Source organism: Lactuca virosa, chromosome 3 (genome assembly GCF_052849685.1).
Source record: "Lactuca virosa cultivar CGN04683 chromosome 3, Lactuca_virosa_CGN04683_v6, whole genome shotgun sequence".
NCBI classification, from domain to species: Eukaryota; Viridiplantae; Streptophyta; class Magnoliopsida; order Asterales; family Asteraceae; genus Lactuca; species Lactuca virosa.
The window spans coordinates 14,350,955-14,423,043 of record NC_136428.1 but is presented as its reverse complement, the minus strand read 5'-3'; the positions used below and the strand labels follow the sequence as shown (position 1 = coordinate 14,423,043).

General features: G+C 36.2%; 6 protein-coding genes across 7 annotated transcripts; 3 read left to right on the top strand and 3 right to left on the bottom strand.

Annotated features, from left to right (window-relative positions):
- The first annotated feature begins 17,597 nt into the window (after window positions 1-17,597).
- ATR (Ataxia telangiectasia-mutated and RAD3-like protein) lies at window positions 17,598-30,205 on the top strand. The gene is made up of 15 exons (XM_079083971.1): window positions 17,598-17,759; window positions 18,751-18,895; window positions 19,121-19,233; window positions 19,683-20,011; window positions 20,132-20,256; window positions 20,861-21,005; window positions 21,391-21,948; window positions 22,020-22,095; window positions 22,333-22,645; window positions 23,085-24,323; window positions 24,462-27,774; window positions 27,862-28,404; window positions 28,479-29,105; window positions 29,184-29,378; window positions 29,674-30,205. Exons 1-15 carry the CDS (start codon window positions 17,603-17,605, stop codon window positions 29,839-29,841), a joined length of 8,046 nt encoding a protein of 2,681 aa, XP_078940097.1. The 5' UTR covers window positions 17,598-17,602; the 3' UTR covers window positions 29,842-30,205.
- A 4,784-nt stretch (window positions 30,206-34,989) lies between these two features.
- Window positions 34,990-37,489, top strand: LOC145165260 (GMP synthase (glutamine-hydrolyzing), putative / glutamine amidotransferase). The gene is made up of 6 exons (XM_079083970.1): window positions 34,990-35,721; window positions 35,845-36,095; window positions 36,180-36,555; window positions 36,685-36,816; window positions 36,895-37,070; window positions 37,205-37,489. The coding sequence occupies exons 1-6, from the start codon at window positions 35,173-35,175 to the stop codon at window positions 37,326-37,328; spliced, it is 1,608 nt and encodes a 535-aa protein (XP_078940096.1). The 5' UTR covers window positions 34,990-35,172; the 3' UTR covers window positions 37,329-37,489.
- Window positions 37,490-38,738: 1,249 nt separating this feature from the next.
- EGL3 (basic helix-loop-helix (bHLH) DNA-binding superfamily protein) lies at window positions 38,739-41,718 on the bottom strand. Of its 2 annotated transcripts, XM_079083969.1 has the most exons (9): window positions 41,677-41,718; window positions 41,215-41,371; window positions 40,679-40,951; window positions 40,477-40,573; window positions 40,373-40,387; window positions 40,228-40,284; window positions 39,538-40,143; window positions 39,058-39,447; window positions 38,739-38,968 (listed from the first exon to the last, which is right to left on the bottom strand). In XM_079083969.1, exons 2-9 carry the CDS (start codon window positions 41,313-41,315, stop codon window positions 38,885-38,887), a joined length of 1,623 nt encoding a protein of 540 aa, XP_078940095.1. In that variant the 5' UTR covers window positions 41,316-41,371; window positions 41,677-41,718; the 3' UTR covers window positions 38,739-38,884. The 2 variants fall into 2 exon arrangements, with proteins under 2 accessions (XP_078940095.1, XP_078940094.1); XM_079083968.1 differs by having other exon boundaries at window positions 41,215-41,689.
- Window positions 41,719-58,175: 16,457 nt separating this feature from the next.
- Window positions 58,176-60,071, top strand: LOC145165258 (5-amino-6-(5-phospho-D-ribitylamino)uracil phosphatase, chloroplastic-like). The gene has a single exon (XM_079083967.1). It carries the CDS (start codon window positions 58,777-58,779, stop codon window positions 59,836-59,838), a length of 1,062 nt encoding a protein of 353 aa, XP_078940093.1. The 5' UTR covers window positions 58,176-58,776; the 3' UTR covers window positions 59,839-60,071.
- Window positions 60,072-60,901: 830 nt separating this feature from the next.
- LOC145165257 (Cytokine-induced anti-apoptosis inhibitor 1, Fe-S biogenesi) lies at window positions 60,902-63,478 on the bottom strand. The gene is made up of 8 exons (XM_079083965.1): window positions 63,300-63,478; window positions 62,757-62,904; window positions 62,250-62,410; window positions 62,073-62,159; window positions 61,783-61,942; window positions 61,540-61,676; window positions 61,294-61,368; window positions 60,902-61,157 (listed from the first exon to the last, which is right to left on the bottom strand). Exons 1-8 carry the CDS (start codon window positions 63,300-63,302, stop codon window positions 61,119-61,121), a joined length of 810 nt encoding a protein of 269 aa, XP_078940091.1. The 5' UTR covers window positions 63,303-63,478; the 3' UTR covers window positions 60,902-61,118.
- Window positions 63,479-66,650: 3,172 nt separating this feature from the next.
- On the bottom strand, window positions 66,651-67,046 carry LOC145163313 (uncharacterized). The gene has a single exon (XM_079082152.1). It carries the CDS (start codon window positions 67,044-67,046, stop codon window positions 66,651-66,653), a length of 396 nt encoding a protein of 131 aa, XP_078938278.1.
- Between the last annotated feature and the right edge of the window lie 5,043 nt (window positions 67,047-72,089).

Below are 72,089 nucleotides of genomic sequence, written 5' to 3'. Positions count from 1 at the left end.
TAACTTGAGTGACATAGTCTTTAGAAAGTTCACAACACTTGTCAAATGTAGAGTAAGATGTTTCCTATTCTTGTACATTTGAGATTGGTAAGTTGTGATGTTTTGGATAAAACAAAGACCAGCTAAGACCAATAGTGAGAAGTGTTTAACTTGATAAGAATCCGCACTAGATCTTGAATATTTGTTTTGTCAAGGAATGGTTCTTGACAAAGAGAAGTCTTATATGTCAAGAGGATAGTGGGAGTCTAAATGATTCTGAAATAGTTTCAAGAACTAAATCAAGAGTTTTGTTAATCACTAGCCCACGACTTGAGGTTTGTAACCTATCGTGTTGACATATTCTTGTTTCTGTGTCTGTTCCAGTTGAAAGTTGATTATGCTTGTGAGTTCTATGAGTTCTCAATTGTTTGCATAACAACCCGGAAGCAATGGTGGACATTGTGCTACCAGGTGGCAAGAAATTAAGATTGCACAAGTTCAGTCCCTATGAATTTGGAAGTGTCACTAACCTAGTCCTGTGATTATGGTTATGACAAATTCACATGGATAGGAACACATACACCACAAAATCTAAGTGTCATAAGGTTTCTCTTCGATTCATGAAAATGGTGGTGAGGAAACGCTTCCACTAAGAAGATTTTAAGTAGATAGCGGTTGTGATATTTGCATTCTCATATAGTTAGTGGAGCGTGTGTGGTTAATCGGCACACTAACTAGTGAGAATTGCAAAAGGTCTAGACAAACATGTGAGCTATCTAAGGAAATGTGTATGTTTTTGATAAAGTCTTATCAAAGCAATCTAGTATCAGAAATATGAACTTTGGTAAGAAAGTCAATAAAGTATTGATTTCTAGAAGTCCAGTAGATTTCTGAGTACATGTCAAAGCTAGTGGGAGCATAAAGTGTTATGCTGGTAATCATTATGCTAGTGGGAGCATGACGATTATGTTAAATATTGCAGGCTAGCAATGTTAATTATAGAAAACAAAAGTTTCAATTCGCCTTGAAAAAAGTTGTTTTGCTATAATTAAGGGAGAGGATTTTATACTTCACTCCAATTCTACAAGCTTAGATTGAGAATTTAATCTACTTTAGTCAAGAATATATATGAATGTTATGTTGGAATGGTTTAACATAAGGAAATTCTATATATGTTGCGTTCTCAAAATTCGATTATGATTACGGCATCCCTCTTCATAGTTCGAATTATGAAAACATGGCAAATAAAAATTTTTATAGCATAAATCATGTCCCATATGCTTTGGGTATAGGTTTGATTACATGTGCTATAATATTCATCCATTCTAAATTTTCCAAATGCCTAGGGCATTAAGATGGAAAAAGAAATAGAACTGGAAATGACTAAAATGATTAAGCAAAGTTGTCGAGGACAATCTGAGGTTTACCAAAGATTGGTTGCTCATGGAAAATTAGAAGTATAGATTAAGGACCATATTGACATATTTTGAAAAGAGGCAACTCTTGTTCAGAAGTGATGGTCAAAATGGTAATATGGAATTGTCTCCATAGGTGGAAGTTATTCTTTGAATCTGTGTAAGATTAAAGAACTTAATGCTAAGAAGGATGTTCAAAGGAATGTACTTTGAATTTGAGACTTCATTTCCATGGAATTGTTTTCCATTGGAATACTTTGTAATTTCTGTTGCCAAGTCTTTGTGACTTCTGTGCATAGTCATTACAAGGGGATCATTGCATATAAGTTTAGAATCTAACAGATTACAGTAGATGGTAAGAGTTTGGTATTCTTTCATTTACAACGAGGATTGGAATTGTGAAATTAGCATCATTGGAATATTGTCAATTGATCTATTTCACAAAGATAGGACCATATGTAAACATAGTATGCATACTTGGAGTATGGCATAATTGTTGTTTGGAAAAACATAGTGTACATGCTTGGAGCATGGGACAACTAATGTTTTAATTCAAGCATAAAGTTGATTAATCGAAACATAAATAATGAGTAATCAATATGGTGCTTAAATAAAAGGTGTTTTTATTTACACTCAAAGTGTTGGGGCCATATAAGATTAGTATTATTCTTATGTTTCACTTTGCATGTTTTGACTTCCAGAATAATTATGTTATGGTATATATCATATTATTCAAACCATCCACAGTCAGTCATATGTTGGAAGTAGATATGAATCAAGACTGTCATGAATTTGGCTTGTATGATTTGTCTAAAGTGCTTTAGACAATGCAATGGTTGCTACAACATTCATGAGTACTCATAAGGGCTGAGTATTGGATTCAACCCACGCTCACTTGCATCACTTCATGGAATTTATCTCGAGTGATCGTGAGACGGTAATATCATATAAATCTTCAAACGTAGAGATATGAGTTGTTGACTATGAGTTGGTTATTCATTGATTGTACGAAAACGCATTGGTAACTCGATGTTATAAAACGTGCCTTTGTGAATAATTCAACAAGTAGTTAGTACAAGCATATCAGTCAAAGTTTATCTGTTCCTTCTAGAAATAGAAGCGATATCTGGGCCCCTCGATGATTTGGTTTTGACTTATGTACCGGGCCCGGTCAGAACCTAATTGATGTGTTCAATTTAGTTCTATGTCGAAACAAATCAGAGATCGAGAAACAAATGTTGGACAATAAGTAAGACCATGTTCCATGTGTTTGTCCGGCTGATATCATGAGAACAGAGGATTATATGATCACTTATCTTAAATGGCGTATCATCATCATCTCAGTTCCGAGAGACTTTGAAAGAGCTACGATTGCTAGTCGGATTTTGAAGTCATATTTGCAAATATAGTTATTAGACTTATCCAAGTGGGAGACTGTTAGATATAGTGTCTAAGTCCATAACTTTATTTGGTATGTACTTGACCCGACCCGGCATGGTCCATTTGGGTTGCATGGCATTGCAATACTTGGATAGACTAAATGAGAGAATAAGGCACTTATGATTATTAATATATTATAAGTTCTAATATATTAATAATAGTATTATTTAATTAGTATTGATCAAGTATTAATCTAGGATTAATTTGGTGATCAAAGTTAGACTAATTAAATATATAGGGTTGATTATGACAATCATCAATTCTTTTATGGTGGATTAATGATCCATGGTTTATGGGTTATGGATGTAACCAAATAGAGCTCCATGGATAGTCCATGGGAGTTACAAATCCATGGGTCATGGGAAATCAAGAGTCATGACAATTAAGGGCATTCATGTGTAAACCCTAATTGTGACAACACTATAAAAGGAACCCTATGGCTAGCAAAAAGTGGACCTAGTGGACATAGTGTTACTAGAGAGGGCATAACCAATTTTGAGTGCTAGAAGTATTCTCTCAAGTTATTCCAAGTCTTGTGGTGTTGTGTGAAGCATTTGAGGCACAACATTTGGGGTGCTAGGCTCACAAAGTCTTGAAGGAATCCAAGCAACAACAAGGTATGTATTTCTACTAGTTTTATGTTTTATGTAATCCCCATGCCATGCTAGTTAGGAAATAACCTTGAAAAAGAAATTTGCATGTATATAGAGAAAACATAGATTCAAGGTTATTAGGGTTGCATGTACACTTAGAAGTGTTAGAATGCTCAAAACCCATCATTTTTTTCATTTTAATATTCATAAAATATATGTCTCAACATTAAATCTAAAAAAAACATTCCATCAAGTTTTCAAAACAATTGTTCAATTCCAGGATCCACAAATACAACTCCGAATCAAAAGTGTGTGTACAATCACGTCGGTGCCTTCCCGCAATCCTCTGAGGTACCTGAAACACATAACACATAACACGGTAAGCACAAATGCTTAGTGAGCTCCCCAAAATACCACATACGACAATTTAGCCACTCGAGGCTATGACTCGTAAGACCCTCCGGTCTATGTGTCTCAGCGGGACCCTCCAGTCCCGTAGCTCGTTGGACCCTCTGGTCCGGTCTGATAGAGGACCCTCTGGCCTCGTAGTTCGTTGGACCCTCCGGTCCGGTCTAAGTAACAAATCATATAGCATACAATACATATCACACAAACATGCATAACTCAAGCAAGCACATATACCACTCTAGGTAAAGTATAGTGAGAAGACTCACCTCGCAAGATAGCTAGTAAAATCTGGTGCTCGAACTCTTCGATCTAGCCTCCGTCTATCACAAAGATAATATTTCTAATCAATTCACTACTTACATCCTCAACCCTAGGAAATGGGTGGAAGACCATTCTACCCCTTTTTGTCCTCTCTTAATCAGTTTGACCAAACCCTAAGGTCAACTGAAGTCAACTTTAGTCAACAGTCCAATTTTTGACCAGACTCGCCGAGTGCACTAGCGAGACTTGGCGAGTCCATGCGTATCCTCTGAATCCTCCTAATGGCCTCACTCGACTCCTCGAGTTATCCTCCCAACTCGACGGATTACCACTGAGTCACAAATCGCGGGGCAACCCGATCCGACTCGTCGAGTCATCTCCTAGACTCGGCGAGTCGTCTCCATTGCATTACCCATATGATCTCCTGAGGTCAGATCTGAATCTTTAACTTATAGATCTGGCCTTCTAGCACCCAAAAGTCACGTAAAGGTCTGAACTTGAGGCTCATGCATGGTGTATTTTTCTCTATACACCATTATGACTCCATTGAAGCTTCATAGCCTCAAGGCTCTAAAGTTACTCATTCATGGCTACCTACTTTCTGGTTCTCTGGACCTCACATGGTATAAATCTACAAAATAACTCGAAAAAGGGTTTGGATGCACCAAAAACCCCATCCATATGGTGATACAAGCCCTAACTTAACAACCATAGGAAATCTATTCAAGCACAAGGGAAAATAGAGCTTGTACCAGATCTGAAGCTTGAAATGAAGATCAAACTGAACCACCAACTCTCCTCTGAGATCCTTGCAACACCCTTGACCTTCTTCTTCAAAGAAATGACCTCCAATTAGCCTCTTTCCTCTCAAGCTCACAAATAGCTCTAGGGTTTCTCTCAAGGGACGAAGACACTGATGGGAAGGGGCCAAGGAGGCTATAAGTTCCTTTAAATAGGCCCAGCCCGAAAGAATTAGGGTTCCTGTCAACAGCGCTGACTCGGCGAGTCAGCTTGCCGACTCGTCGAGTCCATTCATTTTCCACGTCACCAAGTCGCGATCCTACTCGATGAGTTAAGGCGCCAACTCGTCGAGTCACTCCTCATAACTTCGAAAATAATACTCATTTTATCATACCTGGAAATCCGGATGTTACACCAGGTTTCCCAACCTGACCCACTCAGTTGATCGTATCACAGGTAATTGCATATATGATGATATGTGTATCCGATAAGAGATTCAAGGAGATGTAGACGATTAGTATAAAGAGATGTTGTAAGTCTTCGTTTATGCTTATGTTTCTTGTATTGATGATGACATCCTGAGTTTTTGATAAATCAATGAAAAACATTCCATTGGGAATATTTTATGGGACAAATTCTGCATTTGTAAATTAAAACTCTAATTTTTAAAATAAGCATAAACTGATCTTTTTTGGCCGTGAAAATAGGGAGACTGTTGGATTAAGGTGTCTATGCCAGTAACTAAATTGGTATATTCTTGTAATTATAAGCAAGGTCCTTTTTAGGTTGCCTTCATCACTAAAACTTAGTTAGGATGACATTTGTAGACAAATGAAACTTTATTAGATTATTAAATGATTGATAGACTAATTGAAAATTATGAGGAAATAATTTGTTAATATATTATGTCATTAATATATTGATTAGAAATATAAAATTTGTTTGTTAATTTATATGATTAATAAATTAATGTGAAATCAGTCAAAATTAATCAGGAATTAATTCTAGATTAACTGGAATTAATTAAAGGTCCAAGGGTTTAACTGTAATTATTCATAACTAAGCAGGGAAAGAAAATTCTAGAACCCACATAAGGATGAACATAATTTGGGAGTATTATAGGTTTTTATCTGGATTATTCATAATGCTGATAAGGATACCATATTTAAATGGAATAAAATCTGAATATTTTATTATTCAAATCTAAGGTTTTTATCTGGATTATTCAAATCTAAGGAGGTCTAATTTCGTGCATACTCTTCCTGGGAAGATTCTCTGGCCAAAAATCTCATCCGTCCTTTTTCATATTGTCTTTTAGTTCTAGGGTTTGTGTGTGAGCCATTATAGGCATCATCCTTTTGGTGCTAAGCTTTCCAAGACATACACTACAAAGAGATCGAAGTGATTTGTTTACTACAAATCAAAAGGTATGTAACTCTATACTTGGTAATTTCGAACTACACCATGGTTATGTTATGTTTAGTTGTGACATAGATCTTTTATAAGATGCATGTACCCTACTGATTGTTAATTGTTTTCCGCATTGTACAATTTGTTTTCTATAAAACCCAACACTCGAGTCATTTGAATTTTTTAGAGTTTATTGGAAGTTGGTTGGCTAAATGAGAAATAAAGTTGAAATATTGTTTGTTCCATTTTTATATTTGTGATTTTTTTGTTGATTATAAATCACTCATTTGGTCCCTTTTGGCATCCTAAATTCACATTAGATCATTTTTAGAGCATTTTCAGCTTAAAATGTTAAGTTGGCTCATAGAAGGGTATTTTGGTCTTTTGACGCCTTGTAATGATACTAAGTGAATGATTTAGGAAGTTTCGGAGTTGGAAGTGTCATAGCTAAAGATTAGAAGATATTTGGTGATTACAAGCTTAAGAATTAAAGTGAGTACAGTTACCTTATAACACTTGTCCCTAAATTGAGTATCGTACTTGTGTTTTCCTTTTTTGTGTTATGTTATACATATGTATATTATTTGAAGATATATGTTTCATTTTCTCGTCATGATAGTTTTTTATTCGAGGCCGCCATTTTTAATTAAGGATATGTTTTGAGAAATTAATTTATTTATGGGGTGGGGGTTAAACTTATTCTTAGTAATATGGGTACAATTTCCCTTTTGGTTTTTATTGTGAAATATCGAGAGTACATATCCATTGTTGTTGATTTTGTGTTTTGGAGACTATTTAACATATACTTGATTGCTAGTTCCCCTTACGGGGATTATTTGTGCATCCAAAAATTATATTTTTTTCAGAAATGCTTTTGATTGATATAAGCTAAAATGCTTATTTTGAGAAAATAGATTTTTGGCATCCTACTTGTTGCATACATGCATATCATGCTAGGATAGGTATGACTATGTGGTCTCGGGTACCCAAATGGATTGTTGTTGTTGTTTGTTTGCGAGTAGATTTCTAGATAATTCTCACGTGCACTAGTAAAGGATTGCTACCCCTCGTGTAGCATAGGTTGGATGGCCCCTAGTGCCTTATTTGTGGGTGTAAGGACGATTCAACAATTTCGTTTGTCGTGCATTCTTCACACCCGATCATCATTATTTTGTTTTCGGATGTGAGTACAAAAGTTAGCTTGCGGTCATGAGTTCTTCGCAACCGACGATTGTTGTGAGTTGGACTTTGAGATTGACAGGGGTTGGGTTAGTTGCATGCATTGCATTATCCATTTGGATTGTTGCTTCCTGAATATATATATATATATATATATATATATATATATATATATATATATATATATATATATATATATATATATATATATATATATGTTGGATTAGGTGTCTAAGCCCATAACTATAATTGATATGTACTTGACCCGATAGTAGCATGGTCCATTTCGGGTTGCCTTCACCAAAACAATTTGATAGGATGAATATTTGAGAAAGAGGTTATTTGTGATTTATTAATATATTATAAGAATAATATATTAATTGAGAAATCATATTATTTAATTGGTATTGATCAAGAATTGGTTAGGAATTAATTTAGTGATTGAAAGAGACTGATTAAATTAATAGGGGCTGATTATGTAAATAAGTGAAACATATAATTTGGGCTAATGATCCATGATTAACTAGTAATGGACTAAGCTCATATAAGAGTCCATGAAGTGTTGTTGGATTAAAAGCCTAAGTATATGAATTAGGGTTGAGAAGTGACTCTTGGAATTCTACTGTAATATCCATAAAATTCATGCCCAATTTGAAGTTTTCAAAACATTAAAAATCATTAAGTTATTACAATTCGTTTTCAAAATAGTTCTATATCAGAGTATCCTCGAATTCCAAATCAAAATATGAGGAAGTGTACGATCACGCCTTCGCCTTTCTGCGGTCATCCGCTGCACCTGAAACAATAATCGATAAATGTAAGCTCGAAGGCTTAGTGAGTTACCCCCAAAATACCAACATATACAAACCAAACAATGTAATAACAAACAGTATGCATAATGAGCCTTCGACATGAATGGACTGCCTCGCAGGGCCTACAGCCTATCTGGACCGCTCCCGAGCCTTCGGCATGACTGGACCGCCTCGCAGGGCCTACAGCCTATCCGGACCGCTCGCCGGGCCTTCGGCATGACTGGACCGCCTCATAGGGCCTACAACCTATCCGAACCGCCCCGGGTATGTTGGCCTTCAGCACAAAGTAGGACCGCCTCAACCCAACCCCCAATCAAACAAATATGTGCACATAAATATCATATGCTAGCATTCATAACAGTCAAACCGATCTAACAGATCAAATAGCATAGCAACATCCTATAACCAGGATACAGACCTAACCGGTCACTAACATAACATTATCCTATATACCAGGATACCGACCTACCAGATCACTAAGCATATCACCATCCTAACTACCAGGATGAAAATCAATAAGCATAGCATGCAATAACCCATACACAAATCCGAAAAGGGCCGACCTTGGTGCCGTAGACCCTATGATATAGTGAGGAGAACTCACCTGACGCTGCAGAAGTCCCGCGGATAAAACTCCAGCTGTTGGTCGACAGATTCCCGAACTATCAGCATCAAAAAACACCCAATTAATAATTGGGTTCCAAGCCCAAGGTCCAACTCACGCTTCAAAGGCCCAATAGTCAACCAACGGACCAAAGCCCAACATATGGCCCGATTTTCCAAATTGGGCCCAACCCTTCACATGGGCCTTACCTCAAGCCCAATAATATTCATTAGTCCATAACCCTATTTCTAATTGGCCCACGAAGGCCCAGAACAACCTAATCCAAGACATGGCCCAAACTGAGGCCCGCAAATACGAAGTCCATTTCAATATTGGCCCAAAGATACATCCAGGTCCAACAACCAGCAATTCCAAGCCCAAAACCATTAGGGCCCAAAGGTCTGAAGTCCGCTAAGGCCCACGCCTTCCTGAGAGTGTACGCCCAGTGTACCTCTTCTGTACGCTTAGCGTACTGGGCGAAGGGCTGTACGCGCAACGTACAACATAATACGCCCAACGTACAAGCAACTTATGCATAAAATCCATTAAGTGCTTAATACCTGAAGACTTTACGTCCCAAACTCATATCTAAGTCCCAAATAACATCAAAACCCATAAAGTCACTGACTTGGTGACTTTGCATGCCTCAAACAAGCCCAAAATCCAAAAATGGCATTTTAATTCCATGAAAGGGACCTTAACTCATGCATGAACCCATTAAGACCTTCAAGATGACAACTTTCTGTCTTAGGGACTCAAGTAGTACTAGGGGTGGCAACCCTAAGCCTAAGAATCAGATTTGACCCATAAAGCTTCATCCTTGGGACCAAAAAGGTCCAAAAACTAAACATAAGAGATATAAGGAAATGAACACCAGGTTAAAGACTTTATACCTCAAATGAGAGCCAAAAAATGGTGTAGTTCTAGATCTAAAAGCTCTATCTTCTTCAATGAGTCTTCAAGAATGAACACCTTCTTCAAAAGCACCAAAATACTCCTCTAATGGCCATCCAAGCTCCAAAATCACACAAATGGGGGATAAGGGTCGATTTCTAGGGTTTAGAGGGGTGGAGGCTGAAGATATTAGGGTTAGATTATGAGATAAGTAAGTTAAATATGGTTCAAGACACTAAAATAGGGTTCTGATCTGATTAGCGTACGCCCAACGTACTCCGAAGAACATTCGCGACCATCCTGGTCAGTACGCCCAACATACTCCAAGGTACGCCCCGCGTACTGCCTTCTTCACTAGTACACCCCGCATAATCTTTGTGTACGCCCCGCGTACTCGACTAAGCCTGAAAACCACGAAAGGTGGCGAGAAGCTCTACACATCTATCAACTTATCCTCACCTCAAAACCTCCCGAACGAAAATCCAAAATTCATAAAGAGCTCGAAATGCCACTTTACCGATTTACCCCCTTGGCTCCAAGACACAACCAAACTCTCGGATCACCTAAATTACATTTTCCTCACCTAAATGGGTCTAGATATCCCTTTTTTTCAAAAGCCCTAAACCTTATGATAGCCCATCTTCAAGTCACAATCCCAAATTGGGAAAACGATTCGGAACAAGGCTTTACATCTACACTATAAATGTGTTCCCTTAGCTCTAAAATCGGCACCGATGTATTCCTAGAAGTGGCTAGCCGATTTCGGTGTCTCCTAAACCTCTCTCATATCCCTTTAATTGTTCTTGGTGTTTGTGACTTGTTTGAGGCACCACACTTGAGGTGCTAAGCTCTTATAAGGCTAAGTTCTACAAGCTACTACAAGAGGTAATCATCTAACTAGGTTTTTATGATTCATATATCAAAGTTGCATGCTAGTTAGGCTTAATGCTTTGGAAAAAAGAATATTGCATGTATAATTAGAGAAAACTTAGATCTAAAGCATTAGGGTTGTATGTGTACCATATGGATGATAGAGTACATAAAACCCATATATATATTCGAAAAACTGACAAGTTTTGTACACCTATTTGTTGACCGTACTATCATTTTCGAGTGGTTTGCAACTCGTATGAGTATTATTTGGATTTATATGGTATTGTTTGGATTTTGATTATTGAGAAACTTTTACTTGAGGTACGTCTACCTCATATTGTTTATTCGCTTGTGAAGTTTTTATGGGATTCATCATAAATGACATTGTACTTTGACTCGTATAATGTTTTACCCCTAAGTTGACTTTTGATGTTGATTTTGTTGAATTGTGATGGTACATGTTTGTACATTGGTGTATGAACTACAATGTTCATTCATACAACGTCCATAACATCTAACCCTGAGATTGTACTCACTAGGCTCCCCATAGCCTAACCTACTTATTGATAAATTGTTGCAAGTTAATAGATATTATCAGAAGCCTAGGACACTTATAAGCTTTAGATATCTAGAAGACCTTGGTTTGCATTATTCTCTTAAACCTTTGTTTTGATATTCGTTGTAGCACTCTCACATGAATTGTTGTGTTAAACCACTAAATGTTTTAAAAAATTTTAATTGGGACCGTTATCCGCGTTTGAACTCTGTAAAGTATTTGAATTAAACTTTGGAAATTGTTTTTCCTTAAACTAAAACTCCGAGATTATTTTGAAAGATTTTATTAAAAACTAATTCAAATAGGCCCATGCGAAGGGTGTTACAAAACCACTTTTGGCTGTGTCGCGCTGGACAAACACAACACTTGACTTCGCGACGCAACATTGAACCCTCATATTCAAACCACTCCTCACATTACTTTAAGTTATATTATTCAACATAATTTTATTTTAATTTTTTCAACAACATGTTTATTATTTTAATTATATTATGAAGGGTATTATAAACAATTCAAGTATACTTTGCATAATTTCAAAGCCGTTTTGTAAATTTCATATAAATATTTTTTTTTGTGTTACATTGTCTATAACTAAATATTAATAAATTATAAAGTTAACCACTAAAAATTATGAAATCTATTGAAGCTAATCGAAGAAATAACCATCGCCTTGGAAAATTTTAAAAAATTAACACATTGTTCGCTAAATTAACAATTTTATTTATTGTTATTTCGCAATTATTATGTTTAATGATTTTATATAAACGTCTTTAAAAATCAATTCATCACAATGATCTTTATATTCAATTTATATATGATTAAAGCTAAATAAACTATTGATTTAAAATTATTTTTAACTATTGTATGATAAATTTCAAGAGTATATATTCAATTTATATATGATTGAAACTAAATAAACTATTGATTTAAAATTATTTTTAACTATGGTAAATTTCAGCAAACTAATGGGTCGTTTGATAGTTGATGATTGGGTTAGAACTGACTGAGTTAGAAGCTGACTGGGTTAGAAATGATGACTGAGTCCACATTTGACCGAGTTTATGATGTTTGATTATTTATCTGACTGATTGTGTTGAATGATAAAAATGACCATATTATCCTTGTGTTGTTCTTTATGCTGGATAAAATAATTATAAAAATACAAATTATCACATTAAATCCAAATTAAACATACATCATTTAAAATCCAAATACAAAGTGTAATACAAAATCCAAATATAAATTGTCATACATAATAAAAGAGTACATCATTTAACGTGAACCATTTGAAAGCAACTGATTAACAATCTGGTCACGCAAAGTAGTCATATAGTCAACGACTTCTGAACCCTTTTTTATGCCTTGTATGTTTTGGCCCTCGCTTCCTCCACCTTCCACATTAGGAGTAACCATAGTGTTTTGTTCAAAGTTCGTAAATAAGTCATCTTGAATATTGTATTTCCTTATAAAACTATGGACCGCAACACAAACAATGACTATGTCTCTTTGCACTGGAAAAGGATAAGGAGTCATATGTTCTAAAACTGGAAATCTCGCCTTCAATACACCATAAGCATGTTAAATGATATTTCGAAGCTGTGATGAGCATGATTGAACCTTTCTTCCTTAGTTAAAGCTCTATTTCTTCGAAAATCGGCTAACCAATACCTAGTATTGCGGTAGGGAGCCATAAGTCCACGGGTGTTGGTGTATGCGACATCACAAATGTAATATTTATCTGTAGATGATTGACAAATTTATCATATACATAATATAGATAATAAAACTTATATAAAAACTACAAACCCGGTGGAGGGAATGGAAATCCAGAAGTTGGATTAAATGCAACTTCTTTCAAAACTTTAAAATCATGTGTTATGATCTCCTATCCAACCCTATACAAAGGTGAATCTCATATCAAAACCACAAATTCCTATTACATTTTGATAACATTCATCTTCTCATCTTCCCCTATAGCGCGTTTGTTCATCAACGGGCACAACTGCATGTACAAGTGTTCCATCTAGTGCACCTAATGCTCCAGGAAACATGTTTTTTTAGCCATCTATGTCGTTTCGGGGTATTTCTTGTTGTATTAGAAGATGTTGGTACAATAATTTCTCTTGCAAAACACATCATTGCACTTAGGACCTCGTGAAACATTGATGAGTCGTTTTGTGTGGAGTGGTGAAACCTTTATTTAACGGCTCGAAAACGTTCAATATGTCCTATAACATGTAAAAATATATTCATATTCTCTTCAACGCTTATTGTCCTACTACGTTGCAACCAATTTCTTTGAGTAAAATGATTGCATAATAATACAAATGCATCTTGTGAAAGACGCTTCATATCGTAACATTGTATATGACATCCATGTATCAAATCTTGTGTATACGCATGCCCGGTTTCTTCCAATTCGATAGCTTTTATTATTACAATTCTTTTTTTCCTTTGTCGGACCAACATCAACCAATACCATGAGAGTATAAGGAAACCTAAAAACCCACCTTCCTTATCCATATGTAACATGTTAAATGTTAAATATAAATCACATACATTAATAACATAAACCATAACATAAATTAATAACATAAAAATCCATAACATAAAAATCAATACCATATAACAATCCTAAACATAACACATACAAAACCTAAACATAAAAATCCTAAACATAACACATAACAACCCTACACATAAAAACTATAACATGTACTATAATATAAATCCATAAAGCATAAAGCCAAAAACATCTTAAAGTCATATTAAAGTCAACCAAGTAATCCAAAATTCTTTCCCACACTTGTCACCCACAACTCACAAGTCGAAGACTCGAGGCGTAACCAAATTTTCCTGTTACCAGCATTTTCAGCGAATAATATTAGAGCAGTGATGTATTTCAGATCAGAATTTCCCTACTCCAAGCCTTTCAATTTATCAATACATTCATCCATTTCCTTGTCAAGATTATTTGTTTGCGCGAACGCCTGAGCCGCCTTCATAATTTCCTTGCCAACCTCTCTTATGGCATCATCTAGTGTGTCCTTAGGTGTATTTCGTTTTCCTCTTTTGTTTTTGGACCAACCAAACGAATTTGCACACATACACACACACACACACACATATATATATATATATATATATATATATATATATATATATATATATATACATGTACACAAATACTCACAAATATACACACACATAAAATGAAATCTATCATTTAATAGCAATTTAATATCAACAACAATAAAATAAATAACAACCAAAAAACAAACAAAATCATAGATAGACGGTTGGAATTTAATTATATATGAACCTATATTTGACAAATAAATGACTATGTTTGTGTTCAACATTTATAATAACAACAATATAACATGCATACGTATGTATGTTTTTAAGATGAATATTATATGTGGAGAGAAACAAGGAAGGCAACTGTGTTGAAGGGAAACAAGGAAGGCAATTGTGTTGATGCTGGAAGCTCACATGATCTCACGAATCTTTGTCAACCCACTGATGTTCTTGAAAAGGTACAAAAAGTTAGCCCAAATGTATAACCTTTCACATCAATGACAAAAATGAAAACAATAACAATAAATGCAACTTACAGAGAAGATATAATTACGTTTCGTGTGGGTGCAAATTCGGGTATAGTGACATTGAAAGACGAAGTTGGAAACAGGTTGAAATCGGATGTGGGTACTTCTGATATCAAGTATCTTGATGATGATCATGAATGGGTTCTTATAGTATGTGATGCAGATTTGCAAGAATGCATGGAGTTGTCAATGTAATCAGGGTTCAATATAATCAAGCTTTTAATTCATGATTTGTCGACTAATCATACCATTCAATTACAGAACGTTTAAAGAAGAATTTTGAAAAAGAAAGAAGGAATAAAGGAAAAACATTACCTGTTGATGTTGTTGTTGTTAATCACGTTTGCTCATGCTGTTGCTTTTGATCGCGAATGGACCTGTTGTTGCTTCGTCGAGGGGAGGTTATCGGGGGGAGGGGATGAAATCAGAAGATGTGTCGCAACATAAATAGGGCAACACGATTTTTTTTCCCGGTCCATCAAATAGAAAGCAAGGACCGAGTTTGGTGTTTTTATTGGACTGAGTCCCTACATCTATAATTCCTATCAAACATGCCAATTGGTTTTTTATGGATTCAGTTAGACATCATATCAAACGACCCCAAAGTAAGGTTACAGTTGCAAATATAATATGTACGATTTTAGACAACCGAGTGTGGGCAACGTGGAACCGGCGTTATCTTACGTGGCAAGCGCTTTAACGGCGCCATAATGGGGAACACCGCCCCAGCCCCACGTTATTGCGCGTTACGCCATCAGGCGTTACCCTGGTAACGAGTCATAACGCCAAAACTCACCCCCAATATTTGAACGTTGCATTTTTCTCCCGTTGAAAAACGGTAATATTACCGTTGTTTGAAATGAAAAAAAAAATTACTTCTTAAATTTACTTTAACTATATCAACATATATATATATATATATATATATATATATATATATATATATATATATATCATTTTATTCACTTTAATTCCTCTATTCTATATCTATCTCTATTTCTCTATATCTATCTCTATTTCATTCAAAACAAAATAACCACTATGGATCAAAACCCGAATACCTCTCCTCCGAAGACAAACACATCGACTCCATTAGGTTTTGCGGGATATGAGGGATACATGAACCTTCTAAACTCCCAAAACTCACCACAAATTCCATATTCGAGCAAGTTTTTCAATCCCGCCTCACCCCCAATACAATTCCTTACCTCACCATTTGTGCAACAAAATGCAAACATTCAACAAAACCTTTTTAACACATTCGGTCCCATGCGCCAAACAGTTACACAACCCACACCCACGCAAGAACCCGTTGTCGAGACGCAAACCGGGGGTAGTCAGAGAGCATCGGGAAAAAAAGGGAGACCAAAAAAGAAAGGGAAAGAGGTTGTTGTCGGGACAGATGAAACAGAAGCACCTCCAACATGGTGGACACCGGAGGAAGAGCATGCGTTGGCGGATGATTGGTGTGGTACTTCAAAACAACAAACTATGGGGAACGATATGAAGATAGTTGCTTTTTGGGATGCCGTAATCGTCAAATTCCGCACAATTTTGAACAAGGGTGACACATATCGCAATAATGATATGCTTAGTGGCAAATGGACTCAAATTAGCCGCAAGTGCACCAAATTCAATTCCATATACAACAAACTTTCTTCGCAACGTCAAAGTGGTGCCAATGATTTCGATGTTTTTAGAGCCGCGAGGGAGGAATATCACGTGCAAATGGGGCACGTATTTGAGTATGAAAAAGTATGGGACATAGTGAGGAAAGATCCAAAATGGATAAAAACGCCAACATCATCGGAACAACAATCAAAGAGGTCTCGTGGTTCGGGTTTGGTTGACGTTTCCGACGGACACATGAACATCGACCTCAACGCGGACACCGATGAGATCCCGGACGAGTTTGATGACATCGAGGAAATCTCTCCGCCACGACGACCGATGGGGCGCGACAAAGCCAAGCGCGCGCAACGACATGCGCAGGAGAATGAAAGTCGGCTTCGAGAGCACGACGAAATGAAAAAAAAATTCGACGCCCACACGGAAATCGCAAATAAAAGATATGAATTGCAACGGGAGCATTTGGATTTCCTTCGTAAAGAAGCCGAAGAAGATCGTATATCGAAGGATTTGACAATTCTTACGACAAACGAAACAAATTTACCACCGAGACGAGCTGAAGTGATACGGAGGATGAAGGCAAAGATCGAGAGCAAATACTTGGGCGAAGAATAGTTTGTTGATTTTTTTTTAAAAATTATTAGGATTATCGTGTGTTTTTTTTTTCAATGTTTTTTTTTTGGTTTGTATGGTATTTTTAATTTACTATTTAATGAAATTATGTTTTATTAATTTATATGTTTTTTTATAGATATATGACATAAAAAAAAACGAATTAGAAATATATGAAGTAAATAAAAAAAATAAAACAAATTAGAATAATAGAAATTAAAAACATTAAAAAAAATAAAAAAAGAAATAGAAAATACAATGTGTTATCTCATGTTATTTGGTGTTGCCTATTTCCATATTTGGTGTTATAACACCAAATTGTGACTAGGATGATGAGGTGGACAATTTGGATGTGATAAGATTAAATAACATGTTGTTCATACTCAGTAGTCTTAGCCGTTAGAAAAAACAAACGCCCCCGTCAGCCGCTTAGCTAGAATTGGTTGGAAAAAAAACATCCCCTTTGTATTATTGAATCCAACAAACCTTATACGGATCCGGGTCGGTCTAATTTTCACCCGCAAATTCGAAGTCAAAATGCCCTCCATCTGCGAGGGAAAAGCCCAGACAGAAGGAACAAGGAAGCCAATGGCGAACTTGTCAAGCGTAGTTTACGAACTCCGTGAGCGAATAGTAGCATCATCCTCAACTCCTCCCAACAAATCAGATGACGCCTCTTTAGAGCTCCGATTTCGTGCCGTTATCCCCAATCTACTCCACGCCTACGTCGTCCCGTCTTCTTCCGGTAACCTTTTTGGAGCTTGATTACTCAAAAATAAATGACTAGTTTCTTTGAGAATCATTACCATTTTGTATCTTTAAACTTATAGTTTCTTTGGTAAACGGCTAGTTACTTGATAAAAATAGGAAATAAAAATAGACTTCAGTAACACAAACTATCAAGCACAACAGGTTTTGCCACGTTTTAGTTAATGCGACTGTGATTTAATTTGCATTCTTGCAAATAATGTGATTCTTGTTGATTCTTTATAAACCAAGTGTAAGTACATTAACTGGAAACGCCAATCACTCTATTTCTGAGAAAAGCGAATACCTTATATCCAATAGGGACAACTTTGTTTTGGCACTTTACTAAAATTTATCTTTTGTAGCAATTGTTCGTAAAATAGAGTTAGTTTATGTGCATACTTGTTCCTCAAAATTTCTTTAAGTTTTCCTGTTGCCATTACCCTGCCTTGATTAGCTTGATGTATATTCGTATTTTTTTGTAGTTTCTGTTGTTAGTTATACTAGTGTTTATTTTTGATGCTAAGTCATAAATCTAAGGAAATAAGGTGTGCATTCATATGGCAGAGCCTGAAATTTTCTTATCTTGTTAGGATTGGCAGAAACACATAAAGTTCACATGAAAATTTGATGGAATATGTAATGATAATCTGTTGAATTTGTAGCATCATTCATATGTATATTTATATTTTCTGCTGTCCATGGCATTTAAACACCCTACATTACATGTGAAATGTCAAATCGTCAAGTGATAGATGTGTTTTATTCATTTTCAGTAAACATTATTATTTGTACTGTTGACAGGAGTGTGTTTACTTACTACAGTTGGTGCTAAAGCTATACATTTTGACTGGTCAAACCTAGTACTTTCAATGTTCAAAATTCATAGTTATTCTAAACATAGAGCATGCCAAGCAATTACTTTTGGCTTTTGCATGAGTATCCTCTTTAAGTATTCATTCTTGTTTTTTCATACTTTGCTTTTGCAGCTAACGAGAGGGAGGTGATTGCTGTATTGAAATTATTGACTCATACAGTCAAGTATTTTCCTGGAGTTTTCTTCCATGGAAAGGCCAGCGCAATTTTACCTGTAGTTTTTCGTATATTACCTTTTTTCGCGGAACCCTCATTTTGGTGAGTTATTGGTACTTAACATCAACTTCTAGAAATCCTTTATGATTTCCTCATGCTTTATGAGATGTTGTTATGGAAGCTCTTTTGTTAATCAAAATATCATTATCTCAGTTGTTCTCTGTGCTAATGAAAGTATCATTCTTTTTTTATGCTACGATTATTGTTATTGCTATAATTCTTGTCTTTTTATCCTCATTCAACTTTCATGCTTGTGTTACTTTTCAGCTCACGCCATGGAATAATTTTTGAAACATTAGGATCCCTATTATCCTTGCTCCGTACAGGAGACCGAGATGCATATCGTCAGTTTTTTGAAGATGCCACGGGTGTGGTTGAAGGTAGAAACCACAGACATACAAATTACAAAACTATCATTATTGCTTCATCTGGATGTTACACACTTTCACTAAAGCTGTGTTTGTTACACGAGATTGGACTGGACTGGATAAGCTCTCTAGGGTTGTTTTCAATGGGCATTAACGTCTTTTGCTCAGATGAGTGATTGAGAGTGAGTCTGTCCCATCTTGTTCCTCCATTTTGGGTTGGACAAAAACTGAAATTTTTGTCTCCAAGGGCATCCTTCATGTGTAACAAACACAGCCTGATTGGACAATTGTCCCATGTTCATTGTATTTCATTTGTCTTCTTATTAATCGGTTAGAACTTTTGTGAGGAGTGGTAGTTGGACTGATAAGCAAAGATCATAGCCAGCCATGAAAGTCTGAATCTTTTCTTCATTCAGTAGATCTGCTAGTTTGAACATTTCATGTTTTTTATGTCTGAATAGATCTCCCAGCTATAGCTTCAATAGCCAACAACACAATCAAACAAGATCAGGAAGTGTATCTGAGGTGTTTCTATGAGTCCCTTTCTGGAATGTCCAATGACTCTGCTCTCCTCAGTGAACTCCCAGCATGCATTAAACCAACCGATGGTTTCGGTATTATAATCAACCTCACAGGAGTTGCCAGGTGGCAACCTTTTGCTACTTGGATCATTAAAATTTCTTGTAAATGCTTAACTGAAGGAGCTTTAAATGTGGAAGGGCTTATAAATGTGCCATTTGTTTTGGCTGCCTGTAAGCTACTGTGCTATGGAGATGCTGCTCTGCAAATGGTTAGTTTGACTTTATTTGATGTTCAGTCTACTTTAAACTTGGCTAACCTCAAGATTAATCATTTTCTTTCTGTTCTCATTATACTTTGTACTGTTTTCTAATAAACAAATATCATGAAGGCTTGCTTTGACTTGGTGCGCATCTTGGGAGCGGTAGTAAATGATGAAATCATTCCTAGTGAAAACATGATTCTTTCAATATCGACCATACTGAGTGAAGCCGAGGATGGACTTACTGTGTTCAGGTAATTATATATCTGGCTCAAGCTATTTTGTACTCTACCATTTAGACTGTTTACTTGATTTACATATCATATTATACTCTTGGGATGGGGCGGTATAGGCTAGCTTAGGGGTTGGCAGAAGACTAATCAATCCATTTTGCAGAAATGATATCTGCTATTGCTTACCTTAAAACATTGACTATTCAGCATTTAAATCATTGTTTTATAAGGAAAAGAACAAATCATAGATAATAAGTAGTGAACATAAGTTTGTAGACAAAGGGTTGATGATCAAGTTGTAACATTCACCTAGTTCGGTGAATGAACAAACTAGTGGGCTGTCATTTTCTCAAATATCTATAAAGATGAGATAGCAGGATTTAGCATTTTAACAAAAGTGTCATCATCTTGTTATTAGGAGGCTAAGTAGAAAGATGAATTAGCAGTTAGTTATCCAAAAGCTTTATCTGTAAGGTAGTTGTCCCACATAAATGTTTAGAGTCAACTCATTTAGCCCATTTCACTTCTGAAATTCATTTGTGGGTCCTATCTTCACATCATGGAAATGGTATTGAGAAATGAAGTGAAACGGATCAAATGAGTTAATAACAAGTATATTTTGCAGGGACACATCTTATGATTCTTCCTTGGGTGGATGCCTTGAAGCATTATACTCCAGTTCTGCTGATGATGTTATTAAGCTGACAGCCACTGATATGGTCAGTGTATTTCATCAGTCAATGCAGAAGACTGCAAGTCTGGAGCTCAAGGTGTGCTTAGTAACTCTCTACATCTGATATCATGGTTACTGTTACACAACATTCACTTACATATATGTTGGGTTTAAGTTTAACAGAGTTGGTGACTTAGGTTTCTGTTTAGTTTTTTTACCCATTTTGGATAAACGAATTTTAAAATATATCTGAGAAAATGACAGCATACTCGAGACATGGAAGGAATAATAAATAAACGAGCGCAAAACTGTGAAAAGTCAAGACTTAATTGGGAAAGATGACTTTTTCTATTAAGTTGTTTTTTCTGCATTAAGTAATAAAAACACCCATATATAGCTTTCTGGATCAAGTAAAAAAGAAACAAAACCCTTAGATGTGCAATGCAATATTGATTGATAACTTTTCTCTTTTCTGTTTTCAGGAGGCGTTGTGTGGTGCATATATTCGAATTGCTAAAGTATGCCCCCCTCACATCTGGAAGCCTGAATTACTAATTTATCTCCTTTGTTCTCCAAAACCTTATTATGGGTTGGTTGAATGCTTTCAAGTGGTTGTATCTATTCTTGATCCTAATCTTGTTGGAGGGACAACTAACGGGGAAGATTATTCGGATGCCAGTGGATGTGAACCAGTGAGAGTTGGAGATAAAAGACCACTTCATCTCCCAAATGCTTTGAAGAATAAGCGACAGAAGGTAGATGAATCTGAGAATTTCAAGCCCAGTTTACAAAATGTGAACAAGATTGATTACCCATCTTATGAAGGGAAAAAGGAATATGCTGAATATATAGGTTCCTCACTTCTTTCGCTTATTGAATGCTTGGAACCTCCTGGTGGAAAGGCTAATGTGTTAGAACCAGAAATTTCTTTGACTGCTCTTAGCATGCTCTGCATTGTTTTCAGCAAATACCCTTGGGCAAAATTGTTACTTCGAATTTCTCATCAGATGCTTAATTGGATTCCTTGGATTTCTGAGCAGGTATGGAATTATTTCTTGTAAGCTACAAAACCAGTTGTTGCCATGATCTAAGTGAGGGTTATTTCTTGCAGGCAAACCAAGAAAATTTAGGCGGACTTGATTTATCTATCTATCTTGAAGCACTTCACAGTATACTGCTTAAACATAGTAAGGCCTTTTTTTTTTTTTTTTTTTTTTTTCCATTACATGCTGTCTAGATAAATGATGTTTGAAGAATATTTGAGAAAATGACAGTGCACTTGGGGAAATGGAAGAAAAAAAATGAATGAGGGCAAATTTTGTAATTTAGTTTTTAAATATTTATGATTAGATCACTTCTATGGAGTTCACCTTGACACTCTACCATGATTATAATATCTGAAAATATGCCATATGTTGCTGTAGGATTTCTTCCTGTGAAGGATGAACTTTTCAGAGATAATGGTAATGCTGCAAACCTAATGCAGTCAGTGTTGAAGATTCCATGGAATTATTTTCCTACGGCAGCTGACCCCTGTCTGCCATGGAAGACAAAAAGTTTCTGCCTCCAGATTCTTCCCATGCTGGGATCTTTGTCACAAAGTGTGAGTGATCTAGATGTTTTGGACTTGGGTTTTCAGGATGAAGCGGAAGAAGTTAGAAGTGAAGCCATTATTGCTATGCCATTGATTGGCATGTGCAGATTTGGTACATTGACACCGATTTTTAAGAGACTTGGGTAAGCAAACTTTACATATCTTATGCATTATTAATGATTATGATTTATGACTTATACATATGTGTAACACCCCAAGCCCAAAGTTATAGATTAGCCCAATAACATCATCAACTTAAAACCATGGTGGAAGTTACTGATAACCCACAACTTATGGGCTCACATTTCTCACTTTCTATCCATGTGGGACGGGTTGTTTCACTATGCATTTTCCCACTCATAAGAAACGAACAGAAACAGCAAACACGATTCATGTTCTGTCTAGTCCAGCCATGCATAATAAGCTGGGCCTTAATAACCTCTTTTAAGGTTGTAATATATCACCATTAGCCTCATTATGTAATGCAATTTTTTTTTTCTGTATGAACGAAATAAATATGTCATTCCTCTTCTTCTTTTACTCCCTTTCTTCATCTGGAGTTTATTTACATGTTTTTGGCAGGTTGTTGTCAAAAGAACAGAGTGAAAAGGTTAAGAAATCTATTGCCATTTCCATTGGGTATTTGGCATGTCTATATGGATCTTGTGATGGCATTGCAAGTTCATCCAGAAAAAGTTTGAAATTATTCTTAAAAGGGGAGAATAGTAAATACAGTTGGACGGGCGATAAGCTATTACAAGGATTTTGGTGCTCTATGTGTGACAAAAGCGTCCTTCACAACCATGAAACAGTTTCAATAATATCCAGTCTCCATAATATCGAAAATCTATCACCTAAGTTGGGTTGTGATTACAGAGATCTTCTCCACCTCCTTTTCAGTCTCCTTTATGATGAATCCGAAGAGGTTCAACTTTCCTGTGTGTCGATAATTGGACGGATCCTTGTTCATATGAGTTCAGATATTTTACATGAAAATAAAATGAAGTGGTTGAAATGTATTGATTATCTTTTGCTTCATAAATGGAAGTCTGTGAGAGAAGCATTCAACAGACAGATTAGTTGTTTCCTTGAGCATCGTATATTGACTGATTTGTTTATGGACGGGCAACTTTTTTTGGACAAAATTAGACGTGGTTATGAAGTGGCCAGTGATCCAGAACTGTTTGAAACTCTTCTTGAAGCAACATCAAGTATCATGGTTGCATCAGATATCCATGGTCAACTCTTCTTATCTTCTCTTATGCTATTGCTTGATCAACTTGACAGTAAATATGTTACAGTGAGACTTTCTGCATCGAAATGTATACACAGTTCCTGTTTCTTTCATTTTAAAGGAGGTTTGGAGCAAATTCTTGCTAAATTCGTTCATATACGAAATGAAGTATATAATTATTTATCATTACGGCTTGCAAGATCCCCGAAAATGGTGGAAGAATTTGCAGGAGGTCTTCTTGATGTTAAAGTGGAAGAACTTGTTAAAAAAATGGTGCCGGTTGTTCTTCCGAAGCTTGTGATTGGTCAACAGGATAATAATGATAAAGCGGTGGTTACGTTAAAGGATCTGGCAAATTGTTTGAATATGGATATGGTGCAACTTATAGTCGCCTGGATACCCAAAGTTCTTGCTTTTGCTCTTTATCAAGCTGATGGGCACAAATTAGACTGTGCTTTGCAGTTCTATTGTGATCATACTGGCTCTACCAAGAAAGAGATTTTTGCAGCTGCTTTACCTGCACTTTTGGATGAACTCATCTGCTCAGTGGATGTGGATGTGGATGATTCAGTTGATACCAGCATAAGGTAGATGTCCTCCCATCTGATTCTGATTTGAATTTTGAGTTTAAATTACCTGCAATATAATGTTATTTGATTATTACTATCATGTCAAAGCTAGAAGTTTCAGTCCCCTGAATTTTGAATTTTGTGGTTTACATACAGGTTATCAAGGGTGCCTGAGATGATAAAAGAAATTGCAAAAATCTTGACGGGCAACGAGGATCTTCCAGGATTTTTAAGGAACCATTTTGTTGGTCTTCTTAACAGTATCGACAGGAAGATGCTCCATGCAGGCGATATTTCACTTCAAATTCAAGCAACGAAACGTATAGAAATGCTGATCAACATGATGGGCTCCCAGCTTAACACGTACGTACCAAAACTCATGGTTCTTCTGATGCATGCAATCAATAAGGAACCACTGCAGAGTGATGGTCTTGCTGTCTTGCATTGTTTCATCAAACAATTAACAAAGGTATCCCCTTCCAGCACTAAACATGTCATCTCTCAGGTTTTCGCCTCGCTTATCCCATTAATCGAGAAACATAAAGAACAATCTTCTCCTCATATGATCAAAATCGTGAAAATCTTTGAAGAGCTTGTATTTGAGAATAAGTCCGTCCTAAAGCAACATATCTGTGAGTTTCCACCTCTCCCCAACATTCCCCCCCTTGCAGAAGTAAACAGAGTAATCGAGGAAGTCCGTGGAGTCATGACTTTGAAGGATCAATTGAGAAATATTGTGGACGGATTGAACCATGAAAACATAAATGTTAGATATATGGTCGCTTGTGAGCTAAGTAAGTTGCTAAAATTGAGGAGAGAGGAAGTCACGGTTATGGTCAATGGGGAAGGGGATTCTGATATGGATGTTTTGAGCTCTTTGATTACATCTTTACTTAGAGGGTGTGCAGAAGAATCAAGAACTGTAGTTGGACAACGGTTGAAGTTGGTTTGTGCTGATTGTCTCGGATTGCTGGGCGCCGTGGACCCCGCCAAGGTGAAAGGGTTTTCAAATCAACGGTTTAAAATCGCATGTTCGGATGACGATTTGATTTTCGAGTTGATCCACAAGCATTTGGCCCGGGCTTTTCGAGCAGCACCGGATACCACAATTCAGGACTCGGCTGCTCTGGCTATACAGGAGCTATTGAAGATTGCTGGTTGTGAGGCGTCTCTTGATGAGAATGTTTCCGTTTCAAATGGAAATGTGTCTGGAAGGGGTCAGAGATTATGGGGTAGATTTTCTAATTATGTTAAAGAGATAATAGCTCCTTGCTTAACCTCAAGGTTTCAGCTTCCAAATGTGTCTGATTCTGCATCTTCTGGTCCGATTTATCAACCCTCTTTGTCGTTTCGGAGATGGATCTCCAACTGGGTGAAAAAACTTACTGTTCATGCCACCGGATCACGTGCAATGATCTTTAACGCGTGTCGAGGTATTGTACGCCACGAAGTGCAGACAGCAACTTATCTGCTACCATACTTGGTGCTAAATGCTGTCTTACATGGTACCCAGGAAGCCCGCCATGGCATAACAGAAGAAATTCTTTCGGTTCTTAATGCAGCTGCTTCAGAAAGCAGCACGATTCCTGTTCCGGGGATCAGTTCTGGTCAAAGTGAAGTTTGTATTCAAGCTGTTTTTAATCTCCTGGATAATCTTGGACAATGGGTTGATGATATCGAACAAGAGCTTGCTCTATCTCAGTCTTTAAAGTCGTCCGTTTCAAAGCAAAAGTTGAAGGATCATACTATGACTGCAACTGCAAGTTATTCATTGGATCTGGACCAGTTGTCTCAGTGTAAAAACGTTTCGGAGCTTTTGTCTGCAATTCCAAAAGTAACCCTGGCTAAGGCCTCGTTTAGGTGTCAGGCTTATGCTCGGTCTTTGTTGTACTTTGAGTGTCATGTTCGCGAGAAGTCCGGGTCGTTCAACCCGTCGGCTGAGAAGAGCGGTGTTTTCGAGGATGAAGATGTGTCATTTCTGATGGAGATTTATAGTGGTTTGGATGAACCGGATGGTTTGTCTGGTTTAGCATCTTTACGTAAATCAAAAAGCTTCCAAGATCAGCTTTTAATAAATAAAAAAGCCGGAAACTGGGCTGAAGTTTTGACTTCCTGCGAACAGGCTTTGCAGATGGAACCCACTTCCGTTCAGAGGCATTCAGATGTTCTGAATTGTTTGATTAACATGTGCCATCTCCAGGCAGTGGTTACTCATGTTGATGGGTTGATATGCAGGATTCCTCAATACAAAAAAACATGGTGTATGCAAGGAGTTCAGGCTGCTTGGAGGCTTGGTAGATGGGATTTGACCGATGAGTACTTAGATGGAGCTGAAGAAGAAGGTTTACTTTGTAGCAGCTCAGAGAGCAACGCTTCCTTTGACATGGATGTTGCAAAGATCCTTCGAGCAATGAGAATGAAAGATCAGTTTTCGGTTGGTGAGAAAATCGCATTGTCAAAACAAGCTCTGATAGCTCCATTAGCTGCTGCTGGCATGGATTCATACACCCGAGCATACCCGTTTGTTGTAAAGCTTCACGTGTTGCAGGAGCTCGAGGATTTCCATTCCATCCTTAATGGTGAATCTTTCTTGGAAAAGTCGTGTGTCAGTGAACCAGAGTTTGTAAAAGTGACCGAAAACTGGGAAAACCGACTCAGGCTGACCCAACCGTCTCTCTGGACACGCGAACCGCTATTGGCTTTCCGGCGACTGGTTTTCGGTGCTAGCGGTCTTGGTGGCCAAGTGGGAAACTTCTGGATACAATATGCAAAGCTGTGTCGTTCGGCTGGTCACTACGAGACGGCTAATCGAGCCATTTTGGAAGCCAAGGCATCGGGTGCGGCTAATGTCCACATGGAAAAGGCTAAGCTTTTGTGGAGCACCAGGCGATCCGATGGTGCTATTGCAGAGTTGCAACAGTCGCTTATGAACATGCCTGTTGAAGTCATTGGGTCGGCTGCAATGTCTTCCATCACCAGCCTTTCCTTGGTCCCTCTCAACCAACCGTCTTTACCTTGCAATACTCAAGCATCAAATGAGAATCGTGATGTTGCCAAAACTCTTTTGCTGTATTCCAGGTGGATTCATTATACGGGACTGAAGCAGAAGGAAGATGTGATTGGTCTTTTCTCAAGGGTGAGGGAACTGCAGCCCAAGTGGGAGAAAGGGTATTTTTATGCCGCGAAATATTGTGATGAGGTGCTTGTTGATGCAAGGAAACGACAAGAAGACAATTCCGATGTGGGTCAACGGATGGTTTCTTCGAGTTCCACAACTTCAAATTCCGAGAAGCCTTGGTGGTATTTTCTTCCTGATGTCCTGTTATTTTATGCCAAGGGTCTTCATAGAGGCCATAAGAATCTATTTCAAGCTCTTCCAAGGTTGTTGACACTATGGTTTGAGTTTGGTAGCATTTATCAGAGGAAAGGTACTTCATCCAATAAAGATATGAAATTAGTTCATGGGAAGGTACTTTCTTTCTTTTTGGTATCATCATTTTCAGTAATTATGTGATAAAAGTAACAAGTGGATCCTTGTTCTCTTCTCCATTGGCAGGTGATGGGCATTATGCGCGGGTGTTTAAAGGATCTGCCTACATATCAATGGCTGACAGTTCTGCCTCAACTGGTTTCCAGAATCTGCCACCAAAATGAAGAAATAGTGAGAGTGGTGAAACACATCATCACCTCTGTTCTCCGGCAATACACACAACAAGCCCTTTGGGTCATGGCGGCTGTTTCAAAATCAACAGTTTCTTCAAGGCGGGAAGCAGCTGCAGAGATTCTAAACAACGCACGAAAAGGATTCCATTCCAACTCTTTGTTTGCTCAGTTTGCCAGTCTAATTGATCATTTAATCAGGCTTTGTTTTCATGCAAGTCAGTCCAAGTCAGCAACAATCAACATTTCTACCGAGTTTAGTGCCCTGAAAAGGATGATGCCTTTGGAAATCATAATGCCTACTCAAGGAGCAATTAATGTTAGTCTTCCCACTTATGATGCAAGTACGACAGGCTTCTTTTCTGCTACAGATCTTCCCACTATAACAGGAATAGCAGATGAAGCTGAGGTCCTTTCATCACTTCAACGACCAAAAAAGGTAAGGTAAAGCTATACATGTAACATTAAATATCTCTATGCTTCAAATTGCAACATTTATTGTTCTTTGTACAGATTATTCTAGTGGGCAGTGATGGAATGAAACGCCCATTCCTGTGCAAACCGAAAGACGACCTTAGGAAAGATGCACGTATGATGGAGTTCAATGCAATGATAAACCGTTTATTGTCCAAGTGTCCAGAAAGCCGCAGAAGGAAGCTGTATGTGCGTACATTTGCTGTGGTTCCATTAACAGAGGATTGTGGGATGGTAGAATGGGTGCCCCACACGCGTGGGCTTCGACATATTCTCCAAGACATATATATAAGCTCAGGGAAGTTTGATCGGCTGAAAACAAACCCTCAAATTAAGCGTATTTACGATCAATGCCAAGCTGGTAAAATAGGTGAAGATGAGATGCTGAAGAACAGAATACTTCCCATGTTCCCTCCAGCTTTCCACAAGTGGTTTTTGAACACTTTTTCTGAACCAGCAGCTTGGTTTAGGGCCCGTGTTGCTTATGCACACACTACTGCTGTTTGGTCAATGGTTGGGCATATAGTCGGTCTTGGAGATCGTCATGGAGAAAACATTCTTTTTGATTCAACCACGGGTGACTGTGTTCATGTAGATTTCAGTTGCTTATTTGACAGAGGTTTACTGCTCGAGAAGCCCGAACTTGTACCTTTCAGGTTAACCCAGGTCAGAACACATCTTTTTTAGCTCTTGATACATTTTTTTATTGACTTATTTCGGAAAGTAACCTTATTGTGTTTGCAGAATATGATTGACGGGTTGGGGATTACAGGGTATGAAGGCACCTTCTTGAAGGTTTGTGAGATTACACTTTCAGTACTACGGGAACACAGAGAAACATTGATGAGTGTTCTCGAGACTTTCATCCATGATCCTCTTGTCGAGTGGACTAAAACTCATAAGTCTAGTGGAGTAGAAGTTCAGAACCCTCATGCACAGGTTGCTTTCATCTTCCTTGTTTCTTTCTGTTATAAATAAAACCAGTTTTGCTTTTGCTTTTGCTTTTGCTTAAAATAAAAAAAAGGGTTACACTTATTATATATAGCAAAGCAATGTCATCCAGAATTTTCAAACTTTAATGCTCTAATAAGAAAAAGAATTGAAAGTAGAAAGCTATAATTGGGAAGACTTTTTAAAGTGCGACCATTTTAATATGAAAAAAAGTTGGAAGTAGAATGCTATGGTGTGATAGAAAGAAGAAATGAAAGTAGATTGGTATTATTTGTGATTTCAGCGGGCGATAAGCAATATCGAAGCACGTTTGCAAGGAATTGTTGTTGGTGTGGGAGCAGCACCATCTTTGCCTCTGGCTGTAGAAGGACAGGCTCGTCGCTTAATTGCTGAAGCAGTTTCACACAAAAACCTTGGAAAAATGTATATCTGGTGGATGCCTTGGTTTTAATAATATTCACTATCTTCTGGAAACTTGAACATAGATACATATCAATTATCAAAGCTCAATCATCAATGCTATTTGCTCTGCTGTGGATCCTGTCCTGGTATGGCTACTATTAATACTCAAGGGATAAATGCAGAAAATGGCAATGCACTTTTGTTTATTTGTTTGTTATAGCATCCTACTTTAGAAAGGGTTTGAAGTTACAATGCTATAATTGGGTAGAGTTTTCAATGTACAAAGTCTTAACTAGAAAAAACTTGAAAAACAAAATGTTGTAATAGAAAGAAATGAAGATAAGATGCTAAAATAAAGTATCATGTATGTAAAAAAAATGATGTTTGACAAGCATTTACATATTTGAACAAAACCGGTGCATAGAATTCTGTAAATGTGTTCGACTACCATTACTTGTGAATGGTTATATGCTTGTTTATGCGGTAACGTTTTACTTTTTTACAAATTTATGCAACAAACTGGTTTTATATATGAAATATGCAATCTCGTTTTATTGTAGACCAAAATATGCAACATTATAGCTGAGAATCAGTTACATCATGATGTGGCACCAATTAAATGCTTATTTATGCAAACAAAGTTTCCTTCTTGTACCAATTTATGCAACACGTTTAACTATTTCTCATTTTGTTAAACATGTTACATGTAAAATGCTGCATATTTTCTAAATGTGTTCGACTACTATTTACAATTTTGGAAAGGGGTAAATGTTTGTTTATGCAAATAAAGTCTTACGTTTTTGTTAACTTATGCGACAAGGTGGTTCTTAGACGGAGTACACTATACCATGTTTCATTCTAGGAGCAAAATATGCGACATTGTAAATCGGTCGGTTACCTTATGATGTGGAACCCATTAAATGTTTGTTTATGCAACAATATTTCAATTGTTATCAATTCATGCAACTGACACAAAATATGTTAACCATGTTCTATGCATTTAAACATGTTACATGTAAAATGTTGCATATTTTATTCTTTTATGCTACAATGACACGTTGCATTTATTTTTTGTCTAAAAACCACTTTGCTGCATTAAATGGAAGAAAGATGAAATGTGTTGTATAAAGAATATTTGTAACTTTTTGGAAAAACAAAACCGTGCATACAATTTTGTAAAAGCTAGTTATAAATGGTCAATACGGTTTTGATATTTTCATGGTCTATAAAACTGGTTTACAAAGAAAAAGTATATGGTTTCACTATTTTTAACTTTAATTTGAGGTTGATGTCTTATGCCCAATGAAATCGGTTGTCTCAAGATTTTGTACACGTTTAATGCTTATTTGTGCAATGTGTTTCATTTTTAACCAATCTATGCAACAACGTTTTACTTTTTTTGTCCTGAAATTAAACATAGTTGCATAGTTAGTCCAAAATATCATTTTGTTGCATACATTTAGAAAAATGAAACATCGACATATAACCCTTTTGGAAAAACAAAAGCTCTATTTATTGCAATAATTCATATCTTCTTGGTTACCCACCATCAATACTATTTCTTGTTTTTGTTTGCAGAAACTCATTACATAATCGGTCCATATGGCAAAAAACATTACAGAAATGCTCTATATGCAGAAATTGATTACAGAAATGGTCTCCCATGGGAGAAATACATTACATAAACAGCCCCTATGACATAATATCTTTACAAAATGGTCCATATGACAGAAATAGATGACAAATGCAGTCCTTATAGCAGAAAATGTTTATATATATGGTCCTTGTTGGAGAAATACATTACAGAAACAATCCATGTGGCATATAATTAATTAAAAACATGGTCCATATATATATATATATATATATATATATATATATATATATATATATATATAATCAATATTTAAATGGTTTTTCTCATGCAAATTCTACCGAACAACAAAATTAAAAAATTAAACAATCCATGCAGAAAGCATTAAAGTACTAAAATGTAATGAAACTCATAACAAAAACTCATGATCTTTTGTGTTCTTTCCTCTTGCTAGAGGATGCTTCATCAAAACCTTGAGACGCGGGATTTTTGCAAGTCCTTTGATGGTGTCCGTACATACCACAACGCGGACATCTGTGTCTTTTTTTTGGCTCGTCATGTGGTATAATTCTGTTCTTTTTAGGTCGTCCAGGTGGTCGTTTTATAATAGGAGGGTATATCTTTTCGACTGTCTCTATATTTACCCATTGATCTTTTCCAGGCATCGGACCAATTTCTAAAGCATATGCTTCTTTAAACTTGTCGACTGTGAAATATGTATCAACATATTTGTCCCAATTAGGGTCCCTTGTGAAAGCAATAAAAGCAGCTGCATGCACACACGGAAGGCCTGTAACTTGCCATTTTCGACAACTACACTTTTTCTCATCCAATACAACATCCCAACGATATCCTTTGTACTTCACTTCTGCTTTATTATCACTGCTTCTACAAACTTGATATTCACCCAAGTTCTACATGAGAAAATAAAAAAAGAACAAACTAATATCAGGAAAAATATATATGTTTAATGCAAAAACAATTATGTATATATATAGTTCCTTAACTTGCTTTAGTGATTGTTTTGAGATACTTCTTTGCTTTTGGAACTAGTGGTCCTTTCCATTTTTGCACCTTACTTCTTTTCTTGTCAAATCGTTCCATAAGTTTTTCTCTAATTGCGTCAAAAGGAGATCAAGCACCGGTTTATAACGTATGTCACCTACCCAAGAGTTAAAAGTTTCTGAAATGTTGTTGGTAATGTAATCACACTTGGCAAGTGTGCCAAACTTACTTCTACTCCATATCTTTTTATGGTTCTCATTCAAATATGAAATTGCATATGCACATTTAGTAGCAGTTTCATTTAACAATCTATCATGCTTACTAAGAGAGTAGGTATTTGCAGCCTCCCATAGCTTGCTCATGAAAAGTCACCTCGAAAATGTTTCTTGAAGTTGCTACATAAATGTCTTATGCATTCTCGATGCTCAATATTAGGATAAACCTGTGTAATAGCTAATTCCGAGCCTTTTTGCATGTCAGAGGAGATAACAAGACCATTTGGTGTACCAATCGCTTTTTTTAGTGACGTGAGAAACCAAGTCCATGATTTTGTATTCTCTTCCTCAAGCACACCATAGGCTACTGGAAACATACCATTGTTACCGTCGATACTTGTGGCAACGGCTAACACACCATTAAATTTCCCTTTCAAATGACAAGCATCACGCCCAATGTAAGGACGACAACCAGCAAGAAACCCCTTAGAACATGTTGTTAATGATATAAAAAAGCGTAGGAAATGTTTCTTTTCACCAACTGTCTGTAAATCAATCTCCACCACACTTCCTGGGTTTCTTTTTTCAAGTTCTTGTTTGAAATCATATATATTTACATAAGAGTCATCCCACTTTCCATACATATCGGTATAAGCTTGTTCTCTTCCTCTAAAGACTCTCATATATGGTACTTCAACATTGTAGGTATGCATAAGCCACTTTTTTAGGTCGGCAGGAGAGACATCGCCTTCAGATTTCAACTTGTCGGTAACAACATCAACAATCCATCCTTGAGTGGCATGTTTGTTACCACTCTTGTTGCTTCGAGTACAAGAATGAGTTTCTATAAATTTCTTTACCTACAAAATTGAAAAAAAAACATATAATTATGTTAACATAATAACAATGTCGACAAATGTAGTATTTCTCAAATTTTATACTTACTTCAAAAGTAACCCCATCTTGTGTAAGAGAAGCATGAATTCTCCACTTGCACTTTTTATCTCCACAACATGCTGTAAGTCTTGCCAAATCACTTTTCTCAATGACATACTCAAATTCGTTTGTTAGTGCATAATGGTTTAATGCTCTTCTAAAAGCAATTACACTTGGGAATTTAGAATTCACTTTCATAAATGGATTCATCGTACTATATGCATAAGTTTCGCTATAATTTAGAAGCTCATATTCGTTATCGGAACTATGAAGACTATGATAGCTTTCTTGACTTGGACAAACTGAGTCTGTTTCATTTTCATCATCAGATTCATCAATAACTTTATCTTGACAACTTAACGGTTTAGGGTTATACCTTAATTTTTCAGTTGTCGCATAAATTGTCACTTCTTTCTCATCATTATACATGTTTAACATCACCATGAAACTCTTATCATTATCAAGTTCAATAAAGCATTGCTCTTTTGTATATTTGTCAACAAATACTATTGACAAAACAATATCGCTTTGTGATGGATAGTGTTTTTTCACCTCTTCAACTAGATGATTTAAGCCGTATGAAAATGTGTCTATATAGAGACATTTTGTAGATCCAAAGCAATACACGTGCCTACATGAGTTCCTAGCTAATCGACAAAAGCCTCTATATTTCAATTTGAACTTGAATTCCGATATTACTTGTCTGATAACCACAATGAAAAAAAAACAGTTAATAAAATTGAAGGGAAACATAAAGTATCATTCATTGTTGATAAAAACTTACTCAATTATGGGCGAGTGAGCACTTATGTCCCATCTCGGTGCATCAACCTCGTTATCCATCAAAGAGGAGGATAATAAACTGTCTATTGCAAACCAAGCATAATTGAATGCAAAACCAAAAATTAATCGAATGCAAAAAGTTAATCAAAAACCAAAATTAATCGAATGAAGAACAAGATTAACCTGTTGTGATGAAATAACGTGATTTATTGCTATGTCCATTTATTAATAATCTGGAAAGGGTAATTTAGTACAATCACCTTTTATTTTGATTTTTAAATATATTTTTTGGTATTAAATTGATTAATACCTCATTAAATTATAAGATTGGATATAAATGTGATTTTAATAGGTTAAAAATGATATATACGTAATTATAAACTTTGAAAGGATATAGACGTAATTCTTAATGTTTGCAAGGACATATGTGAAAATTTCCCTAATAATTATGGTATTAAGATCCTATGCAATCTCTATTTAGAGAAATTAAATATCCTTTTACTTTTTGTTAAATGTCATTAAATTTAACTTAAATTTAATTGAAATGTTAAATTTATACACTTGTCGTTATATTAAATAAGTAGGAACAAAATGTAAGAAGATATATAATTTCTCCTTGAAGGATAATGCAACGGAGCTTTAAGTTGAGATGAAAAAGAGTCATAGTAGTTTGAGACAAATGAACGGAATTTTGGGCTGATTTTCATTACAGACCCAAAGTCTCTTTGTTCCTTCCCGCCAAGTCGCCAACCTCCACAAAACCCTAGCTAGCCTCATTTATCTCTTAAACCCCTTACCCCCATTTCTCAGTTACAGACTTATTTCATAAAAAAAAAATTCCTCTCTAATGGAATCCCAAACCGTAAAATCGAACATAGTTCTGATCCTAGATTACGGTTCCCAGTACACCCACCTCATTACTCGTCGAATCCGGAGCCTATCCATCTTCTCCCTCTGCATTTCCGGCACTTCCTCACTCAAATCCATCACCGATTTAAACCCATCTGTAATAATCCTCTCAGGTGGCCCTCATTCGGTCCACTCCCCCGATGCACCTTCTTTCCCAGATGGATTTGTGGAATATGTTGAAAAAAACGGTGTTTTTGTATTGGGGATTTGCTATGGTTTGCAGTTGATTGTACAGAAATTGGGTGGTGAGGTTGCCATTGGAGAGAAGCAGGAGTATGGTAGAATGGTGATTGAGGTTGTAAAAGATTGTGGCGGGTTGTTCGGGGGTAAGAAGATTGGTGATAAACAGGTCGTTTGGATGAGCCATGGCGATGAGGCTGTGAAGCTGCCTAATGGATTCGAGGTGGTTGCGAGGAGCGAGCAAGGAGCGGTGGCGGCGATGGAGAATCCCAACAAGAGGTTTTATGGTCTCCAGTACCATCCAGAGGTAAATTAAGTTGGATTTGGGTTGATTAAAGGATAAAATAAAATAATCTGCATGTCAAATCACTTCTTATTTTTGTCGATTTCTTAAGTATTATACCAAGACTACTTTTTCAATCTTATGAAGGTAACACATTCACCAGAGGGAATGGAAACATTGCGACATTTTCTTCTCAATATTTGTGGAGTTGAAGCTGGTTGGAAAATGAAAGATGTAATGGAGGAAGAAATAAAAGTGATAAGAAGTATGGTCGGGCCTCAAGATCATGTTATATGTGCATTATCCGGAGGTGTAGATTCAACTGTTGCAGCCACTCTTGTCCACAAAGCAATTGGCGACAGGCTGCACTGTGTTTTTGTTGATAACGGTTTGCTAAGGTCAGATTTTGATCTTCCCTCACGTTTATTCTTCATCAAGATTCATATCCCTTTGTCAAATTGTTGAATATGTTTGTTTTATAGATACAAGGAACAAGAACGTGTGATGGAAACATTTGAAAGAGATCTTCATCTACCTGTTACCTGTGTTGATGCATCTGTGCAATTTCTCAGTGAGTTGAAAGGTGTTACTGATCCTGAGAAGAAGAGGAAAATCATCGGGAAGGAATTCATTGCAATCTTTGATGCTTTTGCTAATGGTTTACAGAAAAAATTTGGAAGGAAACCTACTTACTTGGTTCAAGGAACTTTGTATCCAGATGTAATTGAATCTTGCCCACCTCCGGGAAGTGGAAGGACCCACTCCCACACAATTAAGAGCCATCATAATGTTGGTGGGCTCCCTAAAGATATGAAGTTAAAGCTCATTGAACCACTTAAGCTTCTATTTAAGGACGAGGTTGAGTTTTCTTATTTATCTACTTGTGTTTTCAAGCATACATCTTTTGAATAGATAAACAACTATCTAACAGAGACTTTCCCATTAAGTTTAAACTATTTACAAATTTGCCCTTGATTTGTCTTGAAGGTTCGTGAATTGGGTAAGATTTTGGATGTCCCGGTGTCGTTTTTGAAGCGCCACCCATTTCCGGGGCCAGGGCTTGCTGTGAGGATTCCTGGTGATGTCACTCAAGGAAATGCATTGGATATTCTTCGCCAAGTAAGATTCAAACAAGTCAATCAAATGATAACATAAAAGATCCTTAAATCTGATCTCTCTTTTGGCATAAAAATCCAGGTGGATGAAATCTTTATCCAAGCAATTAAAGATGCTGGGATTTATGATGAAATATGGCAAGCATTTGCTGTGTTTTTGCCTGTAAAAACAACTGGTGTTCAAGGAGATCAAAGAACTCATTCTAATGCAGTTGCACTTAGAGCTGTTACAAGTCAAGATGGCATGACAGCAGACTGGTGAGCAAGCAACCGTTTTTAATACAAATTCATTCATTCCCTTATTATAAATTGGGTATTTTAGACATTTAACACACGGATAAGCATTTTCTCGAAAAGCTTCTGTTTATTATTTCATATGTTTGAAACTTCAGGTATTACTTTGAGCATAAGTTCCTAGATGATGTTTCAAGAAAGATTTGCAACAGCGTTCGTGGTGTCAACCGAGTTTGTCTAGACATTACATCCAAGCCTCCATCCACAATTGAATGGGAATGAGAATGAGAATGAATCAATCTTTCAACAATTCCTAGACTTGTTTATGTTTATGCAGCAAGCATCTAGATTCTTGTTATAGGTAATGAATTTTCAATTTTGTATTGGGTACAAGTCATATTTCATCCAATAAAATGATGGTATGCTGTGTTATTCTTTTGCCATATCAACCTATCTTAGAATTATTTGGTCTGATCACTTACTTGTCTTAACCCATATATTTTTTTTTGGGCTTTGGTTTGTAAGATATTTCGGTTGTCAATATCAAAGTGGAAAATGTTGGATTTGGATGTATTTGGATGATTTGAAAGCACTAATACAACACTTGTTAATGTCATCACCATAAATAAATGGGAAAATACCGGCAATAGTAAAAAAATGAGGGGTATTTTTAAAATTTAGACATGAAAATGGACATTTCCAGGTATAGATATGCATTCCGCGGAGGTAGCTCCGCGGAATGGCAAAATCGTAAATAAATCAGTGTATTTAAAAAAAAAAAAAAAAAACTCAAGATCTATTCCGCGGAGCTACAGTAGATTCCGCGGAGGTAGCTCCGAGGAATGAATCTTCAGAATTTTTTTTTTCACATCGATTCTTCGGGGTTTATATTAATTCCCCAACTAATTATTTTCAAGAAAAGATTATGATAATATGCTAATCATTTCTTGAAAAAATAATTAGTTGGGGAATGAATATAACCCCCGAAGAATCAATGTGGAAAAAAAAAAAATTCTGAAGATCCATTCCTCGGAGCTACCTCCGCGGAATGGATCTTGAGTTTTTTTTTTTTTTTTTTTTTTTTTAAATACACTGATTTATTTATGATTTTGCCATTCCGCGGAGCTACCTCCGCGGAATCCATGTCTATACCCGAAAATCCAATTTTTTGTGTCTATATTTTGAAAATACCCCCATTTTTTTACTATTACCGGTATTTTTCATATATATATATATATATATATATATATATATATATATATATATATATATATATATATATTCTTATAAATGAATAAGTTTGTTTTCCTATTGACAAATGTCATACTATTAGAACTTCTTATTAATATTATGTCAACTATTATGCTATTTGTCAACATATTAATTATCAATTTTAAATTTTAAATTTTTTCCACTCTAATTATATTAAATTATAATTGATTCTCCATTTTAAATTTTTTCACTTTAATATATTAAATTAATAACATTAAATTAAAAAATAAAATAAAATTAATACAAATTATAAGGTGATATAACTTCACGTATTTATTTAAATCAACGATTATAATTTTATATAACTAAAAAAAATCTCTTAAGTAGTAATTTATTTAAAATAATTGGTTAATAATTTTGATTTTTTAATATGAAAGTTTAATTAATTTTATAACCGTGGTTCGCATAGATAAGTACAGATGTATAATATATGTATGCATGTCATTGTGCACACAACTAATGGTATATAACGTTTGTGTAGTAGTACAAATACCAAAACACTTGTTAATGTACAAAAATAATATTTATATATATAGACTCTCACTCACGTATATGTAATATGTGTACTAGAAACTTGAACAACTCCTACCAATTACTCTCTGTAGTGCCTGCCTGATCATCTTTGCGGTGGATGCCGTACAACTCTTTAACTAAAAAGTACAAGTGCACCAAGCATGAGATGAAGATGATCACAATATTAAAATCATTGCAGTTACACTATTGATGTCACATAACATACCTTAGATTCAATGGTCAATGTGAGAATCCCATCAACAGTAGAAGAATGAACCGAATAAGATTCCAAGTTTAGGCTGCTGATTGCATAAAACACTTGTACCATCATATTTTCTCGCCATCTGCACCGAATCTCAATCGTAACATCCTTTTCTATCGCGCTCACTGTAATACAATCCTTTTCTTCTTCTTCTAACTGTAAATCTTCAACATCACAACAAGCTTTTCTTTTGTTTCCGTAATAATTATCACATGTTCTTTCTTGCATTTGAATCATGTCGTGCTGCTGGGATTTCTTGTTTTTTCTATCTTCATTGGATTCCAACACTTTCACCCTTCTCTTCAGAGTTTTTAAGTAATCGATAGTATCATCAAGCAGAGACACTTTGTCAACCTAATTAAATACATAACAATAACAATACTTTGTGTTAAAAGTAGTGAAATGACAATACAGCCCATGAATATGATGATGTCTGAAAGTTACCTTGCCTCTACAAGGGACCATGGAGCTGAGAAGAGAAAACCGATGGTTGAGTTTCTTTGTATCATCCTCATGCTCATGCATTTTGGGGACCTCAAAAAGCACCTTCTTCAGTAACATTTGTGAACAACTTCCCTTTCGATTCCTTTCCAATTCCATTCCATAGTGATTTTTCCAACTCATGAAAGCCGATTCATTATAACTGCAGCTTCTTGAATGAGGTCCCAAAATCAATCTTTGGGTGTTGTTGAATATCTTCGAAAGAACAGACTGATATCGACTATCATCTTCAGTCCACAGATTACTTGGACCACTGACTAAGTTTTGAGATATACAATCACTTGAACTACTGGAATTATTATTATTATTATTATGGTAGACACTAATCTCTTCTCCTTCCTCTTCATCATCTACAAACTGCCAGCTCTGCTCTTGGGATTGAAAACAGTGATGATTCAAACTGTTTTTGGGTGAATTATGAGTAGTCTTTGTAACTAGGGTTTGATCATATTCAAGCTCAAGCTCTAAAGGGATTTCAACAACCTTTTGAGTTGCAGGATCACTGATAAAAGCTTTAATCTGCTTAATGATGTCCTCATCTTCTAAAACCTTGAACAACATTTAGAACAACATCATTAACCGAGCAATCTAAAAAGAAGAAAGAAAGAAAGAAAGAAACCCGAAATGTTATACCATCTCGGTTATGCCAAACTCGACCACACCTTCTAAATATGGAATGCATACCACAGTCTACTTGTCAAAAAATGAAACAAAAACATGAATCATGGTTTCTATATATACAAGTGATGCCTGCTTCATAGTTCAAGAAAATGGCTACCTGAATCGATGCACTCTGAGGAAAAAGGTAGCAATGGAAAACAAGAGAGATATGTTAGATCGGATTAAAAACAAAACAATAATATAATATAAAAAATTGCTTACTTTTGCAAGAAGAGAGCGACTGAAGACTTCGCTATCCGCAAAGTGAGCATTGCATAACCAACTACTGCTATTCTTTGCCAATGTTCTTCCTGGCAATCTAAATTAGATTGAATCTTTATGGTCTCATCTTTCTTGATTTTGACTTTTGAAAGTCAATAAACAAATATAACATTGAAGAAAATAGGGGAAATTATGAGCTTACCCTTGACCATTAGTGAACTCAAATGTCATGCAAACCAAGAAATACCATTCGGTGTCTGTAAGATCTTCAGGGGATAATGCAGCTGAGGGCCTTCTTGTTTGTGGTTCACGTTCACCACCGGCTGAAACCGAAAGTAATTCGTAAAGTTGTCTTAATTGCTCTGTTCTTTGAAATCCCAATTCATCCTCATCATCGTCCTTCATTTCTTCTGCTTGTAATGTTTTCCTTGTCTTGATGTCTCCATTGTAGTACCCATCACTCCATGTCAATACCCTAAATCAAACTTCTATTCACATATCAACATGTTTTCCCAAAATTACCATAAACAAATCATATGGTTACCACATAAAATCAGCAGTGAAGAAAGAAATTGGTGTCTGGTGATAATATATATATATATATATATATATATATATATATATATATATATATATATATATATATATTCGTGGATAGTTGTTCACTTAATTTCTTCATTATCAGTTGTTTATTGAATATAATATTAATCAAGAACAAGAACTTGTATAAAGAGGTACCCTGGTTCTGTTGTGGAAATGGACCAGAAGATGGCATAGCTCCATTGGATGCTTTTGACAGCCATAGCTAATTTTTGCCTCAAGTTTTCCATTGCAGTCATACTTTTCTATAGCTCACTTTTCACCAAAATGCCCCAATGAAGCTACCATGCACATACTTCAAAAAAAAAAAAAAAAAAAATAGGCCACAAATTATCATAGTGTCTAGTGTAGGATAATCAAGAAAATAGTGCAAAAATTATCTTGGAGACGGCTTCAAAATAAATCAGTCGTCTTTATTAAAGAAAAAATAATAGAGGGTTGTGTGGTTCAAGAAAAAATATGAATACTAATTGGGTCATGTGGGCAGCTTCCATTAATGGTGGAATGAAGGAAGATAGAATAGAACGAAGAAAACGACAAGTGTGTGTGTATGTGTGTGTTTGACAGAGGGAGGAGAAGAAGGAAGAAGAATTGAGTCACCTGCAAAGGAAACAAGAGGCCGCTATCCAGTAGTCTTATGTCGAAGCAAGTCAAATTTTGACTTCTGATTTTTTTTCCCCTTACAAATCAATTTGTCTTAATTTGAAAACTAATTTGTACAAGTTTAAAAACATTTTAATGTTTCGTATAACTTATCGTATTTCTTGTACTCAAATAAAGATAAAGTTGAAAGTTGAAACGCAACAATTATTAATTTATAAGAAGTAAAATAGTTATTTTATCAATCATTTTTAGTAATCTCTCTATCATCAATATAGAATGAAATGGTAAATAAGTAACATTTTGCTACCAAAAATACTACAACTTTAGTGACAGTTTGCACATTAAATGCATTTTTAATAACATCAGTGTAACATTTCAGGAAAATGGGAAGACAAATAAATATATACAATTATACATCATAATGTTTGGTATAATCTTTTTAGTTACATAATTAAAAAAAATATACATTAACTACATATTTATATTTTATGTAACATATAAATCAAGTAACTTTCATCTAGTTTTAATCAAACAAATCAGCAAAAGCAATCAATTTAAAAAAAAAAAAGACAAGGAATTAAAATTTATTAAAATAATGTCAGTTATTTTAATCGCTATTAGTAAATTGGATTGTATAATATGATCAATTTTGAAAAGGAATGAATTGCCCAAAACTACATAATTTGGAAAAATAATACAACATAAATAAGCAAATATATTGCCCAAAAACATTCAAAGAATATAATTGATTTAATAATCTCCAACTTTAACATCATTTTTCCACCACACATACTAGAAAAAAATGTGTAGATAATGATTAATCTCCAACCAAACATTATTTTTTATACCAATACCAATTATTTTTCTAACTTTTGTACATTTCTAAAATATACTCATATTATTTATTAATTTTTTACAAATTTATCATAAGTCCTTTTGTTAACACAACTTTATAAATTAATTATCAAATATATATAACCAAACAAATAATTTTTATATAATTAATTCAAAATAATTGATATATAAAACAAACATTTTAATAAATTAAAAAAAATATTTATAACACATTTAAATAAAATATTAAAATCTTAAATATATTCGAGGCAGATATTACACTTAACATAACAATACTAGTAAATTAATTAAACTTGAAATAACTTAAATAAACTAGATACTATAAACTCAAACTTAAGAGGACCAAAAATAATAAATAAAAGTTTAACAACAAATTCAATTTTAACAAATAATATGACAGTAAGATTTTAATCTGATTCTATTCATAACACAAAGTTTGATGTAAAAATGATGTTGGGTCGGAGAAGATATGTTTTTTTTATTAAAATGATAAAATAGGCTAATTATATCTATCATCTAAAAAAAGTAAAAAATTAGCTTAATCAGCAAAATATCTATCTCACAAATAAATTACACATCATACTCTTAAGTCTGTGCCACATCATTAGAGAATACACGTTCAACATATGAAAACTGAAAAGTTACATGCGATGGAGCTACTATTTATACACCCTTTTATTTACATGCGATGAAGCTAATATTCATACATCCTTTTATTTATTGTACACCTCTTTGATTTGACAAAAAAAAAAAAAAAAAAATCGTGGGGTTTGCGATTAGTAATAAAAGTGAATAAAATGGCAGCAATTAAACAAGCCCAAGTAAAATGGTTTTTGTACAAGTAGAATCATCCAATGTTCCAAAGTATAATATATATTATTACTTTTATAAGAAACTAGTTAGTTATATCTGAAAACCAAATATGAACTTTAAAAAAATCTATCAGCTATTGTTATCATTAATCCATAAATCTACCATGTGAGCGAGATCTCCAATATAAGTTCCTAGGGATACTATCCACCAGAAAAGGCAAATCTAGAAGCCCGAGAAGAATATGAATCTACATGGGACAATGGATACCTAAAAGACCACAGTTAGACGGACGGGTGTGGGCAACGCCCTTATGGCGTTATCTGACGTGGCCCGCCCATAACGGCGCCATAACGCGGAAACACCGCCCCAGGCTCCCGTTATGGGGCGTTACGCCAAGACGCGTGACCATGGTAATGTATCCTAACGCCATTTTTTCGACCGTTGCATTTTCTTTTCCGTTGAAAAACGGTAATATTACCGTTTAAAAATAGTGAATTGTAAAAAAAAAAAAAAATTTACTACTTCATTTTTTTAAACTATATCAATACATATATATCTCATTTTACACTTCTACTTCTCTATATCTATCTCTATTTATCATTCAAAACAAAAAAACCACTATGGATCAAAACCCGAATACCCCTCCTCCGAACACAAACACATCCACTCCATTAGGTTTTGCGGGATACGAGGGATACATGAACCTTCTAAACTCCCAAAACTCACCACAAATTCCATATTCCGGCAATTTTTTCAATCCCGCCTCATCCCCACTACAATTCTCTACCTCGCCATTTATGCAACAAAATGCAAACATTCAACAAAACCTTTTTAACACATTCGGTCCCATGCGCCAAACAGTCACACAACCCACACCCACGCAAGAACCCGTTGTCGAGACGCAAATCGGGGGTAGTCAGAAAGCATCGGGAAAAAAAAAGGAGACCAAAAAAGAAAGGGAAAGAGGTCGTTGTCGGGACGGACGAAACGGAAGCACCTCCAACATGGTGGACACCGGAGGAAGAGCATGCGTTGGCGGTGGCTTGGTGCGATACTTCAAAACAACCAACTATGGGGAACGATATGAAGAGAGTTGCTTTTTGGGATGCTGTAATCGTCAAATTCCGCACAATTTTGAACAAGGGTGATACATATCGCAATATGCTTAGTGGCAAATGGACTCAAATTAGCCGCAAGTGCACCAAATTCAATTCCATATACAACAAACTTTCTTCGCAACGTCAAAGTGGTGCCAATGATTTCGATGTTTTTAGAGCCGCGAGGGAGGAATATCACGTGCAAATGGGGCACGTATTTGAGTATGAAAAAGTATGGGACATAGTGAGGAAAGATCCAAAATGGATGAAAACGCCAACATCATCGGAACAACAATCAAAGAGGTCTCGTGGTTCGGGTTCGGTTGACGTTTCCGACAGACACACGAACATCGACCTCAACGCGGACACCGATGAGATCCCGGACGAGTTTGATGACATCGAGGAAATCTCTCCGCCACGAAGACCGATAGGGCGCGACAAAGCCAAGCGCGCGCAACGACATGCGCAGGAGAATGAAAGTCGGCTTCGAGAGCACAACAAAATGAAAAAAAAAATTCGACGCCCACACGGAAATCGCAAATAAAAGATATGAATTGCAACGGGAGCATTTAGATTTCCTTCGTAAAGAAGCCGAAGAAGATCGTATATCGAAGGATTTGACAATTCTTACAACAAACGAATCAAATTTACCACCGAGACGAGCTGAAGTGATACGGAGGATGAAGGCAAAGATCGAGAGCAAATACTTGGACGAAGAATAGTTTGTCGATGTTTTTTTTTTTTTAAATTATTAGGACTATTGTGTGTTTTTTTTTCAATGTTTTTTTTTTTGGTTTGTATGATATTTTTACTTTACTATTTAATGAAACTATGTTTTATTAATTTATATGTTTTTTTTATAGATATATGACATAAAAAAAACGAATTAGAAATATATGAAGTAAATAAAAAAAAATAAAACAAATTAGAATAATAGAAATTAAAAACATTAAAAAAAAATAAAAAATAAAATAGAAAATAATTGGTGTTATCACATGTTATTAGATGTTGTCCATTTCCACCTTGAGTGTTATAACACCAAATTGTGACTAGTATGATGGGGTGGACAATTTGGATGTGATAACATTTAATAACATGTTATATATGGACAATTGATAGAGTTTTGAGTCATCCAATTGTATGATTTTAATGATATAATATGGTTCACCAATTAAATTTGGATATATATGAAAGAAGTACCAATTAAGAGATAATCTTGAAAGAAGTTGGTATATTTAAAGAGGTAAATGGTCCATATATTAGAGGGTGGTTGGGGTAGTGGTGGTTTAGGTGGATATATGACGACAATGCTTCTTCACCTTTACTTGAAGCAACAAAGTATAGTATATATGACAAGATGAAAGAAAACAATCTAGCAACTTATAGTAGCGTCAATGCAATTATGTGCTTTGTAATTTGTACTCTACACATGACTAGTAATAGTATACATTTTTACCTGGACACAAATTGCTTTTGATGCCATAGGAACTTTCTTTCTTGTGACAGACCAAGAGAAACTAGTTGAAAATACACTTAGTAATTGTACGAATTGTGATAATTATTTAGAAAAATAGGGAAATCAATAATCATGTCATCGGGTGAATTCTTGTTACAGTTGTACACATGTAATAAAATTCAACTGGAACGATGATGTAGTTGAATCATATATTGTTTAGGTGAATCGATTTTTAATTATGATTTACCGGCAGAGTTACAGAGAGTTCTAATATATTTTTTTTATATATAGTTCTTTGTAGTTTTTATAATTCATGTAATTTTGTTTATCTTTTATAAATATTGAAGTACTATATTCAATAAAATACAAATGATGCATTTAAGTTTTATTATCTTAATTTAAGTAGTCCGTTTTTATAGTTTACAATCTGGATATTGAAGTAATTCGTTTGTTTCTAATATTTGTACAATCCTTTGACAACTTCATTTGTGTTTTATAAATAATTTGAAGTCCGTTTTTCAAATCCTATCCTAGTAATTAATATAAACTTATAAACGACCAAGTTTTGTGATTTTTTTTAAAGTTAATTATTCAGTTTTGTTTGTTATGTGTAAATGAAATATTATATTTTTTTAATATTTTGAAATTTGTAAAATTTAAATAAATCATTATAATGCATATTTAAATGAATGGCCCAAAAGGATGGACCGGTCTATGCCTCCTTCGTTTCTTGGCCTTTTATGGGTCCTACTTTTGAACTTACGGCCCGACTTTGACCGTTTAAGAAGCCTGTTATCAGGTAGGTTGTTTTTCTGAATTCTGATGACCAAGTTTGTTTTCTTCTTTTGATTAGGATTTACGTAGAGCGAGCTGTGACCAATAGTTGGAGCTGAACAATTGGTTAAAACTGATCGTGCACTTTTGATTAGGGTTTATGCAGTGGAAATGTTACAAAAAATTGAGCTAAACAAGTGTTTGTGAGTTTCTTAATTTTATTTTTTAAAGGATTAGATGCTTTGATTTTTCTTGCTATTTCAAAGGGAGCTAAACAACTATTAAGCTTTTGTAGATGAACAAAAAACAGAGGGGAAAATAAAGAAAACCGACAGATCAATAGATCATACTGCCTTTAAGAGTCTATTTATTCAAAATCCAAAAAGGTTTATGTAGAAAAATCTGTTTTTTTTTTTTTTTTTTTTTTTTTTTTTTTTTTTGATAAAGTCATAATTTTGTTTTTTGAACAGAAAAGTCTAGATTATTTAATTTTACATGATAATTTGTCATTTTCTGTTAAAATAAAAATAAATAATTTTTCGTTAATTTGGCAAAATATTAAATAATCAGGACTTTTTGTTAAAAAAAAAAATAAGACTTTATCAAAAAAAAATCCAAAATGAGAATTTTCTGAATAAAACTCATTCCAAAATAATAAAGTTCATTGCTATGCCGTGATAGGGTTATAACCTTGTAACATGCCGAAAATTACAAAGATATTTAAAAAAAAAATTTAAAACATGATAACCAAATAAAACTTTTGTTTCAAAAACCATCAAGTAATATTCATTGGATTAAAACCATGCAATATCAGAGTTCAGTTTACAAAATTGCGGAAACGAACACCCTTGATGCGTGTGTACAATCCCGTCGAGCTCTTCTTACGAACGACTTGCAAAATGTTTAATCCACAGCTGTAAACACAAAGCTTACTGAGTTCTCCAGTATACCACATATTACATCATACATACAATGCATCCACACAAGATCTCGACTCTAGCGTCAGGTAACAAGTCTCCTATTCACATATATGTAACATATGCAACATGCCTAGCCCATCATACAAACGGGTCCAACCTAACATACAAACGAGCCCAACCCAATATACAAATAGACCCAACCCAACATACATATAAATGAGTCTAACCCAACACACATATAAATGGGCCCAATCCAACCCCTACTACTAGGAGTCACCTCCTGGCCATCCATACAAGACATAAAGTCATATGTAGTCAGGGATCAGATAGACAGTCAAACATATGATCCACCTGAGCGAACAATCAGACAAGAACATCACAAGTAAGCATTAGACCAATAGTTCTCAGACTATCCAACTTAGACTACATAGGAACCACTTTATCACTACCACATAACCATACAACATATGCATCTACATAACTAACATAGTGTATACCCTTGGCAACTAGCCTTCCTTAGTTACCGTAACATCCCAAAAATCACAATAAATTTTAACTTTTCAAAAACAACCCAAAATCATAATTGTTTACAAAACCATTGTTTTAAAAGTTTATTTCAGTAATCAGAGTATCCCAAAATCCAAATAACGTAAAACCGAAGGATGTGCACGACCATGCCTTCGCTTTCCACAGTCATCTGAAGTACCTGAAACAATAAACTGAAACTATAAGCCAAAGCTTAGCGAGTTCCCCCAAAGTACCAACACACACAACATATAACAGCATATATTGGGTCAACAACTAACATACTGGATTACCCATGAGCCCACAATATGAGTCTGGCTTGCCTTTCAGGCGCACAACACATATCTGGCTTGCCTTTCAGGCCCACAACACATATCTGGCTTGTTCCTGGGTTTGTTGGCTACCGCACAAAACAGTACTTGTGACATCCCCATTTTCACGGCCAGAAAATACCGATTTAATTTATGCTTTTAAAATAAAATCAGAGTAATCCTTTGATTAAAAGAGTTGCGGAATTTGTTCCCAAAACAAAATGTGATAAGAATTTATCAAAGCATTTCTTACAGAAATGTATTTTGCATTATATAACAAAAATCTCGGGATGTCATGTTCCGATACAGACCAAAAGCATAAACAGTACAAAATTGACCTTACAACAGTTATTTACAACTACTGATCTATAATCCAAAATATCTTGATAAGTCATCCAACTTATGCTCTGGTGCCACTACCTGTAATTCAAAGAAAAACTGAGTGGGTCAGGCTTGGGAGCCTGGTGAGCATATAGGGTTTTCAACCCACAAATAATAAATTTATTATGTTTAAACATTAAACAATCAACCAAATTTCCCAACCCCATTATCTTATTTATTTCTTAAGGATTTACCCTAAGAATCATTTATCACTCATTCCTAAGGATTCATCCTAAGTAATAGGCACGAAGTCACATCGTCGCCCTGGTTTATACAACAGGTACTAAGTCCATAGCTCTCGTTTATCGACAGTATTATTCACGGGAATCCACCTGCAATACATGTCAATGGGTTTTTAGAGTACACTGATGAACATTTAGTTCACACACTCAAACGGAGCGAACCTGCTAGTGTTCCACAAACCGTCTAGAATAGTTCGTGGTTGTCATCCATACTCTGCTGAATGACGGGGGCCAGAGCTTGGGTAAGGGCTTCTCTCATATTTCATCCCTCACCCTCATCTCATGATCTATATCACCGATCATTTCATTTTTTTTCAACTCATCTTTCAAAATATACCAACTATTTTATTTACCCATGTTTTACCCAACATTTCTGTAGATATAAAATACATAAGCAGTTTAAATCATTTAAAACCTGTATAAATCATTCATTCAACATTCATCTCAAATAAACAAACAATATATATTCACATAGCACGTATTTCATATAAAATACTTTATATCTATGTGTAAGATGAAAGTGACTATACACTCACTTGATAAGACGATGATCGGACAGCACTACGGCTCTATAAAGTAATATTCTTCGATGAAACCGAGATATCTTCAAAAACCGGGCTTCACGCAGGTAGAGTTTCGGCTCGAAAACTCTTTTTCTCGGGATCTTCGAGGCTTCAGGACTTGCTTCGGGTTTCGGGGATGATATCGGGACTTCGGGGGGGGGGGGGGGGGGGGGGGGGCTAAAAGTAGGCTTAATGACGAGAAAAGTAAGAGAGAGGTTGAGAAATTAGCAACCAAAACCGGCTGCCTTCGATTTCTATTTATAGGGCTGCATTTCGCTATTCACGTCGTGAACCAGGCTTGTTAACGTCGTGAACTTGGTTGTCATCAGGTGCGTAGTCGCGACATTAGTCTGTCAGGCTCTGAAGGTGTCAATCACTGAGTTCACGTGGTGAACTCTATGTTCACGTCGTGAGTTCTGACACAGGTTGAAGTTCGTGCCCCGAACTTCAGAAATTCATATCTTTCGCATACGAGTTCCGTTTTCGACGTTCTTTATATCCACGCGTAGGTGAGATTATGCTCTACAACTTTCATTTAGACTCCGTCGGCTAATTTTAAATTCATTTTTAATATTATATTTTTAGTAGGTCGGGACAGGAAAAGTCCGTTATAAATTCATAACTTCTTCATCTGACGTCCGTTTTCGTCTGTCTTTTTACCGTTGCACTACTATTAACGAGATCTTCGGTTCTCGTTTAGATTGTTTCAGCTAAAAATCACTCGATCTAAATATCGAGTTTTGGGCTGCATACTGCTAAGCTGAAACTTAGAAAAATCATAACTTCCCCATACGAAGTCAGATTTGGACGTTCCTCTTATGCACGCTCATGGTTTAACGTATTGTACAACTTTCGTTTAGATCGCTAAGGCTAAAATTGCTCTATCGTAAATTCACTATTTACGTCCTACAGCGTCGTGTCAAATCTGTCGCGAAACTTCGACAGGTCATAACTTCTTCGTTATAACTCGGATTTCAGCGTTCTTTATATGTACGGAAACCTTGTGACATATACTACAACTTGGTTAAGATTATTTATTCTAAACACTCCTCTATCAAAAAGTCATTTTTGACGCTTATCGTCTCTAAATTGACTAGCCCGGATCTACGGGCGTTACAGTACTACCTCAACCCAACCATACTATATCGACATATACATAACTTATAAGATATATCCAGCAAATAGATAAATATATAACCAATCAGTAGACAATCAGGCAGATCTACAAATCACTACCTCATACTACATCTTATCAAGGGCGGCTCAACCAGTTTGGGGGCTCTAAGCAAACCAAAAATTTGAGGCCATTTGGCCTTTACTATACTACAAATGAACAATCTTTAAACTGGAATCAGATAATGGATTAATGGAAATACCTTCGTGGTAAGAGCAAACCTAGTTCAGACATGCAGATTGATTTAGCATACACTCAAATCTGTAATATCAAAGGTATATCAACCATACCATTAATCTATATTTTTTTGCATAATATGATCATATATATGCAATAAGCATATAGAAAAATAAAGATTTTGCTATTTATAACATCCAACTTTATCTAACCTGCAAATTGGACACTTGGAATCTTGATTTGCAGACTTCAACCCTTCAATGATCAATACACCAGTTGCCAAACAAGCACAAGACTTGCAAAAAAATGTTTCCACAACTTAAAGAATATGGTTGAAAAACAATGTCCTGAATCAACAATTGTCCATTTTATAAAAGATATAATTGGAATTTGCAGTAATTAACATGTTTGTTTTCAAACATATATACCAAGCAAATAGGACAAGTGAGATTGTACTCCGGTTTTTTAGAACCTAGAAGTTTCAAAGTCAATAAAGACTCTTCATTCCAGATATTGTGACAACCCGAAAATCTTTGCCTTGTAAGTTCAGCCATTCAATCCAACCGAGTGTCTGACTCGTTTCTACTATCTTTTAGCCTTGTTTAGAGTCCGTTTAAGGGTTCAAAGCTCAGTATATCCAAGCATTGAGTATAGGATTGGGTCGCGTAAGTTCCTACCCTTGAAATCAAGCCCTACACTCCATTTGAGGGAGTGTACGGTCGTACACATGAGTGTGCGGCCGTACACACATGTGTGTGCGGCCGTACACCCATGTTGGCCGTACACCCCCTCCTCAAGAGTGTTATCCCTTCATTTCTAAGCCATTTCATCAGTTTCCAAGTCAAGAACATCGATTTCTCTCTCAACTATCATCGAGCCTTTCACCCGATCTTCAAGAATGTAAGCCTTTCTTCCGTTTTGATTTGTTGTTATCCTTGTTCACCTACTAACACCCTTTGATTTCATCCATTTGAAATCATCTTTTGGCTAGATCTTCAAATCTTCATCCATTTCTCCAAGAACACACACTTGTTCTTGGTGATTTTGAGCCTTCTCAAGCCTCCGGATCGTAAGTACTCCTTCCCTATGCTTAGATCTTGTTAAGAACACTAGATTAACACCTTAAAAATGCCCAGAACTCATGAACACAAGGTGTGTGCGGCCGCACACCCATGTGTGGTCGTACACCCCTCAAAACACCCCTAAAGGGCCTTCAAAATGCATCTCTAGCTTCAACACTTGATGAGCATTAGTCCCACAAGCCTCCCTACCTTTGGAAAACACTTTTGTGCACTCGTTACCATGGAGGTCTTAATATACCCGAACATCTTTGGCAACTGCCCCCAGACAATCTTGATCACCTCCTCCCGGATGATCTCACTAACACGATCCTCTGAAAATGTTGGCCTATCCTGGCTGCCAGCTCCCGATCCTAACCTGGATCAGATCTCAAGACGTCTCGAAACCACCACTCTGGTAAGACTCCATAAAGATCTCTGATAATCCATATAATGACAGGGGACCAACTCCCAACCCAACCCTAGGGGTTGTGACTTCCTTGCTACGCGTATGTGTCCTGTGCTTTCAGTAGTACGAGCCCATACTACCTTCCACACCTACCCATATTTGTCTCAAGTATCATCACAACGCCCTAAAACTATACATAAACATAGCGAGCGCTCAATCCTCACTCCTAGAGGAATGCTAACTGGCCTTCCGGCCTCTCACAACCCACCCTACCACCAACTGTCACACGACCCTCCATTGGTGCCAGTTAACTATTGCATGAATACAATCACATGCCGCACGGCTTAAACAATCTTAGGCTAAAAGATTTAATCCCACAACGGTTGGACTCGGACAAGAGCTGCGCAGCAAGACCAAATCCCTCACCCTAAGACTATTTAACCCCCGTAGCATGTGACTTGGAGTATTCATCCAATAGTTAGTTCACACACGAAAGAGTCACAAACAATCAATGAGGTACTCTACATAAGATAAGGCATCAAAGATCAGGCAATTCTATCATACGATTCCTGAGGATCCCTATCTTAGGACTAGCATGTTGTTCTAACATATCACATATTCAAATAATTGCATGGTATTTTGGGGTCCACTTACTGGCTCCGGCTGATCTTACACTTCGCATCCTCCTTTCTTATTTTGAAAACCATTTAAAATCATTTTGAAAATCTTTCCTTGATTTGAGTCTGGATTCACACGAGTGTTCCTCCAATTTACTCAAACCAAGGCTCTGATACCAACTTGTAACATCCATAAAATTCGAGCCAATTCAAAACTTTTTCAAACATTTAAAATCATTCAGTTATTACAATTTGTTTTCAAAATGTTTAAACATCAGAGTTCCCAGAAATCATAATCATCAATCGAGGAAGTGTACGATCACGCCTTCGCCTTCCCGCGGTCATCCGCTGAACCTGAAACAATAAACTGAAACTGTAAGCTCGAAGGATTAGTGAGTTACCCCCAAAATACCAACCTCATATAACCCTAATCATTTCATATCAACACTACAGAACAACCATGCATATCGAGTCTACAGTGTGACTGGTCCGCCCGCACCGGGCCTTCAGTCCACCTGGTCCACTCTCTGAGTCTACAGTATGACTGGACCGCCCACACCGCGCCTTTAGTCTATCTGGCCCACTCTCCGAGCCTCGGCACATCTGGACCGCCCTCTCGGGGCCTTCAGCCTATCCGGACCGCTCGTCGGGCCTTCGGCCTGACTATGTGCCCTCCCGGGTCTGCAGTCTATCCGGTCCGCCCTTTGTATGTTGGCCTACAGCACAAAGAAGGACCCGCCTCAACCCAACCCCAATCAAACAACCATGTGCACATATAATAGATAATCACATAACAGTCCATAGACAAACAAACCGATCTAGCAGATCATATAGCATAGCAACATCCTAACCAGGATATCGACCTAACCGGTCACTAACATAGCATCATCCTATATACCAGGATTCTGACCTAAACCATGTCACTAAACATAATACCGTCCTAATTACCAGGACGCAAATCTAACAGATCAATAAGCATATCAAACAAATACCAGTATATAATCTGAGAAAGGGCCGGCCTTGGTGCTTTAGACCCTGTTGATATAGTGAGGATAACTCACCTCGCACTGCCGATCTGAACTGAAGAGTCGAACTCCTGACTCGCTGCCTCACCAAAATCCCGAACAGCTGAGCTCTCGACTCCCAAAGCTATCAATACCGAAATATCACTTAGTTCAAAACAATCATCCTCCTTAGGGTAAAATGACCATTTTACCCCTAGTCCAACTTGGTCCTTTTCCAAGGCCTAAAACTGCAATATAAAAAAAAACCCAACACTAGGTAAGCTTCCCAAGCCCACTAGTGGCCCACTAATGGCCCAATTTGCTACATTGGGCCCAATCCCATTAATGGGCCTTACCCTAAGCTCAAACATATTCTCGGCCCATAATAACTTACTCCTGATGGCCCATCAAAGCCCAAATACCGAAGCATAGCCCAAATCGTGGCCCAATAAGACAAAGTCCATACTGACAGATTACGTGGGGCGTACATCTACGTATGCTAAGCGGACAAGCTAGAAGGTGCGTACGTTGGGCGTACCTGCATGTACGCTCAGCGTAAATCCCCTGTTAAGTCCTTTTCCCATTAAGGGCTTAATACTCCACTTCAGAAGCTATAATCACAGATCCTGATCCTTTTCCACGTCTTAATCCATAAAGTCGCTGACTTGGTGACTTTACTTGGCCCAAACAAGCCCAAACTCCAAAAATGATGCATTACTTCCATTAAGACATTCAAGATGGAGACTTTACTGCTTATGGGACCCTTTTAGCTCTGAGGGTGGTAACCCTAAGCTCAAAAACAAGATTTCATCATAAAGGTCCATTCTTGGGACCAAAATGACTCCAAAACCAAACTACACTAGATCTAAGTATTCTTAGGTAAAGTTATGAACTTTATACCTCCAAAGAGTTCCAAATGATGATGCTATTCCAAATCTATGAGCTCCAACTTCCCAAGTTCTTCCTTGCCAACTTCTTTTTTTCCTCTTCCAAGCTTACACCACCCAAAATGAGCTTCTTGAAGTCAAAATCACCCAAAGATGAAGAAATGAGGCATTTTAGGGTTTCTCTGAGGTTAGGGCGGCTGATAGGGAGGCTAGGGTTTGAGCCATACTGTTCTTTATATAGTGGTTAGCCCCAAAAATTAGGGTTTAGGGTCTCTGAGAGTACGCTGGGCGTACTCCTCCCCATACCCGCGATCATTTACTCCACTATGCTGGGCGTACACCAGCTTACACTGGGCGTACCCAGCCGGACATGTACATGCTTCGCTTGCATGCATGGGACTTGCTTGCCAAACATTTCCATTAGGGACCATTTATGCCAAATCCTTTAAAGTGCTATAACTTCTTCATTCTAAGTCTGTTTCCGACGAACTTTATATCCACGAAAAGGTGGCGAGAAGCCCTACGCTCCTGGCCACACACCCAAGCCTTAAACCTTCAAAATAAATCATGGGACCCTAAAAGACTGAATTACTTATACCCTGGGTCTCCGAGACCGCCACAAAGTGCTTTTCAAAACGGGGTGTTACATTGACCTTCGTTGACTTTTTGACCTTGACTTTGACCAAGTTTGACTTAGGTGCATTTTAGGTATTTTGAGGAGTAGTTTGAGATTAGGTCAATTTTTGTTGTATAGGTGACCTGTAGAGTTGGCATTTGGAGCAACATTCACTTCTGCTATCTTTCAGAATGTGAGGTGAGTTTCCTCATTGTACTTGTGGGTAGATTGGTGGATCTGTATGATTACCTGTATTTGATGGATATGTGTTTATGTTTATCTGTTGTATATGTCGACATATTGTGGTTGGGTTGAGACAGTCCTGCTTTGTGCTGAAGGTCAAGATACTCGAGGCATTCTGGATAGGTTGTAGGCCCTGCGAGGCGGTCCAGTCAGGCTTAAGGCCCAAAGAGCGGTCCATATAGGTTGTAGGCCCTGCGAGGCGGTCCAGTCAGGCTGAAGGCTCATATATGCATGTTGTTATCTGTATGGTCGTGTGTGGTACTTTAGGAGAACTCACTAAGCTTTGGCTTACATTTTGATTGTTATGTTTTCAGGTACTTCAGAGGTCAGGGGCAAGGCGAAGGTTGATCGTGCACATCCTTCGTATTTATGATATTTGATTTTGGGATACTCTGATTCACGATTATAACTTTTGGAAACTATGTTCTGTAAACATTTATGGTTTTTGGATTGGTTTTGAAAATGGAAAATTTACCTTGATTTTTGGGATATTACAGTATTTTGGGAAACTCACTAAGTCTGTCGCTTATCCAGTTATTATAAATGTTTTTCAGGTACTTCGTGAGAAGGGCAATGTTTGACTGTACTCACTCGCATTCGCAATCATGTTTCCGCATTATACTCTGATGTAATTGAATTTTGAATAAATAAAAATTAAAAATTTGGATTGAAAATCGAGACGTTATATAAACCAGCTTGTTTTTTCTTGAGTCTTTATTGCATAAATTATGGTTATGGATGATGTGAAAGAAAAACAGTTTATTATGAATTAAAAGCTACAATTTGTCATGTATTTGATATAGAATTTAATGGAGGATCCGGCAAAGATGGTAATTATAATAATATATTCCTAATTTATTGGGATATATTACAATCTTAGAGATTTTATAGGATTTCATATATTTTAGAAAGATAGATATCATATATTTTGAAAATGTTATTAGGGTAAAAGATTTTTTTTTTAATTTGAATTAAAGTTGATATGTTACCAAAAAAAGCCGGAAATTATAGAAGTGATAGAGAAATGTCACGTGTCAAAAACACATGCTAGAAAAGGAGGTATGTGTCATTTTTTGGTTTGTTCATTAGCATAGATAGATCAAATATGAAAACTAGATTTTACTTGTATATATTTAAACTCTTTGATTTTAAAGGGTAATTCTATACAAGTGAGGGGGACGGAGTTACCTATAGCAGCATTTTTTATTTTATTGGACCTCGAATGACAAATTACTTTAATGAAAATGGGTTGTTTTGTATTTATTATGTTCGAAATATTTTTGTTTAACTTTTATCAAATTTAATGTGTAATAAATTTGTTAATCTACTGTAACAAATATTTGGTTTTAGTTTTATTATTTGAACTTTTCTTTTTAATTTATGACTAATGTTATTTTAAATTATTTAAGTTTTAAATGAGATAATATAAATTTTCATTTTAAACTATTATTGAATAAATGATTGTTTGTTATTTGTCATTTTTTAATATAATAATAAAATAATCATTTATTAAGATTCAGCACATTCAACCTAGAAAAAAAATATTTATAACAACATTTTATTTAGGGCGTGTTTGGCAAAAATAGTTGGAAGCGGGTGGCTGGTAGCGGGTGGCTGGTAGCAGAAAGTTGTAGCTTTTATTTGTTATATGAGTGTGTTATATGAGTGTTTGACAAAAGTAGCTGGAAGCTTTTGAAATATATAAAATTACATAAAAGGACAATCGATGAAAAATAAATAAATATATAGATATATTTTTAAGGTAATAATGAAAATTGATTTCAAAAGCTTGGTAGCGTTTTGTTAAACGCTACATAAAGTAGCTTTTAGATTTGGAGCGTTTTATTTAAACTAAAAGATAAACGCTCGTACTGTCAAACAAAACTTTTTGTTTAAACTAAAACGTTTTGTTAAAAGCTAAAAGCTAGAAGCTTCCAAACACTTCCAAAAATTTCATGCCAAACATGCCCTTAGTATTTTATTTGTACATTTATATCACTATGTATTCAGTTTTACGTTATTAATTAAGGAGCTAATACTTAAAAAAATATAATTGTCTAAGACAAAAACAAGTTAACTAAAAACCAGTTAATTATAATTTTATAAATTTGAAAAAAATATATTAAACTGAACATCTAAATAAATTATTTATAAATTTAAAATTTTCAAAAAGTATTTATTAATTACTATATATTGAAAAGAATTAACTGAATAACCAAAAAAAAAAAAAAAAAAAACATATAAACTAGTTTTTTTTGTTTTATATTTAGATTCAAAAAATTGTAAAGTGATGTTTTTGTGATTTCGGTTTATTTGATTATCAATATCTCTTCTACTGAATATGTTAAAATAACATAACAAGTGGATAAAAATTACACAATTGAAAAGTATTCAAAAGAAGACCACCTTCTCCTTTGCACTCCCGTAAACCACATAAATCCTCCCTCCTAAAAAATCGCTACTCTCCCTCGATTTCCTCCCTATCTCTGCTTCCGATTCCCAACAAATTCAGGTTCTCTCGTTATCCATTCCTGTAAATATAAACGTATATATTAAATACACCTAATTTGGATCTCTAAGCTTGTTATCGAGCTGCAAACTCTAAAAATTAACGACGAATTCTCTGTGCATATTGCTCTATTTCTTTCGGTGTCTGCTCCTTGTTCTTATTTAATTGATTAGGGTTTCTGGAGTTGTAATAGATTTACGAATTTATATTATTCGACGTTAAAGTTCGAATCTTTCTTGCTGAAGCCTGTTTCCCTTTTTTATGCGTTTCCCCCTTTTTGCGACTGTCCAGAATAATTGATACAGTTTTCCCACAAAAAAAATTCCTTTAACTTTGTGGGAATCGAATCTTTAAGTTAGGTTTTTTGTTGATTCCACGATTGTCGTTTGTGTGAGATAAAGTGGAAACTATCCAATTTGGTTAGATTATCAAAATTTGGTTGAACCAGAGTTTGATAGTTGTAGACATGGTTGAATCCGTCGCTGCAACATCCCTTTTAGGGCATACACCGATTTTAGGGCATTACTTGAGAAATGTTTCTGTTAATCAATATGTGGCTATGCCGTCCCGATTTCCAAGATTTCCAGTGATTAAAGCCCAAGCAATGGAGTTGACTAAGGAAGCGAATTTGTACAAAGAGAAAGACCGATTCTCAAGATTTCCGCAGAGTTTCAAGGAAGAAAAACGAGAGTTGTTTCCACCTATAAACAAGGCTGATAATCCTTCATTACATAACCCATTGGCTCGACAAGAAAGAATGGGTTGTGGTTGGTTAGGCGCTATATTTGAATGGGAAGGAGTTTTAATCGAAGATAACCCAGATCTCGAGAAGCAATCATGGCTCACACTTTCACAAGAAGAAGGCAAATCCCCACCTCCAGCTTTTCTTCTTCGAAGAATACAAGGCATGAAGAACGAGCAAGCAATCTCAGAAGTTTTATGTTGGTCAAGAGATCCATCTCAGTTGAAACGAATGGCTTCAAGAAAAGAAGAGATCCACCAAGCTTTACAAGGCCGGATTTACCGATTCCGTGATGGGTCTCAGGAATTCATGAATATCTTAACCCGTTACAAGATTCCAATGGCATTGGTCTCGACCCGCCCACGTAGGAATCTTGAAGAAGCGATTTGTGCGATCGGAATCGAAGGTGTTTTCAATGTTGTGGTGACTGCTGAGGATGTTTACAGAGGGAAACCGGATCCGGAGATGTTTTTGTATGCAGCTGAGCTTTTGCGGTTTATACCCGAAAGATGTATTGTGTTTGGGAATTCGAATTTGACTGTAGAAGCTGCTCATGAGGCAAGAATGAAGTGTGTTGCTGTGGCTAGCAAACATCCGGTTTATGAGCTTTCTGCTGCTGATTTGGTGGTGAGGTCGCTTGATGAGCTTTCGGTGGTTGATTTGAAGAATCTTGCTGATGTTGAGTTGACTGAATTTGGGTCAACACCGGAATTGGAAATGGAGTTGGAGGAAGAAAACGATGGACACCCGCCTTCATCGGTAGCGGTTGATGATGGTTTCTGGTAGTTTTATTGGAATTTGTACAGTGGTTTATGGTGGGTGGCTGGTGATTGGGTGCCCTTTGTAAAAATGTAAATGGGAAACCTGAAGTTGGAAAGGAAATATATGGAAAGGTCAAAGGGTTATCTTTGATGTATAGATTTACCAATTGTGCGATGGTGTGTCATGTATGTATGTATGTATCAATTGTTACATGGGTTTGTGTTATGTATAGAAAGGTACTTATGCTCTCTTGTTTATGGTGTTTTTACTTTGTATTTCATAGGAGTGCGCAAGTAATGGAAAAACCGACAACAAAACAGAAATTAACTAAAAAATTGAACCATCTTCTTTCTATACTCTGGAAAAAAAAAATTAACATAGCCAATAGACCGTCTAACTAGCATCCATCCATTTTGAAGATATACGAGTCAAAAAAACTAGAATAATAAGTTCGAACCTCTTTTATTTATTTTTGGAAAATCTCCGATAAAGTTTTAATATTTTTTTGTCAGGTTTAATCCAAACATTTATTTTTTGAACAAAAAAGATTCGATTATCTAATTTTATATGATAATCTGTCATTTTTCAGTTGAAAAAATAAAATAAAAAATATTTCGTTAGTTTGGACAAAATATAAAAGAATCGAGACTTTTATGTTTTAAAAATAAAAATTGAGATTTATAAAATGACCCAAAATATTGGAACTTTCCCTGTATCTTTTTATGATAAATCTATCAACTCTATCCAATACTCTATGGATTTTGCAATTAAAAACACAAGGGGAATATTTATTTTGTATTTGTTGTTCAAAACGTATAAATGACAAGAAAATGTTTCCTTGTATGGGTATTGGTCATATCATTCAGAGTGATGCTTTGATTGCTTTCCCTTACGATAGTGTGTTGTTTTAAGTTGTTCTGAACTTGAAGTTTGAATACATACATACATACATACATAAGAGCCATAGATACGTTCCGTATGGAAAACGGGGCATTTAATATATTATTAGATACCTTGAGATTCGGCACTACAACCAACGAGTATTTAGTAAAGGAGGAGAAAGACATGAATCAATCAGAAATCAGAATTCAGAGCAAATGCAAATGAATACCATTCAGTTAGTAAGTAAGTACATATAGATGGATGGGTATGAACTGGAAAACTGAGTTTAAAAAAATCCAGACAAAACATAACATGCAAATGATATTGCTTGCTTCACACTGCTCTTGTTTGTATGCATTCAGTCTCTCTCCCTCTCTCTGAGTGGTGTATTTTGTTTAGACAGACATAAAATATGATAAAGCCTAGAAGTCTGCAGTAAGGAAGTTCTCAGACAAGGTCACCTGCAAAAACCATCAAAATAACACACATTAACCATTATTTGCTTTCAACAACTCGCCATGTTAACTCATGTTTCATAACCACAAACACAAACCAGCTACTTTGTAAATACAATGTTGAAAAAAAAAAAAAACTTACCTTCTGGCCCAGTTTGAAAGGAGGAAGACCCTTGTAAGGGCATGTGCCACACCTGAATGCATCACCTAGTCCACACTGCATTTTCAATTTCAAGATTCAACTATTACTATTAAATATTCTGAATAACAAAATATAAACACCAGCTTCAGCTTCTATGAGTGTAAGCATAAACAAATATAATATGTTGTAAACATAGAAATTAAGTGGTAATGCAAATATGCAATAAACAAGAGGGACTTGACTTACACTGCCACAGGCTGACTTGGGGTTCTCCAACTGGTCCATAGTCGCTCCCAGCTTTTGCACTTTCTCCTCTTCTTCAGCACGTCCACATGAGCAATTTTTGCATGCTTTCCTTGTGCTTCCAACTTCACAATCACCAACTGCAAAACCTCATCACAATATGCAATCAGAAACAACAAAATCTCACCTCATCCAATTTAACAATTCACATCCTTATCCTAAAAACAACTAACTCCTAACAGTTACCAGGTGGGAGCTGAGGTTTCTTCAAGTCCTCTTCAGATAACAGGCTGTCCTCATCAATAAGATCCATGTCATCAACAATCTGGACTTTAGGTAAGCTTTTCACTGGCTTCTTAAGAGAAAACGAAGAACCAATCTTCCAGGTAGGTTTCTTAGCCTTAATCTGTGGATAACAAGAATATTAAACCAATTTATAATTCTCACAATATTATCTTGTATCCAGCCATGGATAATGGGCTTAAAACAGAACAATATGACATGGACATGATGGATACAGATTCGAATGAACTTACCCCAAAAGATTGTGCTTCTGCAATCTCAACCACCTCTATATCTGAAAACCCTACAACCAATAGTTTACGCTTGAGAGAAGATTTCGTCTGCAAAATGGTCAAACAAGATTATTAGTATACTCAAACTCAATTCCATCCATCATGACTGTGCTTTAAGATACTAATCAGATGCATTACTGTCTCCCTGGCAGCAGCAGCACAAGTGTGATGGAAAAATACTTCTCCACCAGGCTTCAACACCCGTGACAATTCCTCCAGCAGCTTATCACCAGGAAAATCTGATGACTTACAGATGGATATCACAAAATCAGTGGATGATGAATCCACTGCCAAAGAACCTGCCACATATCAATGTAACAAAAAAAATCAGAAACTTGAATCAATTTTAAGCAACACAATAGTTTGCAATCAATACACAAGGTCCTAAAAGAGGTTAAAGACTTGTTAATGCCAGTTACTGAATTACATCATTGAAAAAATAAAAAGCTGGGACCTTGTAGTTTCAGGTCCAAGTAGCACATACTGCAATTATAAACTAATTATGCACCATCAAGCATCAATATATTAAATGTGAATTGTGAAGGTGATATACAAAGTTACAAACAAACAGGGTATGGGTCTCAAGATGTAAAGCATATATATTAACAGTTACAGATTCAGAGAATGGTAGAGACGGAAAGGTACTTAGTGATGCAGCTTGATTGATAATCAAAGGATTAAAATCCTGAACCACCTCCTTCTTGACCATTCTTACAGCATTCAAAACTTCATCCAGTGACACCACGACATTGTCTGTGATTGCCAACACACTACCTTGCACCACTTTTGTATCCTACAAAATCAGCAAGCAGAATTAATAAATAAAATCAGAAATCATTATATGTGTAAAACTGTTTCTATGTTTAGATACTATATTCTCTTTCAATATAGTATCCAAACCTGATGTGTCGATGCTGCAAGGGGAATACGGTAATTACTATCAGCTGTCAACTGACCCCACCTCAAGGATAAGCCATGGAGGGAGTTGTCAGCGCATCAAACGGCACATCCATGGGTATGATTTATTCAAAAGAGGCAATTGGTAAACAATTCATCTTTGATCCTTGATTTAAATATCAAAAGCAGTCGAAACTAACGCATAAACCCACACGAATAGGAAATACCGAGATGAAAACAATCAATATTATAGAAATTCTAAATAAAGGGTTTTTTAGGATGGAATCTCACCATTTTAGCACAACCAGTATAGCTTCTGTACGACTGATCAATAAGAAACCAAACAAAGGGCGAATTAGGGCCTGCACGTATACGGATATGAATGCGCGGATACAATATTACCGCAAATCGACGGAGGCGGCGACGGGAAGAGATGGAGAATAGCGACTTTGATAGGAAAAAGAGAATGAAAATCTTGGTCGCGTGAAGCCGTTTAGTACTTCGATACATGTACATTAAACAAATATGGATACGGCCCGACCCGGATAGGTTTAGACTTTTTCATGGGATTTTATTTTATTATTATTTATTTATTCATTATTATTAATAATATTTTAATTTTATTTATTATTTTTTTTTTTGACAAAACTACATAAATTTTAAACAAAATTTTACATATGGTCCTTATGTTTTAAAGTTGTCCCTAAAATAGTCATTATTTTTTTGCATGAATGGTCCTTAATTATAGATTTTGTAACGCCACCGTTTCTTATGACTCACACCGTTATTTTTATCATAAGTTGAATATGAAAAGACCTTTTACCCCTTTTTAACTGTTCTTTCTCTGGAAACGATTTTTGTGTGTGCTCTTCGACCTAAGAATCAAAGATATGAGGTGATTTTTGTAGAAATATGTGTTCATCTTTGAGTTCGTGTTCTTGATTTTAAGAAACCCACCATTCCAAAAACTAGAAATTGAAACAAAAAAAAATAACAGAAATCAAATGTGTGTGTTCTTCAACCTAATAATCGAAGATCTGAGGATATTTTTGCATAAATATATGTTCATATATGGCTTCATGTTCTTGATTTTTAAGAAACCTACCATTCCAAAATCAAAAATCGAAACCCAAATTCAAAGCACCATTCCAATCGATTTAAATAACCCGTCATCGAAAACCCTAGATTTCAAGAACTTAAACATGTGTATAAGCTCATTACAAATAGTGCTCAAGAAACCCATATGAAGATATAACACATGCACCTTCGAGAAGCACCTCTGTAACGTCCCATTTTTCACAATAAATTTTTCGAATTTTAATTAAGATAAAATATCGATTTCTTAAACCCTAAGTTAATAATAACCATTTGTTCCAAAAGACAACCATCCAAAAATCAGAGTATCATAATAAACGCGGAATTACAAAATACTAAATCTGTTAACGAGTGTGTACAGTCAGGCCTACGCCTTCCCACGATCATCTGAAGTACCTGAAACGTTTAATCAATAACTGTAAGCCAAAGGTTAGTGAGTTCCCCAAAATACCATATACAACAATAAACATACAATCATGCAAACAAGGCTTTCGGTGCTAGGACCGATCCACCCGAACAACATCGAGTGTATGGGCTCACAATACTCTAGTTGTTCTTGCCATCAACTCGCCCCTTGCGAGTGTCTAGACTCACAACACTTAGGTGTTGTTTGTTTTTTGTCTGCAGATCTTCTTGACCTCTTATTTCTGCGTCGCGCAAACCACGCACAGACATTAGTCTTCGCAGACTGTTTGTTTTTTTGAAGACTGCAGACCTAAAAATGTATACGCGCCCTCTTCTTGGCGCAGATGTGGATCAGAGTCTTCTAACATCTTCAGACATCTTCTAGCCTAAAAAAACACTTATGTTTTTATTTTTTTTAGTTTTTTATAATTTATATTTATTCCAATTTTATTCATGATAAACAATTTGAAAAAAAAAAAGTTACAACACTTAAAAAGAAAATGGTTTGACGACACAAACATGACATTTTTGATAAATTTATAAACAAAGATTTATTACAATAATGATCGTTGAAGTTGTTTATATAAATATGAAAAAAAATCATAATATATTCTTATATTTTTTGTGCCAAAATTTTTAAAACGTATTGTCAATTTCTTGGTAAAATGTTTATGATACGTTTTTAATTGATTTAATTGAAAAAATCGACGTTTATTTCCATCAATTTATGTATCAAATTCTTTAATTTCTAATTACAATGTTTAAGTATAATTTTACGACCAACATTGTTGGTTTTTATCAAATATATACATTAATTCGTACCATTTTATTTTCACTTTTTATACAATAATACATAAAAGTTGATTTAGATTTGTTTATTATTTATAACAAAGTCGTAAAAATATTAAAAAATACATTGAAGTTTAAAAAAATCAGTTTATTTAGATTTTAGTTTATTTTAGTAGCATGCAGATGTTAAAAAAACAAACAATCTTTTTTTTTCAGACTACAGATGTTTGGTCCACCTCTTCTACTGCAGAGATCTACAGATGTGATCCACAGACTGCAAACATTTTGCCCCAGAAAAAACAAACAACACCTTAATGTTGATCTTTTCATCAACTCACCCCTTTGGCCTTCAACATAAAACTAGTTCGCCCGCATCTTGGTTTTTCGCACAAAGCTGGAACACCTCAGCCAACCATGATATATGTCGACATATAAATAAAACAGCAAAAATATATAACCCATCATCACAAGTAACAGTCTATAAGTCTACATGTCTAACAACATACCACAGTCTAATATCATCCTAACACACTAGGATACATACTACAGTAGATAATATAGTGCGAAAACTCACCTCGAAGACAGAACAAATAACCAGTACAACTCACTGGGAATGTAAATGTCGGTAATACAAACCACCTAAATATCTAATAAAAGGTCAGACCCTATTTATTTCCTAAAACCCTAAAGTTTGACCAAAATACAGTTGGTCAAAAAGTCAATGGTCAACTGCTGCAGAACATCGCGTCGTGGCCAACTCCATGGTCCATGTAGCATGCATTTTTTCTGGATTTTGATCCAAACCTCGACTTTTTTGGTTTGACTGTAGATTTGGTCCCTCATAAAATTGAAATTACTGTTACACCCTTTATGTATTTTTTTCTTTTTTCTTTCTATTTTTAAATATTTTATTAGAATTAAATAAAGAAAAACCCCATATACCCACCCACTCCACCCCATCCCACCTTACCTCTCTTTCTTTCGTTTACAAACAAACACACATATCCACCCATAACTCCCCAAATCCCTAACCTCCTTAATGTAACATCCATAAAATTCACAAAAATTTAAAACTTTTTAAAACATTTAAAACCATTAAGTTATTACAATTTTTTTTCAAAATAGTTTAAACATCAGAGTATCTCATAGCATCGTAGATATTGAAACTTATTGTTTCCCCATCAAACTCCATCATTAAGCTTCCCGCATACACATCAATCTTCGTTCTAGTCGTCTTCAAAAATGGTCTCCCAAGTAAAATTATACCCGACTTGGAGGACACTTGTTCTTCTAAATCAATCACATAGAAATCCGTCGGGAAGACCAATTGGTTCACTTGCAGCAAAACAACTTCTAAACACCTCTAGGAAAGACACTCGATTTATCCGCAAGAGAGATTATAACTCCGGTTTCACTCAAATGTCCGACATTCAATGATTCATACACCGAATAGGGCATGACATTGATAGAAGCACCAAGATCAAGCATAGCGCTACTAAAAGTGACATCCCCAATCTTGCAAGGAACCGTAAACATTCCGGGATCTTTGCATTTGGGTGGAAGTTTCCTTTGTAAAACCGCGGATGCGTTTTCATTCATTGAGATTTTCTCGTTTCCTTTCAACTTCCTCTTGTTGGTACAAAGCTCCTTCAAAAACTTTGCATATCTAGGGATTTGCTTGATGGCATCAAGTAAAGGGATGTTTACTTCCACCTTTCGGAATGTGTCCAAAATATCTTTCTCCTCCATATTCTTATTTGAAGTTGCAAGTCAGGAGGGGAATGACGGTTGAGTGGCTATTGGAGTCACTAGAGGGGTAATCTTCTTTGGAACTCCGGCTTGTGTAGCATTCTTAACAACGGGATCCTCAACGGGAGTGATCTCTATTTCTTCCTCTTCTCCCATTGGCTTCTTCTTTGAACTACTTTTCCGGTTTGTTTACCACTTTTCAAAGTCACCACATTAACATTTGGGTTCTTTTCGGTTTGAGAAGGGAGTTTGCCATGGGACTCCAACTTGCTTAAAGATGTAACTATATCTCCCATTTGTGCTTCAAGGTTGGAGATACTAGTTCTTGTCTCTTTTTGGAATTGTTGGGTACTGGTGACTAAGGATTTGACAATGTCTTCAAGAGACATTCCAGAGCTACTTGGTTGGGATTGAGGAGGTTGTTGGTGATGATGTGGAGGGTGCGGTTTGGGTTGATAGTGTGGTTGTGGGTGTTGGTAATGAGGTTGTTGTGGTGGGTAGGAAGGTCTAACCAATGTATTTTGAGGCAATGGTCTTGGGTTGTAGCTCATGTTGGGATTTGGCTTCCAACATGAAATGTATGCATTTTGGTAACCGGATGGTTTGTTGTGGTAATTTTGGAACTCTCCAGTGGCATTCACATGTTCCGCATCTTCTTGGAGAATGGGACACATATCTGTAGGATGTCCCATTGTTGCACATATTCCACAAACCATCACTTGTGGAGTTTGCCCCATGGCTAGCTTTTGAACAACGGAGGTTAAGTCTTTGATTTGAGACTCGAGGTTTGATGTTCCCACCTCAGACTTTTTGTTGAGTTTCTCTCTTCATGTCTTGGCGCGGGCCAAAATGTTGTGAATTTACAGATATGGTGTTGAAGAGTTGTCTTGTTTGTTGTGGAGTTTTGCTAAAGACATCTCCACCACTTGAGGCATCAACTAATCTTCTCTCCATTGGCAACAATCCCTCATAGAAGTGTTGGATGAGGAGTTGTTCCAGAATTTGATGTTTTGGACAACTATAGCACAAGTTGTTGAACCTCTCCCAATAATCATGAAAAGTCTCATTTTGACATTGGCGGATTCTACAAATCTCATTTCTGAGACTTGAGACTCTTGAAGCGGGATAGAACTTGTTAAGGAAAGCTCTTGCCATGTCGGTCCATGAGTTGATTGACCCCGGGGGAAGATAGAATAACCAATCCTTTACTCTATCGGCCAATGAAAAGGGGAATGCCCTTAGCTTGATTTGGTCATCGGTTGACCCTTGTGGCTTCATGATAGTGCAAATAATATGAAACATCTTCAAATGTTTATGAGGGTCTTCATTCTCTAATCCATAAAAAGTGTGACAACCCGAAACTTTGTCCATTTCCGTTACGCGATTTCCGTTAATAAAATTTCAAATTCATTAACTTTTCCGTCAAACTTCTTGGTTTAGAAATTAATCTAATTATATTTAATTAAATTATTTACAAGTCGGAACCAAAAATCGCACAGGAACCCGAATATCTCGAAAAACCAAACAATTCCGTCCTAAGTGAGGTTACGACCGTAAACTAGTTTACGACCGTAAACTCGTTTACAGCCGTAAACTCGTTTACGACCGTAAACCCCCCACCGACCACAAGACCCCTTTAAATACGAGACCTCCACCTTCATTTGAACATTTCTGGCCAAAAACTCTCTCCTTCTCTCTCTAAGAACCTTGACCGTAAACACCTAAAAACACCTTCAAACTTCGGGAAACATCGAGAAACACCGTTTGGAGTCGCTTCGGAACGTCTGGAAACGTTTATCTCTTCGAAATCAGCACCAGTGTTCTTGAGTTTACGGTCCATCTTCAAAGACCGTAAACTCTGTTCTTGAGTTTACGGCCGTAAACTCACCGAGCCTTCAGAAACCGTAAACTGTCTTTCGACCGTAAACCCTGTTCACGGCCGTAAACTGTCTTTTGACCGTAAACCCTTGTTCACGGCCGTAAACACCTTTTAAGTGGTGCTTTTGGCTGAAAACCCACTTTCATCGATTCGATCAAGTCCCGGTAACATTCCTCAACCGAATACAAGTGTTCCTCTAACACTTTATCTAACGAAATCGCTAATTTAGATACATATATGTATTTATTTGATAATAGGATTTCGTTAAGTGTCACGTGCAACAACTCGAGGATCTTCATTTCAGTCAGCGCTTTCACGCAACAACTGTGAGTTCATACCCCTACATTTTCCGTATTTTTAATGTTTTCAGGGGGGGATACAAGCTAAACATAAATGTTTTCAAAACTTATGCAAATCTCATACTTTAACCCTTTTGTACTATGTTGAGCATAAGGGACGTTTTCACTAAAATTGCATAATTTTCCGGACACGTTATTCACTATACATGCAAACTATAATCGGTATAGTTTGGGATTTTTTTAAAACATATCAAGTATAGAAACTTTCACTACTAAACATATGCACTAAGACAGAAACCGTTTACAGTTACATCACTACTTTATCATGGTATTCATAACTGTAATTATCACTACATACGGTATACATACGGATTTTCACTACGGTAGAACGCTACTACACTACATGTAAACTAGATTGTACGATACTGTGAGGCGCTACTTCACTACTGTACCCTTAGGTGTACAGGGATAAATCCTACCATAGTATAACCAGAGTCTCCTGGAGGGAGAGCGTGAGATTTGTGAATAGATCTATTCGGGACTGACAATCCCACACCCGAACTGCTAGCTACAGTTGGGCAGGCATGCCTAGGGTGACAAATGTCATTTAACTCGACGCCTGAAGAACGTTGGAAAGGTCTCTATTCATATCAAACATGGTTATACGACTCACAATATGTATAAATCACCTTTAGTTTACAACTTGACACTCTTCAACAGTTTTATTTGCATTAAATAGAACTAATACACACTACAATTGGAGAACCTTCAGGGTTTTCAAACAGAAACGAGCATACAATGGTTTCACGCACGAAATACTATTACATCATGATTAGCATTAGCTAGTCACATGAAGTAATAATTTCGCATATCACTACAGTTTTCAGTGACAAAAATTCATGGTTTTATACATAATTAAAAACACTACATCCTCACTAAAGAAAATATCAGATTTTCTTGGAACTATACAAACATTTTAAGAACTCATCAACGATTTTCACTACAAACCACCGCTTATGAACTCACCAGCTTTATGCTGATACTCTTTCAAACTGCTTGTATTCTCAGGAAATCAGTAGACAGGTATTTGCTGGATTTTCGAGGAACTGGAGCAATAAGAGTTTTATGTTTATGCTATACTAAGCTATTGGATGTAATTCAAACTAAGTTTCAGACAAAGTTTCAAACTGATGTAAACATTTTTATTTAAGTATTCACTGTAATGGTTGTGTTGCTATGATTGATGTTATTCATTGGTTGTGATGCTACACATGACGTCCTCCGCCCCGGAACGTTTCCGCCATCAGTTTCGGGTGTGACAGATTGGTATCAGAGCCCTTGTTTATAGCGAACTAGTATACCGAACCTTACATGGTATACAACTATAAACACTAAAGGGGCCTAACTGCTCTACGCTAAAAGTATACTTTCAAAAATATAAGTATTTTTATAAAAGTATACGAGCATGCATACATAACAAAATTCGTGTCGCTATTAGAACAGAACAAAAGTATTTGGATGCTGGAACGCTACAGTTAAACCTGGGCAGTTATGTAATCATGTCTAGGGTGAATATAGCCTGATCAACTATATTCAGTCAAGACATGACCAACATGTGCTTGGGAGTGACTGTGGTATTACAGCAGGCCTAAAAACTTACCAAAATCATTCTACATAAAATAATATAAGAGTATTTTAGCTAGAGCCAAACTCAGTATACAGATTCACTCTAAGTGTTGCTACCTCTTCTTCCTTAAGCGATAACTTACTTGCGTTAGTAACCTTTCTGTGCTTATCGCTCGGTAGTATACTTTTATTATCAGGATGAGATATATTTTGTTTTATATATCTCGAGGACTTACCATCCTCTTCTTCCTGATTGATTTCTAGAACGAGATGCCTCCCCGACCAAGACCCGTCAGAAGGAACGACGACACTCCGCCACCACCACCACCTCCTCAGTTTGATCACGTCATGTTCCAGGCAGCAGTTACCGCCGCCGTGACTGCAGCAATGGCACAAGTGAACGCTGGTGGGGCTGGAGGTGGAACCGACCCACAGAGACAAGGTGGAAGTCAGGGACATCAAAAAGAATGTTCCTACAAGGACTTCACGACTGCAAAACCCAAGTCCTTCGACGGAAATGGAGGTGTCATCGCCCTGACTCGATGGTTCGAGAAGATCGAATCCATCTTCGAAATTTGCGTCTGTTCTGAAGCAAACAAGGTGAAGTTCGCTGCTTGCACCTTCACCGACAGAGCTTTGACCTGGTGGAATGGTCGAGTCAAAACCCTAACCCTGCCAGTGGCTAATGTCATGGGTTGGGAAAGACTGAAGGAGCTCATGCTCGCGGAGTACTGCCCGAGGGGCGAAGTACAAAAGTTGGAGCACGAACTCTGGAACTTGAAGATGAAGGGTTCCGACATCGCTGCCTACACCGCGAGATTCTGTGATCTGGCTCTCCTCTGTCAGGGAATGGTCACCTCGGAAAGCAAGAAAATCGAAAGATACATCTGGGGACTGACACAACCAACAAAGGGGAATGTCTTGGCTGCTAAACCAATTACTTTTGAAAGCGCCAAGGATCTGACACAAACCCTGATCGATCATGGAATCGATCTGGATGAGGTGGCAGCTGACTCCGAGCCACAAAAGGAAAGCGGTAGGAAAAAGAAGAAGTTTGGTAACAAACGAAAGGGTCAGTCTTCGCAGGAGCCCTCCAAGAAACAACAAATAGTGGCAGTTCATGATGTTACTGCTCCTGCTGCTGCTCCCACTGCCGTTCCAGCCACCTAATCTCCTACCGGTGGTTATGCTGGCAAACTACCCCTGTGCAACAAGTGTAACTTCCATCATCACGGGCCC

Excerpts from the sequence above, each read along its gene's own strand:
- LOC145165257 (XM_079083965.1), bottom strand. Across the intron at positions 61,943-62,072 it reads CAGAAGCACAATCTTTTGGG|ATTAAGGCTAAGAAACCTAC; the intron begins GTAAGTTCATTC and ends TGTTATCCACAG. Across the intron at positions 61,369-61,539 it reads CCAAGTCAGCCTGTGGCAGT|TGTGGACTAGGTGATGCATT; the intron begins GTAAGTCAAGTC and ends TTGAAAATGCAG.
- LOC145163313 (XM_079082152.1), bottom strand. The coding sequence starts at position 67,046 with ATGGAGGAGAAAGATATTTTGGACACATTCCGAAAGGTGGAAGTAAAC.
- LOC145165260 (XM_079083970.1), top strand. The coding sequence starts at position 35,173 with ATGGAATCCCAAACCGTAAAATCGAACATAGTTCTGATCCTAGATTAC. Across the intron at positions 35,722-35,844 it reads GTCTCCAGTACCATCCAGAG|GTAACACATTCACCAGAGGG; the intron begins GTAAATTAAGTT and ends AATCTTATGAAG. Across the intron at positions 36,556-36,684 it reads AGCTTCTATTTAAGGACGAG|GTTCGTGAATTGGGTAAGAT; the intron begins GTTGAGTTTTCT and ends TTTGTCTTGAAG.
- LOC145165258 (XM_079083967.1), top strand. The coding sequence starts at position 58,777 with ATGGTTGAATCCGTCGCTGCAACATCCCTTTTAGGGCATACACCGATT.
- EGL3 (XM_079083969.1), bottom strand. The coding sequence starts at position 41,315 with ATGACTGCAATGGAAAACTTGAGGCAAAAATTAGCTATGGCTGTCAAA. Across the intron at positions 40,952-41,214 it reads ATTTCCACAACAGAACCAGG|GGTATTGACATGGAGTGATG; the intron begins GTACCTCTTTAT and ends AGTTTGATTTAG. Across the intron at positions 39,448-39,537 it reads TGGTCCCTTGTAGAGGCAAG|GTTGACAAAGTGTCTCTGCT; the intron begins GTAACTTTCAGA and ends GTATTTAATTAG.
- ATR (XM_079083971.1), top strand. The coding sequence starts at position 17,603 with ATGGCGAACTTGTCAAGCGTAGTTTACGAACTCCGTGAGCGAATAGTA. Across the intron at positions 20,012-20,131 it reads GAGATGCTGCTCTGCAAATG|GCTTGCTTTGACTTGGTGCG; the intron begins GTTAGTTTGACT and ends AATATCATGAAG. Across the intron at positions 20,257-20,860 it reads GATGGACTTACTGTGTTCAG|GGACACATCTTATGATTCTT; the intron begins GTAATTATATAT and ends TATATTTTGCAG.